The sequence below is a fragment of the Chroicocephalus ridibundus genome, chromosome 2 (genome assembly GCF_963924245.1).
Source record: "Chroicocephalus ridibundus chromosome 2, bChrRid1.1, whole genome shotgun sequence".
In the NCBI taxonomy this organism is placed as follows: domain Eukaryota; kingdom Metazoa; phylum Chordata; class Aves; order Charadriiformes; family Laridae; genus Chroicocephalus; species Chroicocephalus ridibundus.
In genome coordinates, this window is record NC_086285.1 from 4,797,055 (window position 1) to 4,869,143 (window position 72,089).

The following is a 72,089-nucleotide window of genomic DNA, read 5'->3' on the forward strand; positions in this document are numbered from 1 at the left end:
TACTTACTCTGCTATTAAACCTACAATTGCACTGGGGACCAAGGCCGGGCTATAACTTCGTTTTTAACGTGGCCAGGAAACCTTCTCCAACACCAGGAGCAGACTACAGAGAGAGCTGGGCTATCACTGTGCTTATCTGTGACAAAATTGTTTGCTGCAGGCAATGATTCTTGAGCAGCAATACACACAGGCATATCTGTTGGAAAAACCAGAGGAATTAAAAAATCACAGAATGGTAGGGGTCGGAAGGGACTGAATCACAGAATCACAGAACCTTTGGAGATCATCTAGTCCAACCCCCCTGCCAAAGCAGCGCCACCTAGAGCAGGTTCGGCAGGAGCAGTCCAACAGTCCACAGGACATGCAGTTCCTATGGCAGACACAGCTTCAGCTGGAAAAAAAAAAAATGGTCAACAAGAGGGAACCCCACAATACATTTCTTAGGTTGATAATTAAGGCATTTTGATTTTTAATGGTGGTAGTTGTCCATATTTCCTGCTCAAAGATGCTATAGCAAATTTTACGTCAACAAAGATATGAAACCCATCGTGTCTTAGATTAATATAGTCGCTGTTCCAGGAAGAGACTTAAGTACGTGTGTAGCATTAACCATGTGAGTAGGTTGAGTTGGTTTCCACAGCTGGTGTGGACTGTTTTCCAAGGATGAAACACCTCTTCAGAAACATTACAGAGACTCTAAAATCAGTACAAAAAATGTTTGGTTTTCAATAAAACATTGTCATTTCCAAAATATTCCATCTAGCCCTGGTTATGAAATGCATAGTAAATTAATGTTTCCAATACCATCATTTTTGCAGCCTTTTCTTTATCAGAAGGAAAGTGAAAAAGCTTTTTTCAGTCAGAATTGGAATGGTATTTTTTAATCCCCTACATACAATACGACAGCTCTGTAATCTGTGTAATCTGTGATGTGGAAAATACTATTAATATTCATCTAGACATAAAATTTACCTTTTATTCATTCTTTCTCTTGTACCTACTCACAAACACTCAAAGGATATTACTTTTTTTTTTTTTTTTCAGATGAGCTCTACAAATAAACAACTGCCTACCAGAATCAGAATCCATCTTCATATCAGGTCTAGTCCTTTTACCAAAACTAAGCCTCACAGAGGTCAGTACAAGCCTACAAGGTTTTCTCACTAAATCCACTGAAATGTATTAAAACACCATAAATGCACTAGTAAAACAAAATAAACTCAGGGAACTAACGAGGTTTTGTCAAAATACTAGAAAAAGGGGCACTATATGATTTTTAAAGCTGATTTCATAAATGTATCCACTATTGTCACAACCAAGTGACCGAGCCGCCATGGAGACAGCCGTGAACAAGTTTCCTACAACTGTGAACAGCCAAGCAGCTGTGGTGCTAAGACCAAGTCAGCTGTTAATCCACTTTTTTTGGCATCTCTGGTGGATTTAAAAGCTTGAATTGAGCTCTGTACAACCACAGAAACACTGCTGCCTGTACCTGAGGTGCAGGTTTTTGCATCGAATCCATGTTTCCTGATTGATGGGGTATAGCTTGAGAGAGCCCTGCTTCTGGAAGGAGTTGTTTTCACCCAAACACTAGCTCTGGGGCACTGATTAATGCATCCAAATAATTCTGCCTTTGTTTTGTCAACTTTGCCATCTGCCTGCTTCTCCAGCATCTGCCCAAATGGGAAGGGATAGCCCCACAGAAGTCCATCTCCTCCCATATGCTCCCACCAGCAATGTAAGGAGTCTTGGCAGTTCCCGCAGGGACTGCAATATATTCCCTTCACTCTTGGAGATGTCATGGAAAGTCATTATGACCCTAGTGGTGTCCAGTGTGGCTGTAAAGTGAAGTGATACATATTTCACTTAGCTCTCAGTCAACAGTGGCCTTGCAAACAGATTGTAGGCGGCTCTCCAGTAGCATTTGGTGGTCCAGGAGCCTGTAGACCATGCTCAGGGATGAGTATGATCTTCAGCCATGCCTGAATCCACACTTGCAGTCTCCCAACCTATATAAAGCTTGACAGCCTGGCCTCAAGTGCACCTTGGGCTTGCTCTGCTAAAGGGATGTCCAGTGTAAACACATGGTACTACCTTGCAGAGACGCCTCCAGGTCCTTTTATGATCATTTCAGCAATCCAGGACCAACAGAAAGGGAAGGAAAGATGTGATGTCCTGTCTGTAGGATGGATACTGGAGTCCATTGGTGCTGTGCTGAATGCTGAGAATCTCACTGGAAAGACAGTGAAATAATTCGTCCATTGAATGGAACATCTTAATTGGCATGTGTCATGGGAATCCATCAAAATTATAAACCGGTTTGAACTGGTCTCATGCCATTGCACGTCTCATTCTGTGAAGTTCCCGGCTGCCATCTAGTGGAGTCGTGATGTATCTTTAGACTAAAATAAATATATAATTGGTGCACGTGGGAATAACAGAGAAGTAGCCTGTAATCTATAGGTTGAATAGCCTCATTATTTGAGAAAAAGTCTTCAAAAAAATAAATTAGCTTGGACACCAATGAAGTCAAGGACAGAACCACATCATAACCACAGAAAATCGAGTATAAAGGAACACTGAAATGGTCTTTCCCACTACTTTTGAAACAGTTTGTGTCCTCCCTCTCACCTCTATAGAAAAACACACAGGGGTCTTCATTGCCAACTAAAGAAAAGTTGGGCTGTTTGCAGAGTAATCATACAATATTTTAATTCCCCCCATGCAGCTTGTTTTCTAACATGTGCACTTTGCAACACAACTGTAATGGTTTTCCTAGAAGAGGTGGCAGATATTTTCACTGAAAGTTCACTTTGCAATTTTCTGACCAGCACTGTTTTTTCATCCCCCTAGCAGGTCAGAACGTACATCTGTCTGGCCTGTACCTGGGCACTGATTGTGGCCAAAACTCACACCTAGGAAAGAGTGCAAGCATAGAACAGGCATATCCACTGCTTCCCTGAACCTCCTAGACTCGAAACTTCTTGTGGCTCTGTCATTTTCCAAATTTTCTGCTCATTTGCCCAACCTTGTCTTGAACCCACACAAACTTTGCATGTCTGGCAAGCCTTTGCAGAACAGTATTGTACAGGGATGAGGGAATTTCTCAAGGAAAAACCTCTCACCTCCACACTGACACTGCTCATTTTCCTTTAACATGCTTTCATGTTCCCTTATGAAATTTTACTTTCTTTCTGTAGACGCCACTGGATACAAAGGCACAGTTAACAAAGTATAAACACAATATCATGTGGTTTTTTTGCCACCAAGCTGATTTGGACCCAATGTTCTGTTTTATACATTATTATGTTAAGTAAGGTGATGGAGAAAATCCTTAACTTGTTAAGGCATTTGGTGGGGATTAGATGTGGATATCTTTCTAGTTTCTAAAATCACTTCAAGTTGTAGGAAGTTACTGCTGTTACAAAAAAAGATGTTTCTACCGTTTTCTGTGTTCTGGTATCAACACTTATGCAGACATTGTCAATTGGATCAAGGAACTTCATCTAGATGGAAAACAATCTGAGTTATTAAAATAAAGCTTGTGTTCCTAATTTAATGATGTGGTTCCAGCTGTTTGTGCTGATCATGGGGAATCTAGCTCAGTCATTTCTGCTTCATCCAATGTTATTGGAGAACGGGAAAAGGACCTCTTCGGAGTGCTTCTTCCCACCTTCCTAACACAGCTCCATCAAATTTCAAGTTGAAATTTGTCTCTGAATATTTTCCATCTGTGGCATAAGGGGTAGGTGTTATAAGAAAGAAATATTTTTTTTTTTTAATATTTTAAACATGCAAAAAGTGGTGAGAGATCAGTCTGACTCGAGTTGGGTTTGGGAAAAGGAAATGGTTACATATAGCCCTCCAGTTTGGAAGTGAATTGACCAGAAGAAAGAACTGTTTAAGCTAAGCTTGGAGCAAGGAATGTCATCATCATCTAGACAGCTCTGCACATGACCAACTGTGGTATAGGTCAAACAGTCGGTCAAGTTATGTGAGCGCACAAGGGGAAACAAAGAAACACAGATTTAGTACAGACATTTGTGTGTAGACTGCAATATTACGGATATATTGTGTGTGTTCCTTTAAGAAAGGTATTTATTGTCCACTTGGAAACAGCAGGTTTGTTCAATCACGTAAAAAATGACGGGAAAATCTTATTGCTACATAAAATTACAAATAATTTTCACTTTCTTTTTTCATATTGTAAAATATTAATATATATTAAAAATTGTCAGCATTTGAACCAAAATATAGTAGAAATAAACATTTCCAGTTATTTAATATTATGACATGAAATATGATCATTATTTATTTTTATTTGTCATTAAACAACATTGATGTTCTGCAAGCATGAAAGTAATGAAATATTCATACAAACTGCAATTAACTTTTTAAACTCTTTCATTATAACGGTATGTTATAAAATCATTTTCACTAAAGAAAAGCCTCACCATCCTTCTGACATATTTTGCAGAAGGCAAGATCTGGTTAAAAGCTTCGTTCTTCATGGATAATTGGAAGACATTCACCTTAAGGATACCATATTAATATCTTAATTTGATAACTTAAGAGCGCAATTCAAGCTAGACAGTGATTGTATAGTTGTAATTGTCTCTCTTGCAGCTGAAGCTGATGTGGATTACCTGTGTCTGATCTCAGTTTCAGTTTCCAGCCCTCTCCCTGATCATCGGGGAATGGTATCATTATAATTAAAAGATGTTCCATGCTTGTTCCCAATCTATTCTACAGGAACACCTCCTTTTTCCTACAGATACAGGCAACACGGAAGATCTGGGATGTTACTACATGGAAGGATTTCAGGTACAAATTGGTTTAGTTAACAAATCTTGCCAGTAGAATTTTTATTAGGATAACCAATCTAAGGCTCACTGAACACTTTGGGCCACTTCTAATATGTTTCTGTTTTCTCTTCTCGACAATGTCCTACAATAAGAAAAATGTCCTTAATCCGTGTAGGACATCCCTTGGTACAGGTACCAAGTGTTTACTGTATTACAGATTGAATCACAATTCAAATAAAGCAAAGCACTGAAAAACTGGCTTTTCTTTACTCAAATCTGAAATTATTTCATGCTGTAAAAACAATGATAGTAATCCTGCCTTGATGCTAAAGGCAGAAGAGCCACAAGCATACACTGTTAGTCATGATACAATGCACCATTTTATTTTGTTAATATAAAATATATACCGTTAGTAGGAGAGTCTTTGACATTGCCTTTGATTGCCGTTGAAGTTATTAACAGTTATACTGTGTGGGGAAACCAAGTAAGGCACTAAGCTAGGCAGAAGAAAACATTGTGAAAGGGTGATTGCCTGACTGAGAAAACAAACAAAAAAAAAAACAATAGGGCAAAACCGAAATACAAGATCATAACAGAAAATGCTACCTGAATATGTAGTGTAGAGGAAACTAATTAAATACTCTACAGTGGGATATTTTCATTAAAAAAAAAAAAAAAAAGGAAGAAAAGGAAGATGGGGTCTTTAGTGATGCCATGCTGCCAAAAATATTAATTATTTTTAGGAATCTGGCATGTGTTTTTGATGGTAGAAGGACAAAAGTCAATCAATGGCATACAATTGGTTGTGATAGAACATGAAAGTCAAGTCCATATGACTCAAGATGCACCTAAACTGGCAGAAACCTGGCAGACACACCTAAAACTGCTGATCTTTTATTCCACTGCAGCCTGCAGTGAGATCAGCTCAGCCATCACCCTTGGAAGCACTTTTTCACTTCTGTCTTTACTCGTCATAGTGTAAACCCTGTAGCTATTTGTACACCGTGGAAATGATTCGCTATCTTCAGTTCAGTTTTCCATTGCGCTGGCCCTACTCCAAGTGAAAGTAAATCACACTTGTCAAAATTTATTCTTTAAAGGTTAAGGAGTTTCTGTTACTCACACTTTTCATACCTATTTTATCAAGCTTTGCATGTGACAGACAAGAACTTGCAGGAACATAATCTTGAGCAATAAGTGTGCTAAACCAGTGTTAAGCTCGGTAAAAATTATCTAGATTCAATGCAATCCCCTTCCTGAAAAGCTGGACATTTTTAAATTTAATTTTAAATTAAAAAATGAGTTTTTAAATTCTGCTTAAGACTTTATAATCAAGATTGAATTTGCTATAAATGTAATGTAACCTTAATATCTATGTGATGCCTAGTCATAACTGATATTAATATTCTAATTAAATAGAGCCGTGTCTTCTGATTTTAGCCACTTCTGTCTCCAGTTTCAGCTGTCCCACAGGGAAGTATTCTCCCTGTAGTGGCTATTTATTTCAGGAAGAAATGAAATTCTCTCTGAAGATTCCTGCCTCTGTTCCTGTTAGAAAAGGCTGAGATGACTAGAAAAGGACAAAGACCTAGTTTTTTATAGCCCTATTTAGGTGAGAATGGATGCCACAGATACTTGAATGCAGCCAAATAAGTGTCTGTTTTATATACAATACAAAGCTGATGGAAATTATTTGGACAGACTGATAGTATTCTTGATTCAGAGGGATTTAGGGACAAGCTCTTAGTGCAGGCTTCTATAAAAGCAGAGAACAAGAGCCCTGAGAACTCCATGTATTCACGTGCTTTCATATCTGTTACAAATGTGTCCAGCTAATGTCAAAGTCATTATGGTAACACCATTTCAGTATCGTAGGACTTAATTACAAGGCAGAAAATCCAATTGATGCAGTCAAGACTTACAAGTCTTAATGTGACATGTTGTATCACTGGTTGAGACGTGGAAATAAGAAAATGCCATCACACATTCCGAAATCAGCTAAGGCAGACAAAGGTTGATCTGTTCAGCAGAAGAAATAATTTTATTTGGTTTTTATTGCCTCTTCTTTTATCTTCCAGTTACAGTGTGATGATCTTCACAGTAAATTTGGCACTTCACAGTTAATTGTACAACAACAGAAGTGCAGAAGCTGTAGGAAATTTTCTATCTAAGCACGTATGGTAGAGATGTGTAAAATTTAGGCTTCCTAGTTGAGCTATTACTCCAGGCTCCTTTCAAGCTGATAGAGAAACTGATCTTTTTGAGGCTGAAAACATCCATCTCCAGGAAAGAAGACTCATTTAGCTACCTCGACACTCATGCTTACAGGTTATGCCACTTTTTCACATTAGCTGGACTCTATATGACACTGAAAGCCATGCAAAACTCATCTGTTAGACTCTAACTTTCAGCAGATCACCAACCATTTGACACATGCTTCCATCCTGCTCAGCTTGATTCCTGCTGGATAAAAGAAGGAAACCAATACAAACAATATCTTGGGCCCCATATCGTAATATGTGCTCCAAAGAGTCACTACAAAACTGGAAATAAACACCTTCCTCCCACAGCTCCCTCAGACTCTTCTCCCACCCTCAGATCTGAATTCAGCCACTACTGTGTTTTTCACAGATGGGAGAAAAATAAGGAGAAAACCACTTTTTTAATGGAAAGAGGAAGACAATTCCTTGGCAGTCAGCTTTTACATAAAAACTAGATGGCATAACGTTCCACTTCTACAAGGTAGCTGTAATTACCTTGATACAGCAAAGGAAAAAGGAAGGCAAGTCTACTTTTCTCTATTATCACTTGTATTGTTTAAATGGACTTGACAGGTCACTGGAATGACCGGAAGAGCTGGGTGAAAATGTTTTGGTCTGATAGTCCTCACAGTTTGACACAGTTTAGCTTGCTTTGCTCTTTTCCAAGCCCTGATGTTCCCATCAATGAGGTTAATCAATCCATTCATCTGCGGGTTACAACAGCCATGAAGCGAGGGGGCAACAAAACCAACCAACCAAACCCCCTCAAGTACAAACACTGGAAATGCAACTTTATTTTCAAGCTTCTGAATGTTTTACAACACTGGAGAATAACAACAGTCACACATAAGAAAATACTTAGCAGTATTCCTAGCAGTCTTATTGTCCATCTCCTGTGGGGCTCATTTTCTTTCTGTGCAAAAGTTTGCTTTTCTTTTTAATTTACTTGCAAAGAGCAGTTATTCCTTAATAACTATCTTATGGAGCATTGTCCTTCACAACATTTCCATCTTCTGATATTTGGCTATCAGAAATGTTCTAACTTGTAGCTACTGAAATACCAGAACCTGAGTGTATTGAATTTTATTGTGAAATTTGAATCTTTTTGCTTCTAAAGACACAATATCAAAAGACAATATAAGACTTTCTAGTTATTGTATTCGGCTTCTTATTTGCATGTCTACTGAATCAAAACAAGGAACAAAGCTTGAACTAGCTGGATAGACTCCATTTCCCATTGTGTAAGGATGGAATACCATTTTCCAGAGCTGGTCATCTATGGTGTCACTGAAGGGTACTACTGGTGTCCACTCTCTAGATACGTTATGCTCTATGGTTTATCAGTGAAAATGCACAGGAAGTGAACCCAGAAGAGGTGGGTTTTGTGTTGGCTGTGATGCAAAATACATCAATGAGATGTAAACCAGTCAGTGTTTAATATGTCACTGCAATATTTGCCCTGCAAGAGACGTTCAGTGGTCAGAACTGCTGTAGAAGGGGATCATCATCCAATTTGCTCAGTATAAACTGCAATCATTACATTTGGTAGGTTTTTTGGTTTGTTTGTTGTTTGGGTTTTTTTTCCTAATCAGGCTTTTATATGTGATTACCCCAGATCCTGAAGCCATCTTTAGCACACAGATGTGGTCATTTTTACTCCAGAACTAGATGGCACAGTCCATCTTGTCCTCCTCCACACTGGCATAAGTCCATAGCTCTTACCGTGCCACCTCCGGCCAATTTCCGTTTGTACCTCAAAAGGAAAGGAGAACGCTGTTTTGTGGTCAAATGTTGCTGGGGAGAAGACCATTGGGAAAGAGGAAAGACAGAAATGGTGGCTAGAGAAGGGTAAAATTTAGACTTCTCAGTCCAAATTAGTTCCTCTGGGCTCCCTTTCTAGCTGATAGAGAAAAGTAGGATCCTTCGGAGAACTTTTCATCTATCTTGTCTCAGCACCCTCATCCATCTGCACTGATGAAAATATCTCAGACTTGGCCTCCCATGTTGAAAAGAGTAAATGAACCCCACTCTTCCTTTCAAGAAGTAAGGACATACTTTATGAGTCCTCCCAGTTCTGTGTTCCTACTTAATGACTATGGGCCCAATCATCAAAGTATATTATTAGAGCTGTCACACACCTAAATAAATGAAAAAAAGTACCACTTCCATTTTTAACTTACTCAGTTTCAATTTCTACCTGGTGGTCCTCAATCCACATTCCTCTGCTGAACTGAGAAGTCTATCAGCACTAAGTAACTTTCTCCCATCGAAGTAGTTAAACTTCGATACCTTTATGCATAGTCAAGTCACCTCAATCTTCCTAGAAATAAAAGAGCTTGAGGTCTCTAACTCTAACACTGTAAAACATTTTGTCCATCACTAGAATATTTTTTCAGCTTTTTTTATATCTTCCCTTTGTTGTTTTTTTTTAAATATCCGTTTGAAGATTTATTCCAGTAATCATCTCACCAACATTGCCTACAGAAACACATTGCTTGCTCTTCCTCAGTTGCTAAGTGATGTTGTCTTGTTTCCACCCATTTCTAGAACAGTATAATTTGCAGCAAATTTCTTAATCAACATTCACCAATTTGTAGATGAGAAATAATATTACTTTGCTATTTAAGATGGTGAGGGAAAAGCTATCAGCAATCATGAGAAGTTTGCCCTCTGTTGTTGACAGCTATGTATGCCATGCATGGGCATGTTCACAGAAACATACAGTGAGTCCAGACTGGCCATTAAAGCCTGCTTTCACATCTGATTCTTATTAGAAATGTGCCTTCCCATTAGTTTAATAGGAAGGAAATTTCTAGACTGAAGTGCTTTTCTTTTTTAGGAGCTTCAGGTAAAAAACAGTAGATTGTTAACATAGTCTTAAACCAAATCCCAGTCATACTATAAAATAGCCATCTCAGCTACCCTGTACTCAGAAAGAAGGGTGAAATTTCAGGGTTTCAACCCATTCTAAAATATGGAGGATAAACTGTTATGTTGCCTCTATAATTCATTTAAAATGTAAACTTATCACATCTAGACTATATAAATAGATCTGGATACTAAGCTAAATGGAATGATTCATGTCCCATCAACAGTAAAATTCTGACTTATATATCCTAAATGGAAAAAACAAATTTATCAACATGAAGAAATACTGGGAAGCTTCATGAGCAAATTAAAAATATTAAAGAATAATATTCCCATATTGGACAATCAGCATAAATTTAATTTCTTTCCAATTTAATCATCGACCTTTAGTAAATGGAGATATCTCTGCATCACTGCAGCAGCTTGTACTTTCAGGTCTGGAACTAGCATGGGTTTTCCAAGCCCTGCTATAATACAAAATTATTCAGAAAGGATAAAAATGTGTGATGGAATAGCAAAGTAGTAAAAGTTCATTTGTCCACTAGATGGCTTCATTCCCATGAAGATAACTGAAATGAAATTCAACTGCATTGATTCCCATGTTAAAGTACAAACCTAAGAAACTAAAAGATTTTGTTATCTGCTTGTATGAAACTGATTATTAGCTCTATATATCTGCAAGTGAAAGCAATATTTTAAAGGATATAGTTTCCTTACCTCTTGGTTCAAGAAACAATAGAGAACTGCTACAATAAACCCCTGAAAAAGGCCAAAAAAAAAAAAAAGGGTTGAGCATTAGCACAGTTTGGAAAAAGCCACTTGCACTATCCGACTTCATGATGGTACTGTGTATGTGAGTTAATGAGTATCACTGTAGGTTGGAGGATTTTTACAAATTGGAAAATTCTTTATGTACCTCCAATAAAGTTGATCAGCCAGATAATCAACTAGTTAGTGGCATTTCACCAAAGTCGGTAACGTGGAATGAATTCACAAGAACAGATGTTATGGAAATTGAAGTTCACCCACATTATGCTTATAAGAATACAGTTTATTCTACAGCCGAACACACTGTGAACTAATGCTTTACTCAGTGTAAATCAGTAAGGAAACATAGACTTCATAAGGAGATCCATGTATGGAGCTCAAACAGCTTTCTAGTCAACTTTGTGTCTTTGGAGTTTATCAGATAAGATGAAATTCTGGCCTATTGAATACTTTTGTTAGGATTCTGAGCTGAGATAAACCCGGGAAAATCCTAGGAGGTCAATGGTCCTATGTGATCAGACACCACCTAAACACCTCATCCTTTTATTCAGTTAATTTATTGCTTACATTGTTAATTAACTCAACGAAAGCCAGGTATGGAGGGTCAGGATTAAGGTGTGCAGGTGCATCAGACAATTGACACAATGGATTAAATCCTCAAGAGGACTAAACCAGACCAACTACTGGATATTTGGTGGTGTTCACAGATGAATGGTGCCATGAAACCATTCAGAGGGAGGTGTGCTCCCTTCTGAGGTGTGGCAGGATTGCCTACCACTGCTTCTTGTAGACCCTGTGATGTGTCACAGGGAAAGGGAGGAAAGCAAAGGGCAGCTGGGTGCTGCCTTGCTCATAACTCAAGTAGTAAAACCACCTGGATGGTACAACAGAGAAGCCCCAGCAGCTGTTATAGTTGGCACCAAGCTCCTTAAGCTGTCCATACCCTATGTGTCAGTTCAGAGCTGTTGGGGACATCCTAAGTACACCAAACACTTTGCCTACCCAGGAGGGAAAAGCAAGTAGCATTCCTCAGGGCAGTGGTCTGTATGGGGCTGATATGTGCATTAGTCACTATTCTGTGTTTATATGCTTCCCTATCAATTTATTCTTTGCCAAAGAATTTGAAAGGGGGCTGGACCTACAGCCTTGATTGCCCCTGGATAATTTAACATCAGCCCAGAGCAGCTTGGTCTCATCAGGAAAAGTAAATGGATTACCACTGGTAGCAAAGAAGGTTTTCCATGTGTGACTTTGACCCACCATCCAATTTACACATGCATCTGAAAGAATTTGCCTTGTATTTAAAAAATCTACAAATATTGTCTATAACCAGATAGGCTGCAGGTCACACCTTCAGATACCATAACTCAGCAAAGAACCATGAACTCTGTGGGGAGATATTAGCTTCAGGCTCCAACGATTTTTTGTGCAATACTAGTTGTCACGCGGACACTAGATTAAATTAGAAAATCTGCTAGGAAGGAATTGAAGCCTCTGCAGTCGTTTTACCTGAAAAGATCCAATACAGAGCTCTAAGTAAAGCCGAACCCCCAAGGTGGTATATTCCGGAAGAAAGTTGAAGACGATATAATGGGTTCCAAATAATGGAATTAGAAGCAGAGTTGACCTTGATAGACGTCTAGCAAAGGACATGAGAAGAGGTAAGATAATATTATTTTCCTGAGTAAAGACTAATGCATGTAATATGCAACAGTAATGAACAGATGTTAAAAAGAGGATCTAAATATCTACACATGAAGTTCATATCTCTTGGGACTACAGTGCTGGGCAGAAAGCATAATGAGAAATTAGCTGGAAAAAGTTTTTTGTTGCTTATTGCCTTATTGGCAGAACCATGTTCATGGCAATACCATTTTCATGGCATTCCTTATGGTGCTTTGACATTCTGTCTTTCTGAATGAGATTGCAGTTCAGGAAAACACAAAGGAGTAGAATACGTTTTGCCTCATCAGAGCCTTTGAAAATTCAACATTTATTTGTAAACAAATATAGAGGAAATAATATGCAGATGATACAAGCTTTTAGTATTAAAATAATTGATTTTTTTTTTTTTATGCCAAACGCTACCTGTACTGAGAAGAGTTATTGAAGTTGATTTGTCTTGGGTCTAGTTTTTTCAGCAAAATTCTGATGATATTGATAAATAGGACAAAATTGACCTGTTAACAATTTGGGGGGAGAAAAAGAAAAGGTTACTTTTGCGTGTAAAACTTTGCAATGAAAACCTGTTGTTCTACTTCAGTTATTATGTAATTTGTGCAGTTTCAATGATAGCAGTGAAAGATTATTTAAAGTCATTCCTATTGGCATCATTCAAGCATCTCAGTAGGTTACATTCCTTCTTAAAGAAATACACTATTTTTGTCAATAGCTTATGTGATTCTTTTTATTTTTTGCAGCTCATATAATTTTGATTCTCTTTTGAGGTGGCTACTGCATTAAATTCTGGCTAATATCTTTAGACATTATTAGTAGAACTCATCTGACATCCTAACTTGTCAAGTGAGTTTTCTTCAACTGCAATTTGGCACAGCTTTACCAAAGTCCGTGAAGCTGCTCAGTTTTCCACAATAAGAATTTCTCCCCATGAATTTTGTATGTGTCCATAAACACCAGCTCTTCATTAGGTGAGGCTGAATGCTTAATTTTGACTAAGAATGTCCACATTTTACAAGAAAGTCAAGTCTTGTTTTACCCACTGGTGATAAATTAAGCAGAAAAATCATCACCGTAATTCCCTGATTCTCTTGACTTCAAACATGGATGTCAGATGGAGGTAGAAGGAAATGTAACATTTTATTGAAACATGGTGAACTATGACCAGAATTCAACTTGAGATTTTTCATGCACACTCTTCGCCTATCTATGCCTTATTTGTATGCATACGCCCTCCAATTAAATTAAGCTTTTAATAGAGGGATTTAAGGTCATCCATTAGTTGCTTTTTCAAACATCGCTTGGGTTTAATGACAAGTGGGAGTAATCATACACAATAATCATTTAAAGTGCATAAGTTTATTCGATAAATGTCAGGCTCAAGAGCTATTATCATTGTTATGACCTATGAACAGAAACCCCTTGCCTTTGAAAGTTTGTATTAAAATTCATTAATTATTCTGGACTGTTAAGCTAAAACTTGGGTTTTCAAATAGTGTAAGGATGGCCTAGCCTCTCACCTGCCATTAATTTCAAGCAAACTGACAATTCTATGAAATCTTTCATCTTTTTGAAGGATGTTTACTTGGGGGGGGGGGGGGGAGGGCAGGCAATTCTCTGCCTCTTTTTAGTTTGCATTGGACATAGGCAGGTTTACAGTAAAAGTTCTACCATTCCTCTTCCTTCTTTCAAACAACATTTAAGCAAACAGTAACCAGATTTTAATTTAAAAGTCTTTTTTCTTCTAATTAATGTTGGCCAACTTAGAAGTACCTACCCCAACAGAAATTATAATAGGTCCTTTGATTAGCCACCAGTATGGAGAGCCCTGATTAACATCCCAGCATCTAAGAAAATAACGGTAAGTTTAGAAAAGTCAAGTATGTAATCACTACAATCAAGACATCACCTAGCAATGTGAAAATATGAAGAGAGATATTTTTGTGGAAATGTAGGTATAGCACAAGTATCCAAATATTTAAACTTTGATCTGAACAGGACATACTCTTTACAGATTATCCTACTCTTTTCAAAAAAAAATAGTGATCTCAATGTGTTAAGTCACAGCCATGGATGTAACAACTCTGACAAAAGACTTAAATAGATGATGCCATGACAGCTACAAAGATACAGCTTTTTTTCTTCAAAGACACTTATTTAAGAAATTAAACATTTTATCTGTGTAAAATAGTGAGCACTCCAGGCTTCAGAAACATCAAAAGGTATTTTGTATCAGAAACTCCTAGAATTTTGTTTTCTTACTTTGTTATATGATTAGAATCTCTTTTTTTTCTTGCAGCACAAATAAATATTTCAGGTTCCTGGGAAGGATCCCCTGCACAATTACAATATCATTGCCATGTTATACTCTAATGGCGATTGTAATCTCCACTCGCTATGTCGGTAGTGGAATGGAAATACAGAACTCCACCAGAGCCACTAATTGATGTAGGGAAAGGTGCATAACATACTAATATAATTTTCCCATGTAATTGAAATTACATAAGCCTCCATCACTATCATTATTTTAAATATGTAACCCAGGAATCTAGAATAATGTAGGAAACAATGACTTACGCTGTGTCTTCAAAGTAGAATTTCGCTAATATCCATATAAGGGTGAAAAGCGTTGGAAAACCTGTTAGACAGTTAAACAAAAACTGTGATTGTCTAATTTCATCAATTAATCCAAATCTTGTCCACTGAAACTCTTCTGAGATGACACAGATCACTCATTTTCAAAATTGGAATTACCCTTTATGGCTTGTTCGTGTAACAGGAATTGCTTTAGACTCATGGTAGAAACCTAAAAGGAAATTTTCTAATACCCATGATGGAATAACACAACTTAAAGCATTGACTTTTTGGTGATTATGTATCACTGTGAAGATATAAAGATATCACGTTGTACATGATACAGTTCTACCTCAGAAGACTGACCTCGCAACCCCTTGCTAACATGAACACAATTCGCATGTGTGATCTCACCTGGAGTCAGCACTTGCATACTGATAACACACTAAAACCCAGTTTCAGTTAGTAAGTGTGCTTTTTGCATGACAAAATATTGGGAAATGAAATTTACCAAATCTTAAAATAATAGTAATACTACCACTTTACACACACGGAATGTGATGCAGCCTACCTTACATCTTCCTAAAAAGGCACTTGAAGTCTCCCTAAAACACAAAAAGTGATTCAGTCTGCTTAGTTGTCAGGCCTACCTCAACTTTTGGTGGCAATATGCTTGGATTGCCTTCTTGAACCGACCAGAAATTCCCTTGGGCAAGTGCATTCACCTCCTACATACCCTCAGGAGTGTGTTCTCTGCTTTTTCCTTTACACAGCAGCTTTATGTGGGAAACCACTTAATTTCTGATTTCTAAGTCACTGCAAAGGTATGAACAATTAGATTTATTGCAGACTATAAGAAAAAGGAGTGGGGTTGTTGCCGTCTCATGCCCGCACTGTTATTGAGTGGATGAAGCTCCTGTATTCACACAATTTCCCAGTGCAAAAGATGGGGTGTAGCAACATCAGGACTACAAAAATTCCTGCTATGCTTCCAGATAGACCCATTCTCAGAAGACGACTATGTAACTATATTCATATTTGAACTGAAGCAAAGTACATCTAACTTAAGTGATTGGTCTAGCTCCTTAGAGGAATCAATGTTTTCAATAGGGAGAAGAAGGTTAAGTGGACTGGCTTTCTCTCTGCGGGTTCCCAAATGCACTTCATTTCCCACTTCTTTCATAGGGACTTCAATGCTGTTTTTAAAAGACTTGATTGCTCCTCACTAGTATGCATATAAAAATAAAATCAAAACAATGCCCAAGTTGGGCACTTCAATTAGGCAGACTAGATTTCCATTTTTACTGGGATGGATAAAGCCTTTTGTAACATTTTACCTTTTAGTAATTTCATGTAAAAGCCTTACTTACCCCAGCCAAAGAGAACAAGCCACCAAAAATATCTTCTTCCATGAGAAAGAGATGAGAGTAGGAGACAGTTTAGGTAAAGAGCCTCTACTAGCAGCCACATGAAGTTTGTCATCATGAAGTAGTGACAGAAAACAACTGAAATCTTGCATTCAGTCTAGGGAACAGGATAGTCATAGTTTTGTCATTACTTGTGCATACATGTGTTTGATTTGCAGAGGTATTAGGCATCTGTAATTCTGGTTGAGATCTACAAAGAAGATCTCACAATTACTTGCACGCTTAAAGGGAAAGCTTCAAATATAATACAGCTTTCTGAATAGAAATGCCTTAACCATCATAACAGCTTGGAATCTCCACTGTATTTTGTATTATATCTGCATGCTAGAGATATAGCTTGGTCTCCCAAATGTGATTTCTCCCACAAATGCACTGCCTTCGGTGTAGCTTATATGAGTAGAGTCAAACGCTTCCTAGCTACTGGACAAAATTACGTTCAAGGACCCATCATATTCCCCTTTCCTACTTAAGCCCAGTTTTAAATTTTTGTGTGGCCATAAGAAATGCAGAAGAATCATCCCTTAAACGTCTGTTTGAAAACAATTGCCATGTTCCCAATATTTGTGTCTGGACCAAAGCTAAGTTAATTGTCTAGTACCTTGTGTGTCTTGTGGTTTATAATTCAGAGCTTCCAGTCCGAACATGAAATCCGACATTTGCAGAATAAACATCTTTTAAATGTTGTGTTATGAGATACTCAGAGATCTGAAGTTTTAGGCTTCAGATTATAGAAGTGTAACAGTGTAATGATACTACTTTTATCTATAGCAAAGTCTATATCTCATTTAGAGTACTACAGGATCACAAATTGATGCATTCAGAATGTAGATATTCTGAGGTGGACACTAACGGAGGCAAAATGTACTGATAAAAGAATTACAGAATTTTCACTACCAGGTTAGATGGGAAAAAAACAAGTAGTAAGAGCAATGAAAAGTGAAACCAGACATAGACGGTATGTAAAAACAACAAGTACCACAGTATCCTGCTTTTCATGTGCTTACTGTAGAGAAGCTGCAATGATCAATGTCTTCGTCTTGGAAAAGGACTGCATCCTTAATGAAAATGGCAATAGCTTTTAATATAAAAGTAAAAAAGAGCTGTACATGGATGTAATTTCTGGGACAGTGAAGCCTCCTGGAAGAAAAGAAGAAATGTGCTTCTGAGGTAATGAACTGACTTGTGTTGGCAGCCATTCAAATATGCAATAAGACCTTCTTTCATCTCAGGTACTTCCAGGCATGTACAGAAAGAACACTTCCATTCACTCAGCTCCCTCTGAAGGCAAGCAGAGCTAGAAACTTTCCTTGTGTAAAGCAATTCACCCACAGACTACATCTTAATCTCCTCCTGTGTTAGGTGGTACCCCGGTGGTGTTTCTGTTCTGTCAAATTCCAGGAATCTCAGTTTTAACTTGTGTTTAGTACACCTGAGACAGGCTTTTGGTTGGCATTATTTTGGAGTCAGAAGAAACCTGCATTTGAAAATGATCTTTACTGATACAATTCTGACTGTGGCTAAACCACTCCCAAGAACAAGCATGCAGAGATGTCCTGGACTAAGTAGGCGGTTTTCTCAATGAACACATTAATGATTTGCCATTTCCATGGCAAGATTTTCTATACACCAAAATGCCATTGGTGAATGCAATTGTGTTAAATCTCTGCGCAGACAGCTTTATCCAGAATTAAGGAATTCTTCCTTAATTTAACAGTTACTATTATGAATTAACTGAATGCAGATAATTGCTTTAAAACAATCTGGCAAATCTACTCTAAATTCTCACATTCAGTTAATTCAGATGGATTTTTTTTGACTGTTATTAAATTAAGACTTTTGGAGGAGTTATACAGCTTCAACTGTATTTTTCATTTGGAGCTGAAGACTTGCGCTAATTAGCAAAGAGACCCATTATAAGCTGAATTCCATCTCAGGGTCACCTAATCTTAAAGCTCATTTAGAGCGTGCAGAATTTTATTACCAAACTCAAATGACAACCCCATTGTTAACTATAACTTTTTCCTCCCTATTGCTAAATCTCTTTATGTCCATTGTTTCTTTCTTTCCCCTTGTTTGGGCTGGTTTGTTCTCCTGAGGTCAGAATGGATATCAATAAACATATCTGTTGACTTCCAGGCATGAGCTAGGAACCAAAAGGTCAAGAAACTTTCCCCAGAGAAACCTGATTCTCACAGCATAATACTAAAACTCTCTTTTGTCCTGCACAAATACAAGAAATAAACAAAGATTAAATCCTACAAGGCAGAAAACATCAAATCTACATTAAAAGAGAAAATGAACAATCAATTTTACTCTACCCTAATTTATACATGAAAACGTCAAATAACTGGATAGTTTGGTAGGAAATAATTTTTTCCAAACATAGGCAAATTCAGAGCCTAACTTTCAGAAGATGTCTATAGATGTAAATATTTCAATATTAATTTATACAATGCCATAGGAACATTGATTCAGAATCAATTTCTTTGCTTATATTCTTCTCTATAATATAAAATTTACCGAGCTCATACAAGGCAAACACACATAGTTTTTCAAAAATTATCTTCATTCCAGCTAAAGCAAGCAAATAAATCTATTGGTTATTTAGGGTCAAAGTGAGCTGGTGACTTTTGCCAAAGACAGTCAAGGTTTAATTGCCACTTCTTATTTCTGGCTTTATCTGTTCACTTTTCATTTCTACACTTAATTTAATATTATTACACCAGTATAACCTGAAATTTTTATTTTATTATTCTAGATATCTAGCTATATTACTTTGTTATTTCTAATATTGTCTTATACAGACATACTGAGTAACTAAGATACTGAGAACTATTAAAAGGATCGAGGTTAGAGAATAACTTTACATACCTGAATGCAATAAGAACTATCACGGCAATAATGAGTGAAGTGATAGATACACTGTATCCTATAGTGTAGATAATTTTTATAGTAGAAAAGTAGGATTGCTATAAAAGAAGAGAATTATTTGTCACACAACTCGCAGCCAAATGACAGCTGTTTTACTGATTCTGGCAGTTTTGCTTTGTTTGGTGCTTCCAATCTGTTCCCATCCCTGACTGCCTTTTTTTCCCCCTTTTAATCCCACGGTGAAATTCAACTGAAATCAATCGTTACTTTTCTTTTGTGAAGACCCATTCCATAGCTACATGGATACAGCCCAGTTTGATAAAGAAACAGGTATTGATCAGGATGGTTTCCAGCTCATTCATATACCCATAAAAAAACAAGCCAGTCTTTCACAAAAGCATTGTAAAAACTTTTACGCATTTTTCTAAGCACTGCATTTTATACCATGTTTTCTCCACAGCACCTGCCAGTTGGCTGAATGATGAATACAGAATTCTGTCAGCCTTTCCTTATGTTTCTCTACTCTCCTTCGCTCTGCTTCCTTACTAACAATTTTGCCATCTATTCTTCCTTGCCATTTTTATTATATTGTGGGGTTGTTTTTTTTCTTCCTGGGTTTGTTTTTTTCCTCTTGTTTCTTGCTGCCAAACTCAATTCTTAATCAGAATGTCAATCAAAATCCATTTCAATTTATATGGCACCTCCATCTGACGTGATCTCTGAGTGAGATAAGCTGACTTCAACTATCATGCGTGAAATCAGGAAATAGAACAAATAAGCTCTAGGCTGCGAATCTTTCCCTTCAATCTAACATGGTATCTCGCTTGGGTCCCACTTCAATGTTTCTATAGCCTAAAATCTACGCAGCTATGCAGTGCATTGCTACAGTTGACTGTGAGGAAGGGCAGATGCTTCTTTTAAGCCTTAAGTATAACTTAAGACATTATAAGGCTGACATCGGGTAGGATTTATTTCGTTTATTTTAGGTGCTTAAAAATTAGCTGCCTAAGTATGAGCAACTGAGTCTATAGTAAAACAAGCAGTGTGAGAGTATGGCCACAAGATTGTACTATTTAATTATTAATACAATCTTGTTTCTTTTTATTCTATTTCTTTTCTAGTCAATGAAGGGAAATAAGCACCCTCAGAAGGCAATTCAACTCACTGTACGATGAGAATTTACCGCTTTCTGTCAGCAACAAAGAGGATCTATCGCTCCACCTGCCCTAACAACTGGTGCAGGTCAATAGGTCTGGTTTAGTAGAGCAAAACCTTTGGTACTGAGGACCCTAGGACTCTGTGTCCATGGAATCATGGAATTGTTTAGGTTGTAAAAGACCTTTAAGATCATCAAGTCCAGCCTTTAATGTAGCACTGCCAAATTACCACTAAACCATGTCCCTCAGCACTACATCTACATGTCTTTTAAACACCTTTAGGGGTGGTGACTCAAGCACTTCCCTGGGGAGCCTGTTCCAATGCTTGACAACACTTTCAGTGAAGAAATTTTTCCTAATATCCACTCTAACCCTCCCCCAGTATAACTTGAGGCTGTTTCCTCTTGTCCTATCACTTGTTGCTTGGGAGAAGAGACTGACCCCCACCTGGCTACAACCTCCTTTCAAGTAGTTGTAGCAAGTGATAAAGTCTCCATGTTGTGTGCATTTTTCACCAGCCATAGTCTAGTCCCGAAGGGGGAACTTTGATTATTGGTCAGAGCACACCAGGTGCACCCTGCATTTGTCTCCCGGGTTAGTTTCAACCACAGGAAGCCAGATCATCCTTTCTGAGAGCACTCCTCAGCGTAAATGCAGTAAGTGGGGATAACCAAGAGATTCCCTTGAAAAGCTCACGCCTGATCCTGAGCAACACGCTAATATAGATCCACTGTGTAGTGATTAGCTTAAACCTATACAATAATTGAAGTTAAATGAAGTGGAAGCCACACATAGTGGCCCTTTCTGGCTGGTGGATGAACTGCAATTACCCGTGTACCTGACTATGCACAATCCCAGGCAGAGCTCAGAGGAATCCCTCAGAGCTACAAAGATAGCCAGTAAGTCTGGAACGTACCAAAGCTGTGCTATGCTGACCTCAGTTGGCAACCTCCACTTGCAAATCAGAGATGAAAACCACAGAAAATAATCAAATCCTTAAGTGGTTAAACCTACAACTGAGGAGTTTACCTTGAGGTAAAATGTGGGTTACTACTAAAAAAATCCATAGATTAATTTATTTTTTTTCTTTTTTTTTTTTTTTTTTACATCAGAAATGTAAGGAAGCCATAAAAGAAGAAGGGTTGAATTTCAATGTAGGTGTTTATTTATGGAGCGCAGCAGTTCCTGCGGCTCAAAGGCTGGAAAGGAATTTTGAGTTAAACAGTGTGATAGTAGTCAGTCCAAAAAAGTAGTGGGAAGACGAGAGAAATCTCCCTGTGATGATATAAACTAAATTCTCTCCAGCAAGTTGAATGGATTTCATCAAATACAGTGTAAATGTTATTTTTGTTGTCTGCATAGTGTACAGAAAAGGATAGCATTCACCTGACTTGTACAAATAAAGACAAAAGTGCAGCTTGTACAGAGGAAGGGTAGAGATCTAGAGTTAAACTAGGCAACTAATTTTTAGTCACTTGAAGTTATTTTTTTCTCTGGAAGAGGAGTTACAGGAAGCAAAGCACATCTATGCAATATGTTTGTATCCTTGTTAGAGCTCAAGCACCATGTTTTCCCTGTACATGTAACCTCTAAATATCACCAATTGTGCAAATCTATCTGAAGCAATATGTCAAATTCTGATCTGCATTACAGAGATGTAGATTTTGAAAGGTTTTGGGTTGTTTTTTTTTTCCTTTTTGAATTAGATATTTTATGCTAGGCAGGATGAGAAACCAGAAACCCTTCTCGTCCTTAGATATTGCTGAGTTTGGAATAGTGGTGTTATAACAGCACAGGTGCTGTACTGATATTGTGATGCCACAAAATCATCTTGCTGAAAGATATTATTGAAATATCTTAATTCATATTTTATGAACACTTTGGAATATAACTCTAGCTGTTATATCATATTGTTTATGATTGCATGGAGTTTGCCACTGGCTTTATTTTTATTACACTCTTATACCTGAATAATAAAACATCCTTGGTAATCCTCCAAAATAAGTGACTAGAGTAAAATTTGAATCATATTCCATACTTAGTAAGAAATCTGAGCTTCAGCTGAGTTTCCCTCCCCAGTGATCCGCAGGAATAGAAAGGAATCCTATAACGTCAGCACACCACTCATATATTTATTTAATTAAACTTACTTCTTCAAGCGGAATCTCATCTTCTACTGGACAAGCAATATCATAGGGAGGGAATGTATCAGACCAGCCTTTCTTTGTGCAGTTCCTTTTCACTATCCCAGCTGAAACAGAAACATATTTTTTTCCAATGAAGAGCCACATAACAGAAAATAAAAACCAGGAGAAGATCTCTTGCTGGTATGAAGGCCATACCAGGAGAAGTTGTTCATCTCCATTAACATCTGACAGAGTTGAGAGGACATTTTGCATGTGTACATTCAGGTAGTCAGATACAAAACTTTTCACTTTACCTGGAGGCAAACAATGGGAAAAAGTGAGAGAACCTAGGTGACAGAGGTAGAGGTGGGAAGGAATAAGGAAGGTAGGGAAAGTAAGGAGTGGGAAGGACAAGGAAATACATTGAAGAAGACTGGGAAGTACAGCTCCATCAGACTTCTGCCTTGTTCAGTGGCTCACCCCTCTAATGAATTCCTTCTGACTCCCACCTTCCTTGGGGCTTACTCTTTCTTTGCAGATCTGAGGCTGGAATAAGCAGTTTGTTCTAGGAGGATAGCACATTTCCATAAAAAGATTTCTGAGTAAGATGAAGGATAAGTAAGAGAATCCCAGGTCAGGAAATGAATCTGCACAGATGAAAGGGATTTTCCTTATCCCTCATTTATAACTAGCATGTGTTGGGTGAGGCAGAGGTTGGGCTCTGTAGTTTCTTTTTCTTGTGGAACTGGCAAATCTATGTCTTTCCTGGAAAACCATTTCCTCCTCATGGGCTTGCAGTTTGTTCCTAGCCATGTTTACCCAGGGAGTAAGCACTCATAAAGGCATTGGTTTGCACAGTCTTGCGTTTGACCCAACACATGCTACTTCCATGACAAAATTCTGCTTTGAATCTCCAACCTTGGTTTTAAAGAACAGTCACATTATTCATTCCTCTGCCTTTCATTTCATCCCACACTAATCAGAGCATAAATCTCATAGAGACCCATGCTTAAGTTCTGATCTAGATAATCCTCATACGAGCTCGGTAGGAAACTCACGCAATGAGCTGATCCCAAAGCCGATGGAAACCGATGGAAATCACTCTATTGATTTCAGTGTTCTTTGGCTCTGGGCCTCATCATAGACAATGGGATCATATCCAGTTATGGATAATGCTTAAAATATGAGAAGAACTGCTAAGGTCCCACAGATCCTATTGAAATATTTGCAGCTATGCTCTGATCCAACTAGAGAGTAGGAACTTACAATGTCCTATCTTCACCCCCCATTTTTAGAAATGCTCTTGCCAGGCATGAAATGCAGCAATAGGAGTACAACCATGATAGCACATCACCTGGCTCCTTCATGAATTGAAAGAGGATGTTTGGGCATGGTAAGGCAAGAGTCTCTCCAGCATCTGCCTCTGGCCAGCACAGTAATTTGTCCCAAGTTCTCTTGCAACCTCAGACAGAAAGTGAAATATATTTTTAAACATAATTATATTTGAGCAACACAGAAAATAATTAAATAATCTTTCAAAACTTTGATCCTCCACCCTTTACTTACCTTATAAAAATAATTTAGCCACAATTTTTATTCTATTGTGAGAAATAAATACCTCTAGAGGACTATTTAATCTGCTTTAGTTAGACCCTCTGTGTTAGACTGGGGTGGGTTTTCAGACATATGCAATAAATGAAAATGTATTGTGGAAATGGGAGAGACTTTTTCATCCATCAAACATGGATACCTGGTGGTGTTGCATTTCCACGCTCTTCTGGGACCTCCAGACATTCAGCCTCCTTTTTCTTCAGCTCTGTCATAAAATCACATTCTGGGTGGACATTCCCAGCAATCTACACGGAGAGGAGTTTCATGTAATTAGTAAGAAGAGGTTGGGTAGGATCTTATGAGCCATTAAGTCCAGACCCACTGTTGCAACACAGCTGTGTTAAGGACATAAAATACTACCTTCAGGTTTAGCAGTCGAAGAGAGCCACTGTCTCTGCAGAAATTGCAATGCTTTGCTCAGAACCCACCTGAGCTCTGCCAAAGGCAGTTGAGCTGTGCGACTTTACATCAAAGCAAATCCTTAGGCAGAGTAGCTGTCGGAGGTTGGTAGTGATAGCTCTATACTGGAAAGTTTATAAGATTTCTCTGGCTATGTTCATAAGGAAAAACATCTTTGCTAGGGCCTGGATTTGAGTGCAGGACTCATTTGTATCTTGATAAATCTGGGCCCAGGGAGACAGAGTGCACTTGGACAGGATCCTTTTCTTGACAGTGAAGGGCCCAGCACTGCAGGTATTACTGCACAGCCCACCTCTCCTCCACATAGACATGCCTCTGCCAACCTCCAAAGAAACATTTTAAAACCACATACAATTACTGTAAAATTGCCTTTTGAAAGAGCTCTTCACTTCAAAAGATATTAATCTGTTGTCTCCCTTCTGCCATCTGCCTTTCTTTACACAAGGTGGGAGGCAAAACTCCTTTCTTTGGAAAAAAAAAAAACTGCATCAGAGCGTTTGTTGGTTTGGTATGCTGATGCAGAGAAAAAAATTGGCACCCAGTGTTTTAAGAGCAGGAACCTTTTGATTGCCTTAGTCCTTATGTAGACTTGTGCTTAGGTGGACACCACAAGAGAATTACAAGGGATCCAGAGTACCTCGGCCACCAAAGGACAAAGCCTGCAGGAGGCTGTTACACACCATGACTGCTGTGGGTGTACCCACTGTGAAGAAGCACACACGGCTACTTGTCACGAAGAAAACAATATGTGCCTTGTCCAACCATAGCCATTGTCCCCAGGCCCAGAAAGCCAGTTGTCATCAGAAGCACTCTTGTCTTAGCTCTGTACCCTGGCTACTGGTGCCAGCATGCTCTGTATGTGTGAATATAGATATAAAGACACAGATACACACAACAGAAAACAAACTCAGGATGAGACTTGCATGGTGAACAGGTGTCTGGCATATGGCTCAGTTTTGTTCCACCCGGGGAATATTAATATTCAGGGAATTTGGAAAATAAATAGCTGGCTTTCAGTTCATTCAGAGGGCAGATCGTATCAGTTCCAATAAGCTGGTGTTTCCCCTCCGTGTTAATGTCCATATCTCATGTTGGTCTGCAGAGCATTTGAACTGCATATTGACTAACAATTTGAGGCTCCCAGACTGCTGGAGGATACCAGATTAATTGCACAGCCTTTGCTCTTCTGGCATTTGGACCCTGGCAGTTGAAAATGGCACATATCTGCATGTATATGCTTCAGGGAGTTGGTCTGCTTCCCATTTGCTGCACTTTTAGGAGGATGTAGTTTTCTTGCCAGACTGACAGGCAGTAGTGCCATGGATCAGTTTAAGGCAGCAATGAAAAGGAGGTCCCATACTCAAGGCTGACTGAAGTTTGGTGCACGTGAGTGGGTAACTATGAATAATGGATGGATCAGAGACCAGCCATTGCCTTAGCCCCAGGAGGTGAAGATCTGATGTGTAGGATGCCTCAGTGATGTCAGCCCTGATCATTAAAGACAGGTCTAGGGAGACCCTCAAGTCCACTAAGATATGCAATGGTAGGCAGGATGACAGAAAATTGGCATCTGTTTTGCATATCTTTACTCATTTGACATCTCTTGCCAACATATATTCTTCACCCATTATACTCACCCTGGACAAAGTAATCTGCTGAAAATCTCATTAACCATCATGTATGGCAGCTATTGCAAAAAGTAGTTTTATTAGTCATTAGAAAAAACAGTCATCCCATTTATGAAAAACTATTTTACAACATTCTCTTGGTTGGGTGAACTGTGCCCAGAAAAACCTCAGTAGGCAGGAAATGTACCCATTTGCACAGTCCTAAATTATTTTTCCTGGCAAAAAAATGACTAGATTTTGCCTGTGAAAACTGGTTTTGCTCACTGAAATGTTCATGGCAAGAACAAAGCTTGTTTGGCTCATTCACCAGTCCAGGAAACCTTTTTTTTTCTTTTTATTTTGAAGTCTCCAGACTTGTGAGAACACTTTGCCACATGCATCTCAAATAAAAAGGTGAGGCTGATCAAGTGCCAGGTATTTAAATTGTTACCAAGAAGACCTGACCTTAAGAGATGCCCTCACAGTTTATACTCAAGTTAGTGCTAACCACTGCTTGAATAAACACTGAGTGCAAGACCTGCTATGACAGAATCTCAAAATAAACTAAAAAGATTTATTCCACTCCTAGGCTCTGTTCTAGATATATCCACCCCCTAGAGCATTTGACTATCTCTAGAAGACACTTTCAGAACTGCTCCGAATACTATTCCCAAATAAGGTGTAGAAACAGGTACCCAACTACTCTGAAAACATCTATAGACTTGTTTAATCTCATTTTTTACTGCCTTTCCTTCTGTCCACTTCTGGAAGCATCAAATAATGGGACAGAGGTATGAGCCGTTCTTTAAGACAAGAAAAAATATCTGTGTACGTGATTCTTCTCCCTTTGTGTTTACATCTACAGAGACATTGTTATCTGACCAAGTCATCTTAGGTTCCTTTCATGAGCCTAACAGAGAAAGGCTAGCATTTTTGTGCATAAATTAATTGAATTATTTTTTACATTTACTTTTGGATGGAACGAGCTATGGTTGAGACTCAGTTTACTAGGAATCCCCTGCCTATTAAATCCATGGTTACTTTCTAAATTTGGGCTTCAGCTCTGAGTCAGATGAATCCTACTAACTACAGCTGCTGCCATTATGTAGGCTTGTGTGCAGATCGTTACAGCAGAGCTGTTTTGCCTGATAGCTCAGCTTGATAATAAGTGTTTCTGGTTTGTAGGATCCCTAAAGAAATGAAACTCCATAAAATCTTCTAGTGTGCCACTTTGCTAATTCACTTGTCTTAGGATCCTCCCTACAGAAACTCCCTGTGTAGCTCGCAGATCACAGAATGGCAGGAAACTCTGGGGATCATCTAATACAACTTCCCTGCTCAACACAGGGTCAAGCAGAGCAGGTTCCTCAGGGCTGCATCCTGTTGGGTTTTGAGTATCAACAAGGATGGGGACTCCACAGACTCTCTGGGCAGATTCTTCCAGTTTTGGGCTACCCTCACAGTAAAGAGTGGGGTTTTTGTCTGCAAATGGAATTTTCTGTATTTCGGTTTGTAGTCATTGCCTCTTGCCTCTTCATTGCATAGCCGTAACAGAGGGCCAGTCAGATTACCTAGGCACTGAGTTGTCCTCAGGAGAGAAGTCTCTCTCCATGGACTAGAGGGAAAGCCCTAGACAACTAGGTCTTACTTTAGGCTCCTCAGCAAAATGTTTAATATTATGGTGGATGAATGTGGGCTCTTCCACCACAGGCAACACCCTTTGTGTTGTGTACAAGAGGCAAAATAGGAATCCAAACTTGTTTCTTTTTCTGAATTCTGGTGATTAGGAAACCCAAAACACAGGTTCTATCACTTTTCATGGTTGTTTACACCCATGAAGATGGACAGATGTAAAGAACTTCTTCCCTGAGAGGCACTTATATAGTAGGTGAGATCTGCAGGCATGCCTGTTCTGCAGACCTTGCTGTGTAGCTATACCATTTCACAAAGCTGAGCAGAACATAGGTGTCTCCTTTTAAAACTGTGCTGTCACCAGTTGAATTGCTCACATTTTTAAGAGTCTGTTGGTTAAAATAGTCATGTGGAGTGCAGCAAATCTAGTTGGAATTCCCTGCCAAACCTGAGAAACTTCCAGTTTTTGTTTCTATTTCTGAAGGGAACCAGTACCCCAATAAGGTTTGTTTAGGGAGAAGGTTCCTAATCACACGGCGTGAAACCATTCTGCATCTGCACATAAAACTTTCAAGTAAAAAATGGGATGTGACTGATGAATTTTGGTAAATGCTGCAGAACTTGGAAGAGGAGGAAGCAGAAAGAGAAAAGAACAGATGGACAGCAGTTTTGGAATGCAACTTCCAAAGCCCCTGCCATTCTAAAGATATCAATTTTGGATCAGTCTTTTAACTGATTCTGTGATAGTTACTGTTTGGCATTACTGATGGGCCTACACAGGGTCTCTTAGTAGGCCCTGATTTATCAACAGATTTGTATTCCTTGAACATCCATAACGATTCACTAAGGCAGAGCGCATTGGACAGCAAACTCACTGGACACTAGGTACCTTTTAAGGGCCTTGACATGTGGCAGTCAGATACACCTTCGTGATGCTTCCACTACCATAAGGCAAAATAAACGAATAACAGCTTAGCCCCATGCTGAGCTGCTAAACTACAAATGAAATAAACACTGACATGTTCCGAATAGCATATGAATTTGCAGTTGCTATATCCATCAGTTAATGTATTAAATGGAGCTGTGTGCTAGCACAACCAGCAAAAATCAAGAGAATCTTCACCCCTATCAGAGGTCCCCTGCTGAAAGTCTTGTTAATGTGATAAAAGTAACAAAAAAAAAAAAATAATAAAAAAAACCCAACAAAGTAAAACCCTCTTACAGATAAGGCTCTAAAGAGGGACATGAAATGCACACATAAGAAAGTAAAATTCTATTTTTTTCCTTATTGTCAATGTTTTCATAGCGTCGTGCAAAATTTGCTGCTTAAATGATGCTTTTCCCATTTTCTCTCATATACATCGGAACAGCTCAATATTGGAATTCTTTTCACGTTACAGTGGGCACCATACAAGCAATGACAGCAAAAAAATCCCCGTTTATGGAAGCTGAGAGTCAGCATTTAAAACCTCTCCAAAAGTTGAGTTCAGCTCTTCTAGGGAAACCATACTATCAAGTTACAACAACAATGAAAACAGATGGCTGATTTTCCACCATTTTCTGCTCAAATAAGAGTTGTTTGCCTATCTTCTATTATAATAAAACATGCAACACATGCTACGAGATTTTTACTATACCCTCACACATAAACTTGGTTTTGTTTAGTGCATAATCCTATTATAACCAATCCAAGTTTATAGAAGAAAATACCTTTTCTCTTTGATAAATGGGACAGATTCTTACAAGACCTTCAGTGATATTATTAACTATTAGCACTGATATTCTAGTTATGAGCAATCATACTTATCTGCTTATGCTACAGGGAAGTGGAGTTTGTCACATAGATGATACAAAAGCTTCACATCAGTAAAAGGTCTTTTCAGTCATATCACAGTATTTCTCTTGACCCACAAAAACCAAGCTGCTATGTCTCCCATCATGAAATGTTCTTCAGAGAAGGCATTCCAAGGGAAGAGAAAAGGATATAGATGAAAGAAGACAAAAGGAAGATGCTGAAAATGTAATTACTCTCAAAAGCAAAGAAAATATCCTTCCCCCACTTTTCACAGAGCTTTCCTGATATCAATGAGCTCCTGAATGCTGGTTTACTGATCATCGTCCAAAGCAAAATATCAGCAAGACCCCTAGGCTTTTTAACTCATTTGGATACTTCTAATTTTCCCGTAAGCATCCCTGCTGGTTTGATTCATTTTTTACTTGTAGCATCTCAGCTGCTGACATATTAAATAACATTAATGCTACCAACAAGGCAGAGGAAATTTTAACCCATAAGACTGCATAATCTGAAATTTAAGAAAACTCTGCCAGAACTCAGCCGCTCTGATGTAACAGCTCTCCTCCAGTTTCTTCTTCTTTGTTACTGTCTTTTAAAGGCTACACACAAAAAAAGAAGGCTTCTGCTAATTATGTTGTTTCTCCTTAGTGAGTGTGTGGTAAGAAAACAGTGAAATGCATTGATATATAGATCCTACAAAATGCGTCCCTTCTGCCGCTGTTCACACTTTTCATAACATCTTCCCTTGTTTAACTGGAATCCAAAGCAAATAAAGAGAAAAGACTCAAGCAAAAAGTAAAGCTCTATCTGACCATCTGCTCCAGGAAGAAAATGAACAATTATTAAAAAACAATTAATTAAAAGCTTTTTTTTTTATGCAATTACTTACAAGCACTGCTAGACTCAGGATGTACAGAGCACAGTGGTATAAAGCACTAGAGTTCATGTTCCAAAGCAAGACTCAGACTTCACTTCTTTAGCTTTTCTTAGCATCTTCCACCAGCTTTTTTACTTCCCTTTCTCCTATCAGTTGCTGATTTGAAGCATTTATCTTTTTTCACAGAAGTGACGTCACAGTACAGTGAAGTAGGCAATAAATATTAACAACTCTCTAAGCTGCTTTTAACCTGCTTTCCACCTTTTTGACTTTCTGCATGCTCAAAGATTGTAATGGATGAATTAAGTGAGTGTTCCCAAGATCAGGGGAATCCTGTACCTCCTGGCAAGACTCCTATTTCTTTCTTTGTAAGACAAAATCATTTTAGGAGGAATAGACACCTCCAAGTGTTGCTAATCCTGCACTAAAACAACATGTCTGGCATAAGATAAACCCTCTCCAAACAGCTATTGTTAATGTCAATTTATTGTAATAAAATACACTTGGTAGTGTGGCTTCAGTGTATCTCTGTGTGAGTGTGTTTGTATGGAATATGTTGGCCATAGTACTATGTTTCAAAATACAGGATCAAAAACTACTCACAGTTGTGTGAACACAAATTCTGCTGGGTGCCTGTTGGACATTGATTTGAAAGCAAAATTCACAAGAGATTCTTCTCGCTTTGCTTCAGACTTCTGCAAGTTCAGTGTCTAAATCTGAACTAGTCATCCTCTCTACTCAAAGTACAGAAATATGTACACTCAGCTCATCCAGCTCATCCTAACATAACCTTTAAGACAGGGCAGGAGAATCCGACTCCAGAAATAGCCAGTCTCACTTGGAGCTAAACAAAGTCTAGACATCATAAGGTCAGTTGTACTCCAGCCATGCTGTGTATATATCAGTTTGTCTATTAATTTGTACTATCTTGGAGGACTTCAAATTCCATATGAACATTAAGCAAAGGTTAACATTGCAAAATCAGAGACATAAGATATGAAAAACCTTTAAAATGCTGTTCTCCACTCTTCTATTCTCATATCATGCCATTCCTCAAAATCAGTTCTCAACCCCAGCTCCTATCTTCCTGCCATGGTCCATCCTACAAGCCTGGTTTAGCCTGTGACACTGTTTTTTGTCCGTTTTCCCAGCTCATCTTTCTACAGTTTAATAGACTGACGCCTTACTGCTTATCTGCACAGGCTGTGTATGCTGAGATCTTGGAAAAGAGCCTCCCAACTCCTAGATTCACTCCAGCCATGAGGAACTAAAGTTGAACTTCTGCAGGGCTCACCTACACTTGGAAACATCTGTGGGGATGAAGCCTTCAGGGCTTGGTTGTAGTTTGGAGCTGTGAGGGAATGGAGTATGTGCTATGCAAGGTGTCTTTGGAGAGCTGAAGTTGGCAGGTTTTCCTTTCAGTGTGTCCATAAGGATTTATTTCTTTTTTCCCCATAGCCTTATACCTTGCCTAAATTAGGCAAACTTTCACAGGGCTGCCTAAAACAAAATTAAAGCTGTGATCCTGCCAATTTTCGTTGTCTAGTTCCAGAGGATGAAGCTCTAGACCTTGTAAATGAACACTTATAAGTGTATTTATTGTGGGCAAATTCTCATATTTTCCAAACCTCTTTTCAGAAGCTACAGAATCTCGAGAAATGAAAGATTTCCTTGCAGAAGTATAACATGGAAAAATTTCAGCCCATAGTGTTAAATTTACTTTTTCAGCTTGTAAGGTTATGAAAAAAAAAAAAATGGTAAGAGAACTTAAACCTACAAAGTCTTAATTCCCCATGCCATATGCCTTCAAAATAATGTCTGGCAACAGTATTCAGTTCTTACCAGTGTTTTGCTGATTACCTCATATTTCCATTTGAGGAGGCAGACAACACGAATATTTACTCAAAGTGCTTTCAGTAGTAAGACTACAGCAGGGAGGTTTAGCTGTCTTACAAATATTTAATATTGTTATATTCCTTGAAAATCTTATAAAGCCATAGTGACTGGTGCTGTCATCACAAGCTCGTGCCAGCAGAGGCTGTGTTACAGCACTCGGACACATTTCCTCTCCTTTCCTTCAGATTAAAGAAAAATCTGAGTGTCTACCAGGTTTCCTAACAGTGGTACTGAGGTTAATAGTCTTTAGCCTATCCCACAAAAGGTTTACCAATCATACATGCTACAGTCATTTCAAATAGTGTTTGAAAAAGAATCATAAACAGTCCTGTTTCAAATGATTAACACCTCACATTTCATGGGGATGAAAGTTTTTGTGCATGTTTTAGAAAAATATGCTGCCTATGAATAAGCTTTTGGTGTACACATTAGAATTTTCCATTTCAGCTACCACATCTGAACCATTATATGTGTTTATTCAGTGCTGTTGAAGTCCTGCCTATAAAAACCGCAGAAACATTGCTTATCACTTTTCAATGTACCAGAGAACGTAGAGAGCCCTATCTAAGACATTTGAAAAGCCTTTAATTTTTCAGGGAGAGTGACCATTGTTATAGAGGGGGCTCATGCTGAAATCCACCACACAGGAACTCCGATGACCATTTTGGAAAACGTGGCTTTTCTGTATTTTCAGCCTTATTCTGCCAATCTGCAGCACAGACATTCCATTAAAATGAGTTCCTTCCTACTGTCGCAGTTCTGTGCAAATTTCCAGCTGTTTGTGGTTAAGGAGAAGGACATGTGTAAAAGAAAGTAATGGGCTTATGGGTCTTTTTTTTTTTCCCTTAAAAATGACTATTTTTTTTTTTCATTAAAACAAAGAAGTTTCCTCAATAACTTACAGAACTTTGGGCTTCTTAGTTTCACCATAAAAGCACATCTGAAGGACCAGTATTCCGCAGGCACAGACAGTTATCACTTCCTACCAGTGCTATCCAAGTTTTTCAGTCTCGAATATCACCACCCCTGCGAGTCTGCTTCCCACACTTCTCCTGAGCAGAAGCAAACATTTGATAGATCAGTAATTACCACATCTTCTCTCCACTCATCACCTCGATGATCAGTGCACTCCATACCGCACGCAGCCCCTCTGCCAAGTTGTTTCTAGTTGTGGCAGATTGCCTTTAGGACGGCAGAGCTGCAGAGGAGAGACTGAATATGCAGCAGAGGAAATGTGTGGCTCTCCAAAGTGAAAGGCTGACATTTTCACAGCTCTCTCAAGGATACTCTTGCTGCTGTTTGCAGAATGTTTTTAGCTTGTGCTACCAACTCCCTTGGCTTGTAAGTCACCAACCAATTTCACAACAGCGTGTTGCCTCTTCCCAGCCCTGACACCCCCGTTTTTGTACTTCTACCTCTACACATAGAACAGCATTCTCAAATGTTGTGGTCTGACCCCAGCTGGCAGGTAGGACCGCTCAGGCGGCCGCTCAGGCAGTTATCCCCCTTCCACCCAAGAAAGGCAGGGAGAAAAGGGAGAAAAGGAGGGGAAACAGAAAGGACAAAACCCTGTGGGTTGAGATAAAGACAGTTTAATAGAACAATAACAGAAAAGGAAAATAACAATAATAAAAATAATAATAATAATAAAAACAACAACAACACCACAAGGCATTCTCACCACCCAGTAAATTGGTACCTTCCTGAGCAGTGCTCATGGATTCCCCTCCCCCAGCCAACCCCCATTTATATACTGAGCATATTGCGTCTATGGTATGGAATATTCCATCGGCCATTCCATTGTTCTCTCTATGCTGCGTCTCAGTTTCTACAGGAAGCTGAAAAGTGTCCTTGAAAAGTATAAACATCACCTAGCAAGAATGAAAACAGTATGCATTACTGACATTCGTTTCACAGCAATCACTAGAAAGAAAATTAACTTTTTCCCCACTGAAGCCAGGACACCAAACTTATCTAAATCTCTTATTTTTTTCTGCCACTTTTTATCTCTCTGCAAGATCTGCTCCATTACTGTAGCTACAAGGACATTTACACAGAGATTAATCTTACGAAGTTTAAATGTGGATATTTGTTTCATTTTATCTAAATGGGTTTTTTTAAAATGTCTATGGAAACTGCACTTTTTTGGACCCAATTAATCTGATTTGGTTACTGACGGTTATGGTACAGACAATAGGCACAAAAAGAATAAAAACAATCTACCAAAGCTGGATGGCATCACTAAACAAAGTAGTTGGATTTCCTCAGGCAACAAGACTGTAATTATTTTAGACTGTCCTTGTCCTCTCTTCATAGCCTTGAGAACTCGGTGCTCATCTACGCCTGATTTGCTTTAAGCAAGACTTATGTTCATATCTCCTTTTACCTTAACCGCCATGTTACTGCAGTTACAGGTAAACACATGAGAGTAAGTTGTCTCTTCCACCAACATGCAAGCCTGGACACTGTCTGACTCCTAGAGCACGTGGCGCTGGTTGATGGTGGTAAGGCTAAATTTCACGCCGGTATGAAACATTAACCAGCACAATATAGTCCAAAATTTATGAAGAACATTTCTACAGCAATTGGTAATATCTAACTGTCTTATGGCAATGCAAAGTTGGAGAAAACCTTAATACCATAAACAAGTATTTCACGATCTTACTATTTACCTAAAAAAGGCAGTAACAACAACTTTTTTAATTGACATTGAGAAAACAGAGAGCTTACAAAGTTAAAAGTTAACAACTTGAGTTAAATATTCAAGGTTTCTCAGATGACATTGCTACAGCTTCATATATCCCAAGGATCATGCCCAGAAAAAGGTATTAGAATTCATCATTGAGAAAAGGGCTATAGTTAGCATTTTGTCCTGAACTCGTTAATCCCATCAGCAGGGTCAAAACTAAGTAAAAATGGAGTCAGAGCTGCTTCAGTGGTCTACCAAGGTCAGACCCATGGGTACAGACCATCATGATGAAGTTTGTAATACTGAAGGTAAATCTACTGTGGAACAAAGCGAAATTTCAGTCTCTACGGTTTTCTCTCCAGAGGCTCTTATTGACATTACAGTTCTTTAAAACTATTGAAATTTAGAGGAAAGGTGTGGGAGGGCAGGGGGGGAGGAAGGCTGGGTCTAAGTCATTTAACCACAACTCCAAGAATAGGCAATTTTGTTGTGCAGACGTGACAGATAATTGTTTAGTTTCTGAGGAAAAAGGGAACGTTTGAAACAGGGCAACTTTAGACAATCTAGAGCTTCAAGAAGTTTTATAAATGCAACTTTGAACTATTATTTAAATACTGAAGGTCAAAAATATGCAGAGTGGAAATATGCAGTGGAATTAATTTTTCTTTGCAATACAGTGTAAAAGGATGATCACTTTGCTCGCAGCGTGTATGAAATGAGCAGATGGATTTTAATTAAAGCTGTTTAAATGTAGTGCAAAATGTAGACCATTAATTCTTGATCATGACAAATTAAGTTAAAACTGTTTAAGTACTTGTATACTAGGGGTTTGCACCAGTGAACTCGATTAATTTTGTTTCCACTGGGATAAATTTTCTAGCTTGGCAGTAAGGATATGGCACAGCTTCTTGACCACAGTGCTAGCTTCAGCACCTTTCCTTTCCCCTTTCAACTTTCCTTGGGCTGCTTACTCCCTGCCAGAGTTATTTGTGGGCATAGTGGGGAACTGGAGCAGGGAGCTGATCCAGGCTAGAAATAAACATCTTTTTTTTCCCCAAGAAGAATCACTTCCCCAGTCCACCTCACCATGTCTCGTAAATGTTGGCAGTGTAACGGAGAAGGCAGTCCCTGGGAGAGGAGCTGGGGCCAGTTTAGGAGAGGGTAGGCGCCGCTGAAACAAACCCGAAACCATGTCCTGCGGCTACCTAGGGAATGTCAGGTGATGTTTTCAGATACGCGTCTTGTCATTTGAGTGCTGTATTTAAAACTTCTCTTAAGTGGAAAAAAAAAAGGTTTTGCATGCAGAAGTAGGAAAATATAAACTTGTGCACATAATCTGGTCAAATTATCAAAATAGGCTGCTTAGCTTTTTTTGATGGCAGCCTGTTACTGAAAAACTATAGATTGAAGGGGATGCATCATGCACACTTATTACCTTCATCTTTGGTATAGTCAAAGATTTAAACAGTGATATTTGACTTGATTTCCTTATTTACAGGTAAAAAACATTTCTCTTCCATCTGCTTGTTATGAAAAGTTGAGGCTGCAATGCAATGGTAGGGCTGTTAATATTCATAGAGTAATGTAACAATAAAGATTTGATTCTGCCAGGTAGTCTATGGAAGTCTATCCTCATCGATACAAGCACATTTCGTAAAATTTATGTATCAGGCATTTCTACAATCACCAAAAGCTGGACAAAGTTTTCTATATTTTTTGATAGGGCCAAAAGAAATTTTGGAGGATGCTGGTTTTTTATTTCAGAGAAAAACAAAATAAAAAGAAAAAAAAAAGGTAAAACAAAAAAATTAAAAATCAAACCAACTAACAACCAAAAACCAAGTTGAACATAAAATGAAAATACTGTTTTTAAAAATAAAAAAAAAAAATTCCTGCACATAAACATAACCCAAAACTTCAGAGTTTATTGTAATGATAAGTAATGAAAATTAACACATTGTTCAGCTTTAATAGTTTTCATCAATCATAATTCATCAATGACCTGGATGAGGGGATAGAGTGCACCCTTACTCAGCAAGTTTGCCGATGACACAAAGCTGGGGGGCGGTGGCTGACACACCGGAAGGCTGTGCCGCCATACAGAGAGACCTGGACAGGTTGAAGATTTGGGCAGAGAGGAACCTTATGAAATTCAACAAGGGCAAGCTCAGGGTGCTGCACCTGGGGAGGAATAACCCCATGCACCAGTACAGGTTGGGGGTGACCTGCTGGAGAGCAGCTCGGTGGAAAGAGACCTGGGAGTCCTGGTGGACAACAGGATGACCATGAGCCAGCAACTTGCCCTCGTGGCCAAGAAGGCCCATGGCATCCTGGGGTGCATCAAGAAGAGTGTGGCCAGCAGGTCGAGGGAGGTCATCCTCCCCCTCTACTCTGCCTTGGTGAGGCCACACCTGGAGTGCTGTGTCCAGTTCTGGGCTCCCCGGTTCAAGAAGGACAGGGAAGTGCTGGAGAGGGTACAGCAAAGGCCTACTAAGATGATCAGGGGACTGGAACACCTCTCTTATGAAGAAAGACTGAGGGATTTGCTTCTCTTCAGTCTGGAAAAAAGATGGCTGAGGGGGGACCTTATCAACACTTCTAAATACTGAAAGGGTGGATGTCAGGAGGATGGGGCCAGGCTCTTTTCAGTGATGCCCAGGGACAGGACAAGAGGTAACGGGCACAAACTTGAGCATAGGAAGTTCCACCTAAACATGAGGAGGAGCTTCTTTACTTGGAGGGTGGCAGAGCACTGGAACAGACTTCACAGAGAGGTGGTGGAGTCTCCATCTCTGGAGACATTCAAAACCCACCTGGACGCAGTCCTGTGCAACCTGCTCTAGGTGACCCTGCTCTGGCAGGGGGGTTGGACTAGATGATCTCCAGAGGTCCCTTCCAACCCTATGATTCGATGATTCTATGATTTTGTATTTTGAGGTGGGAACATAGTTCTCCTCTGAAATAGTTTTGAATCAATCATCATTTGATTGACTTGTCCATTGATTAACCATTGTGTAATGTCCGATGTTGGCTATTCATCATACCACGAAAATTACCAGTAAGTTTAATTTAAATTATAATCAAAGTTAATTTTTAATCATAAAGGTCAATAGAATGTTCTTTGAAGCATCTCCATGCATCTTATAAGTTCTACAGAAGATCATTTTCGGCTTTCTAGTATAGTCAAGTTTCTGTCTTGAATTGTTTACTGGTTTCTGTTATTTGCACTTGACACCAATAGATGAATGCAATAAACACTTATTTCCAAAGCTGGTTGTCACCTGGAGTCAATAAAAAAGGCTCTGAAATTTTTCAGTTGAGGACATTTCATTTCTTTCTTTAAATGAAACGTTGTCTCAGACAAACAGAACATTCATTACTAATAAAAAATATATGGATTACTTTTCCACGCTAGACAGAAACATGATTATTGTGTGGTTCAAAATGACTCTCTCTTTTGGTTCTCATTTAATCAGCTGCTCATTAAGACCTTGCAAGATCTAAAAATGGTCCTTACGTGATTCATCGCCCATCATTATCTGCTGGTCATACCCCACCAGTGCCTTACATCAGAGAAGGAAAGTAATGCACCTTCTACATTAATAATTTCCAGATATTGCAAAAAGCAATACGGGGCTGGAAAAAATGAACACACAAACACAACCTATGAGGCTGTCGTTTACAGAGCAGACCTCCAGGAAAGCATCTGAGGGTCAAGACTGCTAACAAGGTGTCAAGGCTAAATATTGTTGTCAATGATGTTATAGTATTGGTGAAATGCAAAATTATTTGGTGTATAAATTAGGGTACTACTTATTTCCTACATTAAGTAATACTTCATGATGGTAAGCAGTCAAATGTGACCCGTCTATGATGAGGACTATTTTTTAAGTGTTTTCCAAGAAAGCTTTGGTTTTGCTGGAAATAATCTAGAGGCAAGCAGAGCGTTTGAGGAGAGGCCAGGAAACTGCAGCGCAAGGGGAAAGATCAGAAGGAAAGCAATGGTTTTGCCAGAAGAGAAGATGAAGGGGGTACATGACACATCTCGTATTGTAAGAAGAGCTTTGGAAAGGACACCGGAATAATTTTGCCCATGTCAGATAGGACAAAAAGACACTGGCTAAAGATGCTAAAGGAAAATTGTGAATGGGATGTCAGGAAAAATCTTTCTGGCAGTAAAATTGGTAAAGCCTTTGATAAATCAAATGAATAAAATATGGAGTCTCCATCTTTGGAGGGTTTTGAAAAAGATCAGACAAACTTCCATGGGAGCAATGACTGAGACTGCCTTGGGGCTGGACAGTGGATTGGTTGACGTCTTGAAGTCTTTCCAAGTCCTGTTCCGGTGAACTTTGATGGATTTCCACCAGTCACAGGAGACTGATCCTTGAAGTGCACTGCCAATAGTTTTCAGGGGTGGGCAAAGTAAATGGCCTTTGGAACAAATGAGAATTTAAGGATAGGAAACAGACAGTTTATTAAAGTGTAGTATTTTCTTTTTCATACCAGTAATCCATTTTCTGGTCAAAGTGGCAATAACAATGGATTTAATTCTTCTAGTTTCTTTTTTTTTTTTTCAAATTCAGAAGCTAATGGGAGAAAAGAACAAATTTTCTTCCTATTTTTTTCTAGAAAAGAGATTAAAAGCTGCCACTACCTCACATGCCTTGGAGATGAACTTCAGTATGAATTTGATTGTGCAAATGTTACTTGTGAAATCACAAAATGTCTTCACTGAGGAGAGGAATAAGAACATGAACCTGATACTACTCTTCCAAATTAATGGAACAGTTCCTGGCAAAAAAAGTGCTAGTCAGAGGGAACAAGAATGTCAGTCATGCTCTCAGTAAGGAGCAAACCCATGTACACTTGGTACCCAATAATGTGAAGGGCAGCATTCTGTCCTTAGCTGTTCTTTCTCCCAGAGTTCTCCTCTTACATGGATTCGTCTAACATCTTTGATGTAGTGAATGTGTATAAGGGGACATTGTTTGGAAAGGTTCAAATGGACCCAGAAGACAGTGCTAATCTTGGGGGAATTCTGCTTTTTTGGCCATGGTAACATGACTTTTCTGCATTCTAAGAGATCTTGTGGAAGCTCAGGTCGATACACTAACTGAGCTTGCTTCTGAAACCTTACACAGTAGACTGTCAGCAATCACAAATATCTGTGCCTCTTTTCTCCCTTCTAATAGTAAGAATGACAGTGAACATGAAAAGTGTAGAGGAGATAAAATGTCACTTTATGATGAAGAAATTTCTGTGTCAATGTGAGTGGCTTATTGCTTTTTTATATACATTATTAATAGAAAATGTGGAAAATATTAAGACAATTTTCCATAGATTTAAGACAGATGTAGGAAACATGCAATTACATTAGGCTTTTTGGATTACTGTTAATATCAAATAAAGCCACAAGACTGTACAACAAAAGATGTCTTAGGTATTGAATGCTAAAGGCTATTAAAGAATAGGACAATTAGTACAGCCACGTATGATACAGAGAATCATGTATAGCAGTAGGATGTTAATAATAAACTAAAAAGCCACACAGAAACAGTTATTAGTTGTCTTTATATTTTCACTGAACCGGCTAGTAGTGAGATATTATTTTTCTAACTATGCTCTAATAAACTGCTGCTGTCCTGACCAGGCACTAAGCAAAAATCACTGGTGAAGGAACATTTGCATTTAATTAAGCAGGTGAACAGTGATTTCATTACCAGACTCAATTTTACCAGACTCCAACTATTAAAGATGGTTATTACTCTTGTCCGGGAAGAAGTTTTGGCAATTAAAGCTACATTGAAAAATATAACCTACTGTATAACCCATTCTTTTACAAAATTACATTTATTTCTTTTGAGCCATTGCACAGCCAGTTTTAATCTTCGGAAGGTCACAAACTCTTCTTTTGGTTGTATCATTGGGCAAAGTTTAAGATAAGTCAGTCCCTGATCATCGTAATCTTGGGGGAAGTTGAGAAAAAGTGGTCCAATGACACACACCTGGGAGGCTGTTTTCTTCCCCCCCCCCCTCCCCTGAGTACTATGCATACAAAAAGGGATTTAATTAACCATGGCTGCAGGGAAAGGCAGGACTCTGTGGTTCTGCTCTACTGTCTGTGCTGCCCATTAACAAATCCGATTCTTTTTATTGTGAACACATGGAGTACTGCTGTCTCATGATCTGGAGTGAAGAGCAGTGATATTGGACTCTTGCCTATTAGGAATGGCTGATTATCTTTCTTTTGTTTTTTTTTCCTTCCTAATGGAAAATTTCCTCCCGATGAATTGAAAAGGTCTCCATGGACTTTAATGTGAGTTCAGACGTCTGGGACAGGATTCAGTTACCTGAACATATGTGGCTACTGATATCTGAGATGTTCTGGTTCATCCTGCTTAACTTCCAGCTGGTCAGGAATAGTACAGGTGTTCCCTAGATCCATTAATGTGGGTGTCTTCAGTACCCTGGGGTTTCTCAAATGTCAATAGACATCATGTTAGGGCAGGTAAATTAAGCACCTAGGCCAGAAATTTCTTCCCCTGCATACACATATTTAGATGCTAAAAATAAGGTGTCCAAATCTCAGTCCAGATCCTGTTCCTAACTGTATTGGGTGTGGCTGGGACAGAGTTAATGTTCCCCATAGCAGCCCTCATAGTGCTGCACTTCGTACTTTTAGCCAGGAAGGTGTTGGCAACACACCAGTGTTTTGGCTACTGCTGGCAGTGCTCGCACAGCATCAGGACTGTCTCTTCAACATTCCTCACCACCAGTTTGGCGTTCCTCAAGATCTTGGGAAGGGACATAGCCAGGAGAGCTGACACAAACTGACCAAAAGGATGTTCCATACCATATGATGTCTGCTCAGCAATAAAAGCTAAGAGAAAGCCGTCTGTGTGTGTGTGTGTGTGACATTAGTTATTATGGTGCTTGTCTTCTGGAGCAACCGCTATGAATACTGAAGCCCTGCTTCCTCAGAAGTGACTGGACATCACCTGCTGATGGGGAGTAGAGAATAAATCTTTTGTTTTCCTTTACTTCCACATGTGGCCTTTGTTTTTGCTTTATTAAACTGCCTTTATCTTGACCCATGAGTTTTTTCCATCTTATTTTCTCCCATCCCTGTCCTACTGAGGATGGGAGGGATAGAGCAGCTGGTGTCTACCCAGGGCCAACTCACCACACATAAATGGAAAGCAATTCACATCCAGAAGAACGGTCAAACATTGGGTGAGTTCAATCACTTGTTCTGCGTACTCTGAGATCTTAATTTCTAGAGACTTAGAAATTATTAGTCATATTTATACAGTGCCTAGCAGAATGAAAGCTTGAACTGGAAGAAGAGCTAGCCCTGAGCACAAATAGTTAAGTCAGTGATACCCAAGTGGGAGTCACGGTGTTGACTATGTAGTGTTGGCAGCAGCATAAGATGAGTTAAGTCAAGCGTTCACTCTTGGTGGCCCATGTACCACAGATAAGACTGTGCCTGTGGTTATTCTGCATATGGTTTAACACTGTAAAATGCTGGGCCAAAAAAGTAGGGGTTCTGGTTGCACTGGTTACAGTAGTAATGAGAAAAGTAAGAAACATATTATTATTTTGATTACACAGTAGTAACTGAGAAATTACACAACGTGGTAATTCAGGAATGACTGAAGAGAAAAGAGAACCATAATTAACTACTCTATCTTGCAACATAGACCCTTATTTGAGGAAATGACATAATAACATGGAAGTAATCTCTCCTTACAAACCTAAGTACTATGGAAATAGTTCTCAGCTCAGACAATTTGTTCACCTCAGAGAAGTATTGGCATAATAACTTTTGAAGGAAAACAACAAGAAATATATACATATGAAAGTATACATGAGTGTGTAAATGGTCTGAACTATGATGATTATGATGCGTTTTCAAGTTTTTGGGAAAATAAATTCTGAGTGTTTTCCAACTAGCCATCAAATTCAATGTCTTTTCATGTACTGGTCTGAACTTCCTTTTTATAATGCTCAGGGGTTTAATTTGGAAGACAACATATTTCGAATCCTGAAACCATCTTCAGGCCTCAGTAGAAAGACCCAAGATGAGATTAACCCAATAAATAAAAACTCCATTTTAGACATTCCAGCCTCTTCAAAGAGTTCAGGCTATCTATGATCTAATTATCATACTGAGTCTGACCCCTGACTAGCTCCATCATTTAATGAGAACTTTACACAGATTCAAGGGTTTCCTCTGCGAGAAATTATTTTTTTCTACAAATTCTCTATTTTCCCACTCTTCAGCTTTATCTTTAAAAATCAGAATTGGTCAACATTGTTCTTTTTTTTACTCCATAAAGCTTCTGGTACCTTTCAGAAGTCTGTATCTTCCTGGACTAAAGCCCTGAGTGAGTAAATCACCCATACTTGCAACAGAGAAGGAAAGAAGAGACATCTGTCAAAATAGTGATACATGTGAAACTAGCTCAAGAAATTTACCCCGGACAAATTCTGAGCCTTGTGTCTTTCCCACAAAATTGAACTGTCACATCTAAGTGAACCTCCTCAAAGAGAAGTTGTCCCACATCTGATGAATATCTTTGAAGTATCTCTTAGCACATTGTTATATCAACCTTACGGATCCTCATTTTTTACCGTCTCACACATATATCTCCTCTCTTAATATGATGCCAAACTGTGACCATTTGGACAATGCTGTATTGTAACCACTAATAAGCAGAGAAGCAACACCTTGCCATGACATTTCTTTCCACTGTTATCTAGTCACAAGACATCTCTGCACCTCTTTTCCTTGCAAGGGAGTATCAGCTTGCTTAGCTTACTGGGCTACAAACAGATTTTGGAAGTTTACTGAAATTACCACAAGACATATTCTCTACCTACCCATTGTGTTTGCCATATTTTGATGGCTTTCAATGATGGATAAATAGGAGGAAAAAAAGAGTACCAGTTGTTTTATTAGGCAGTCCCTCACAGACACAGGGAGTAAGAAAAAAAAACAAACCAAAAACCAACCCCAACGCCAAATAAATGAAGAAAAGAAGGTTTCTCTTGGCTTATCCATAATTACGAATACCAGTTATGCAAGACTCAATCTTAGCTACAACAACTGAGGTAACTAAGTATTTTAACCCTAATCTAACACTATGGCAATGAGGATTTAATTCTATGACAGATGGCTGTTTAACTACAAAGATCTGCACTGATAGTGATTCACATCCTCCCTTGGCAACCAACTTCACAGCCCAGTTTTTCTTGTAGTTATGAAGTTTTTCCTAATATTTGATGTAATTCCTCCCTGCTGTCTTGTAAACGCATTTCTTCTGCCCTTTATGGACTAACTGATTCTTGTCTCTTATGTAACATCTTTTACAGCCATCCCCAGTTAATCACCAATGTTCCTTCCTCTCTGGAATCACACGCCCAGTTCTTTAAGGTTTCTCTCTGAGACCTTACTTGCCCAGCTTCTTTGTTCTAGCAGCTTTCTCTGAGCTCCTTCTGGTCCCTCTGTCTTATTTAACAGCAAGTTTACAGTGTTTATAAGCATATTGTGACAAAAAGAAAATATAACACAACTTTAAAAATTCTTTTGAATGCTGTGTAAAAGCCAATGCCATGTCAAAGGATTCTCTTTCATTAAGACATAAATGTGACCAAAAGGGCAATGACACTTCATCCAAAGATGGGTTAGAAACACTAAGAAAAAATTTATACTTTTATACATTATTTCAGAGTGCAAACTGCAGCTATAGCTCTGCCCAAAAGACAGAGGATCATGGAAGGATCATGCAAAATCACAGGTTCATGCAAGGATTCAAGGTGTACTGCACAACAGTGCCTGCATTCACACAACGGCACTGTAGTTGAATCTGCAGTAGCTGAGATGTCTCAAAAACTAACAGAGAAACATATGCTCAAAAAAAAAAGGAAGCAAGATACAGCCTCAATTTTTTTATTTCTTCTACTGTCATATTCTTGGCAGTAACTATGCCAGCAAGGACTTGTAGAAGGGATACAGAATAATGCCTCCAGGCAAGGTGTGGGTGAAGAGACCTTGCCTAGGAAGAATCGATCAACTTCTATCCTCCATGTACAAGAATTTCTCTCATTTCACTCTCTAACAATTCTGGGGTTTGCAGCCAACAGATCTGCAGATCAGCTGGCCATATCTGTAGTATTATGTCCATCAGCTGACTTGAGCCTGCTGCTTTTCTGCAGCTTCCCAGTCCCTCCCGCTCACTGAAATGATCCGTTTTTGTAGAAATATGGAATATCCTGATCAATGAGCTGTCTAGAAAGATTTGACATTTTAGTTGTAAAGAAAGTGACTCTACCATTATTTTCTCCTATCTGATCAAAAGCCTGCAGGAAGCTAAACTGAGGGCATTGTCTTGATTTTCTGGTTTTCCAAGCTTTGCTCCTCATAAAGACAAAAGAAGAGGGTAGAGAATGACTGAACCATAGTACTGGGAACAAACAGTATGACCAATTGACCTCTGAAATAGCAAAGTCATCAAACTTCCCGTTTGTTCTCTGATCAGAAAGGGGGAAGTGTAGTAATTTCCCTTTCTCATTCCCCTCTTACTATGTCAGGATACCCACACACCAGCAAAACACCACTTCCATGCCAGGGTGGGGGCAGAGACTTGTACAGAAAGAAATAAACTGCAAACGAAGAGCTGTAAACTTATCAAAGAAGTCCTGTCAGAAGCAGGAAAACATTTATAAATCTAGTCCACTTCTGGGAAGTTGGTGGTGTAGGACACAGGAGTGGCAGAACTTTTGGCAACAGTGATTCTCCTCTGGTATGTTCTCGGAGGATAAGCAAGGAGGCTCAAAAATTTTCTTCTTTATCTGTGTCTTGCATGACACATAGCAATGAGGTGCAGTAATCAGCATGAACACGCAGGAATTTAAGATCCAGCATTCACTGTGTAATAACAATAAACAGCATTTTGAATGTCTGGCAGTTACAGTGAGAGGTATTACTTTGCCCTAATGAGTGCAAAGAAACACACATTTCCCCCTTATGTGAACAGTAAGGAGACAGACGAAATCTGCCTTCCAGACTGATTCACCATTTCTGTAAATGACACTGAGCATATCTCATTTCCTGGGAAGTTCCAAATAGTGAAGTAATTCTTGACACCTTGTCCCTACACAAGAACTATGTGTAATTTTCGCACTAAAGTGACTATGTGATCTGAAGTTTGGCCGAGGGTAAGAGGGCAAAGTGTCAGGGACAGCTTGATTTGTGTGACACACAATGCTTGAATGTCTCAACTGGAATGTCTCCATAACTGTAGACATTGGTGTTGACAGCAGGCATCTCACCATGGTTATTAGATCGCTGCTTGCCTCTAATCACACACATTCACACGTTGTTACTGAAATTCTGAGTATCAGCTGAGAAAGAAGTTGTCTACACGTGGTAAAATGAGCAATATAAATTTTTTGAAAACCTTCTAGATGAAGAGTTTGGGTTTGGATTTTGGTGTTGTGTTGCTCCCCACCCACACCCCCACCCTTAATACACAGATAATTATTTTTAATTTGGGAGGGGGAGAAATTATTGGTTGGGGTTTTTTTTTGCTTATTTTTTAAGGATTTTTATTTTTCCTTGAATGTTACCATAGTATGCATTGGCCATACTCCTTTATAAACTTTTTTCCAAAGACTGTGTGGCTAATATAATTTTTCTTTTTTAAGTTTGTTTTCCCCTTGCTATAGAATAAACAGATTTTTTTATTTTTTTTTTATTTTCTCTCTTTTGGAATCTCATTTACCCAAGAATGCAAAGGTTGACCTTTCAGCTACCCCAGTATCTTGTGAATTCTCACTGATTAACTGGAGTCCCATGATTTTCAAGAAGAAAAGGTTCTCAAACATTAGTTGTCACACCAAGCTCTGGTTCATGGGGTAAAAGGTTCTTGTGCTCACTGTTTTTTGTGCAAGATCCAATCATCTGGTAGATGTGTTCTTATCAGCTATGAGTGCCAGGAAACTCACCCCTTGAGGTGTTCATCTTATTCACAGTACCAGTACATACATGGGCAATCACTAGTTTTTGGGTGACAAATTTGCAGCCCTGCCAGTTTCACAAGAACATGTCTATTTGGATTTAGGTCTCTTACTACTGGATCTATCTTCTAGGTGTTCGAAAAGGTCAGGAGTTCATTCCACTTAACTTAGGCAAAGAGGCAGACTTGTGACCAAAGACAAGAGTTTGAGCAATAATTCTCAAAGGCGAGAAGAGGAACAGCTGTGAAGGAAGAGAGCAAGATATTTATTCAGCATGGTTTATCAGAAACCATCGGTGAGATCAGAGCAGTGCCAGCATAGTCGTAAAAGGGCACAAGTGAGTTCAAAAATGTGTTTAAAACAAACAAAACAATATAAGTAGTCTCGTCATTTGCTCTGAAGCATTTGTAACATTACGCAAGTGAGGGAGTTATTAAAAAAATCTTCAAAAGGATCAAAAAGGGCAGAAGTACCTGATCATAGTGCTATCAGAGAAAGTCGGGCATCTTAAATACTCAAATATGTGATGTTCATTGGTGTTTATTTCTGTTCTATCCTTCCAGCTTGGACAAGGAAATGAGAGTAACTCAGCTACATACTATTCCAAAACAACAATTTATTTTTTCTTCCTTGATAATAGCTCTCAAGAGAAGAGTTGATACAGCATTCAGCAAGCAACATGTTGTGGTCTTTTGTCTACAGCCACTTCACAGATCACTTTTTGGGTAATGAAAAAGAAAAAACAGAGATAAGGTACCTGAAATTTTTTAAAAAATGAGTTCTGCACAATGTGGAGAGGAAAGAAGAAATCCCAGACCAAATGGGACATGAGAATATCCTTATGATGAGTTGCACGTTATATTGTATGATGTAGAACTTGCTATGTCATTGCCCTGATCTTTGCCATACCTTTTTATAATATTAAAAACACCATTAGAACTTCAGTGCAACAAGGGCCATGTTTAAACTCTCAAAACCAGACTGATATTAAGCTAGAAATACTGGCTATAACTTTATCCCGTGTAATTATGTCAATTAAATAATGGCAATAAACATGATGTGAAACCTCACAGTATTTGCAAGTCAATAAGCAAGCTTCACAGCACCTTTGTGAGGTAATAAAAAGTTACTTTTGCAGTTTTAATATTAAAACATTCAGAGAGAGCTTGCTGCTAGTGTCATAATTGCTGTATAAATCCAGGCAATTAATTTCCATATACATTCCTTTGCTACCGCATAGAAGTCCTGTCTAAGTCAGAGGAAGGGAAACTGAGGCAATGATGTATCACAGGCTAGGTTTTCAGAAATATGAGTGAATTAAGAGAATAACTCTCCAGAAAATAATGTTGAGTTCCTAACTCAGTCCAAAGTCTTTGAAAATCTCACTTCAGGGGAAGAAAAATCAAACTTGGGTGTTGGTCTTCTATATCCATATTTAGGTGCATGTTACGGTTTGCGGTTTGACACTAGAGTACTCTGAAGTTCTGCAAACATCAACCTTTTTTTTTTTTTTTTTTTTTTTAACCAGGTCTTACTTGACCATTGCTTCTTTTTTCTTCAGGATAGCAAATATTGCCTAACATGATTTGTCCGAGACTAGAAATGGAATTGGTGGCTGGGCGAGAAGCAAAATTCAGGGCCCTTCCTCTGCTTTTATTTTCTAGACATTAGCTCATGTTCTTTGAAAACTACATGCTGCAACTTCATTGCTATCACAGTCTGCATTAAGCTTTAATTGGGGATGACTTGGCTTCTGTTGTGATTAAATTGAACTCTTATCATAACCCAAATACAAGTTCTCGTTGTGCGTTTTCCCAGAACACAACAATATTGGCTCTACACCAAGCTGGCGCTCTGCACCCTAGACCTTGGCTAGGAAATTGTATCTGTAGTTATATACACATGCAAACACTCCTATATACACATGCACACACACCCTCACACACGCACATCCGCACACTATTTCAAGCACTAAGACAGCAACAGAAGACACTTGAAAATCCCCAGAAGACATATGGAAGCTGCAAGTGTATCTGAGATGTAAAAAGCCCCCTTGATCCAGTTTGAAATACCAGCCTCCAGTCACTCTGAAAGTGAAGTCTTTCAGAGACTAGCATTAAGCAAGTCCATATAAGGGAGTTGCTCCAAATCTTTAAATAAAATATAAAAAATCGTTCTTTTTCCTTTTATTTGACCACAATCCTGGTAGCACCCCTTCCTTCCCCAGCCCCTTTCTTTGCTGAATATATTTATTAAAGGCAGGCAGCCCCACTTTCCAACTGTTTGTGATTAGGGGTGGACAAAACACATTGGGCATCCCACCCATCTGAATATCTTGGCAAGTCATTTGGGTCTCACTGTCTCCTTATTCTGCTTGTTTGAAGGACCTATTTTTTTTAAAAGAACAGAGCCAGTCAGACCGGTTAGCAAGAAGCTGTGTCTCCGGATGCCAAAGGGACAACACAGAGCCACTTTGTGAAGAGGTAGATTGGCTGTCCTCCCCGCTCAGAGGGAGAAGGACCTTGCACTTGGATGGCACTGAAAACAGTTTGTCAAGTCATCAAAGGGTCTCTGCACCTCGTCGGAGCCGGCCTTGGGAGAGGGAGGAGGGAAATCTCCATCCCAGGACTGTCTCTGTCACACTGGGAGATTAAGAATTAGCCTTTGCCTTGGTAAAAGTCAGGGAGAGGAGGGAAAACTCCTGGGATAAACCTCACGGTGTCCAATACACTTCGGCCAACATCGTGGCAATTTACCTTGGCAAGCCCTACCGATCTTATCCCTTCCCTGTATCTTCGGGCTGCTTTTTGATTGTCTTCAAAGGGCATTTCTCATCTGCTGAATCACAATATGTTTTGTTCATCCCTCTTTCCCAGACAGTAAAAAGGATGCTTTGCAAGAAGCACCCAAGCGAAATAAATGTAATAAATCCCTGTGATGCAGGAGAGCAATTGTTTCACAGGGCTCTGACACACGGCAGCTGTGAAGTCTGAATACAATGCACTTTCCACTACAGTAAGCCTTTGCTTGGAAAAGCTTTTCTATCAAATGACTTATCTGCGTGGGCAGCGATACTTCCCTCTTGGTCTCATTCTTTCAGCTAACCTCTCCCACCTCAACCATTGTCAACTTTTCAGTCACAACTGCACCCTAGTCTAGCAGTCGTCATTTCTTTTGGCCCCATTTCAGACAAAGACTGTTTTTAAACTAACTGACAAAGCTGTATGAGGTTCACAAGGCCTTGAAATGACTTAATCGAAGGAAAAAATGTTTGCAGATTGCACTTGCTGGAGTAAATACTGGTTTTAGATTTCCTGCCCCTCTTTTATCTCCAAGGAGGAGGTGTGATCCCCAGTGACATAATGCCAGCAAGCAACAGACCGAGTAACGTATCCATCGTACGGTGTGCCGTTCTGCTGCTCACAGATTGCATCAGCAACAACCTGCAAAAGGCTCACAGGCTTTGAGTCCTGCCCTGACAGATCGGGGATGTGGTTTGCTCTTTGCGCTTGCTCAACACAAATGTTCTGCAGACCTCCATCATCAAAAGGATCTCTGATGTGTCCTTCACCACTGCAATTTCATTGAATGTTTGTCACTTGCTGGACAAGATGTGAGTTTTGCCATCAGATAGTTCAGCTTATGCTAAGTCCCCGTTTGTTTATCAGCCTAATTTTCATAGGCACTTCAATTTCTAATGAGATGGCTGGGTAAAAGCAAGAAATGAAGCAGGATACCCAGATATTTTCAGCCGTCTGCGGGTTAGCTAGTAACTTCTACACTGTGCTATGAAAATGCCCTAGATAAAAATTAAGAAGGAAAACCAGGTCTATAAAATGCTTTAGGGCATCTTTTTCAAACTTCATATATTTAAGGGAAATTGCTTTCTTCTGTGGTAAAACAAAATATAAAGAGAATCAAGATAAAGAGCATTACAGAAACAAAAGAAAAACTCCATCATTTGTGGTCCCAGTCAAAGCCGTACATCTGGGAAAGATACTGGATTTTTTAGCAGGGAAAATGAGAGAAGAGGTTGATCCAGGAAAAATAAATGCATAGCACCATCAAAAATGTCTACAGCAAAGCAGAACCCAGACAGCAGATATATATATTCACATATATTGTGTGTTCTCTGGCACACTTTAGGAACCAACAGATGAACTTCATAAATTTAAGCCTTTGGCTACTTGCCTTCTGCCTCTGAAGTGGGCTGTCCATCCACTCTCTTCCTCTTAGTCGTCTCCTCCCCCTGTCTCCCCTGCATGTTGTACCTTTAGTAATTAGATACCACTTATAAGCCAAATTCGTTATTATTCTTTTTTTTTTTCAGGAGGAAGGGACTAGACGGAATTTTCTCTTACTGAAATATCCATATTAGAGCACACAGTTGGTGTGAGAGCACACATGGTCCCAAGGAATCTGTAAGGTAAAATATAAGGTGGAAGCATCTTCTATGCATATGGTAATAACCGGCGTTCCTCAGAGGACAGCATACATTATTTGCACCAAAGCATAAATTAGCCTAATGGGACGAGACTGGATTCAAGACAGATATTTACGCTGCCTTACACCCCAGTTACTCCCAGTTGCTGCTCTTTCACACCTCAACAGACTCCAAATTTAGACTGTGCCTTTTCCATCTGCTGCTTGTCTCCCCTGTTGAGTGTGGCCTTTCATTCCACATCCACAGGTTCTGATCTTACTTCTTGTACCACTTGTGGAGGTCTAGTAAGAATTTAGAGTCAGGAACCTTGGTGTGCATTATATCCAGCAAATGAAGAAACATTAGAAGAAAGAGCTTGGGAGGAAAACAAAAAATCTGTATATGTCTCTCAAAGTCAGGTTGTTCACCAACTGTCTAGAAATTATTATGTTAACCAGGCTGCATCATGGATGCTGGCTGTATTTCAGGCCAAGTCTCTTGAAGTGCTAATCATCCTCATCCTTCTTTCTGGTTTCTACTCCAATGTTTGTCTCCTAATTTTCCCTACTGCCAAATACCTCCTTTCATCAGTCCAGGTTTAAATCCAAATCTATGCTCAAGTCCTTTGCCAAGCAGGAGTATGCTGGAATCACCAGTCTCAGTGATGATATGAAATTTGATTTTTAATTTTGGTTTGGGTCAAAAAAAGAGGACTAGGAGGGAGAAGAGACTTCAATTTTGGAAAGGTCTTTGGTGCAGGACGGAGTTAAGTCCAGAGCATACAGTGTGTGCAAGGGAGATACTATGTCCTGAAATACCAGAGGTGCCAGAATCCCGGTAAGAAGGGTGGGAGCTGAGAAACCCAATTCCTGTTTGTGTGGTGTGCTATGGTGAAGAACATCTTCTCTGAAAGTCAATACGGAAAGATGCTGCAGAGCTGGGAGAACTAATTCCTATTAAGGCAGTGACAAAGGTCATCATCAGAGCCATGTACTACGAAAAAGGAGACTGATCCAATGATGTATACAAGTATGAAGCAGAGGAGAGACAAATCATATCGGGGTAAATGTTAACGAAGAAGATCTGAAATAAAAAAGGATGGAAATATTATGAGGTGTGGGAAAAAGAAGAGATGCAAAAGGGAAGCAGCATTTTGACAAGGGATGTTCTTCGTAGAGCAGCAAACTCAATCCCATCTGCAGTCTGCTTGAACGAAGGGAACAAAGCAGAACAACCTTTCTAAAAGTGTCTGAAAGGAATCAGAGAACAGTTCCCGCTGTGGCTCATTTTTCAGTCTCCAGTTCAAACACACCATGGCCTGTTTGTTCCCACAGTGCAGGGCTGACCTTAAAATCTTTCACGAGCTTTTGCTAACTGCAGCCCAGCTGGTTGCAGTGTTCCAGCCATCTGCTTCTATTTTTAAAACCCCAGGTTGCAGACAGTTTGCTTTTGCTACCACTCCTCTGGGGATTGTCTTAAACAGAACTGCCCAAAGCAGCAAGAACCTCTGTTAGCATCCCTGGGATCCTGAGGGATTGAAGTGCAGCAGAAAAGGAGAAAGGACTGATCTTCTGCAAGTGAGAACATTTAATGGAAGATACATTCCTATGAAATTTCAGCTCCGGGTGTCTGGGACAATTCATGCTTCAATCCATAAGTCCCCAGGCAGCAGCTAGGCCTAGTGAACTAACAGTTGATTTTGGGTAAGGAAGATGTGGAAAAAATGGAACTTTTTTGTCATCTTCAGAGAAAAATTTCTTGGCTTTAGGTGAGCATTGGAGACCATAGACGTAGACAGAGAAAGTTTGCTGTTCAGAAAGTTCATTTGCCTTCCTGTTAGAAACACTTTATATAGAATCATAGAATCATTTATGTTGGAAAAGACCTTTATGATCATCAAGTCCAACCATAAACCTAACACTGTCAAGTCCACCACTGAACCATCTACCCATCTTTTAAATACTTAGAATCATAGAATCATAGAATGATAGGGTTGGAAGGGACCTCTGGAGATCATCTAGTCCAATCCCCCCGCCAGAGCAGGGTCACCTTAGAGCAGGTGGCACAGGAACACATCCAGGTGGGTTTTGAATGTCTTCCAGAGATGGTGACGCAACCACTTCCCTGGGTAAGCATATGGCATATTGCAGGGAAAGACAAGAATCTGACAAGAAACCTCCCCCCTCCATGAAATGAGTGTGTCATTAGAACTAAGAAGGATGCGAAAAGAAAAGGGAAAAAAACCAAACATGTAGAAGTATGTGAGAATTCTTGAATTCCACAGCTACTTCAGGCCTGTTTCTCTGACATACCAAGTACTTGGTGAAGAAAACGTTCAGGTAAGCAAGTATACCCAAGTTCAAGGTTTCTCCTATAGCCTAGCAGCCCATAGCCTGCCTTTCCTACTTACATTGCCATTAGAAGAGGTTTTGGCTCCCAGTATTCCCAGGGAATGCCCCAAGTGTGCCTTGGCTCTCCTGCCTCATGTCTCATGAAAGACTGAGATCTTGAAAATCTTTACAGAACAATCAAACTACTTCCACCAGCCCAAGGGATGGATTAATCAGACAACTAAATATTAAAATGTTAGTATTCTTCTGTATTTCTATTACAGTATAGGCAAATATTTTCCATCTAAATCTAGATGTGATTGGGAGGCAGTTGACACATTTGAATAGAAAATCCTTCTTTCGCACCAGACAGGCTTTCTTGACTACGTGAATGTGTCTTCTCTGGTGCTTGACATTCATGCTGGCAAGGAATTGTATTTTATTTTTAATTAATTATATATTTGCCTGTTATATGTTAAACTGAGCTACAAGTTCAAAGTTGGAGTGTAAAGATCAATGTCAAGTATTGCAAATGCTTCTATTTTTGTTGATATTTTAATACATTTTTTTATTTTATTGTATTTAAAACTACAGGTCCTGTCTTGGTGTTCTGTTTGTGTGTGTATGTATGTATCGGCATATACAAGGGAGACGGGTCTCTATTAAAGTTGATCAAGGCCTCATCAATAATTTCAGGGAAGTTTTCAGTTATTCAGCTAACCTTAATTGTCACCTGAATAGCACTTCTTGTTTCATTAACTGAATTCATCAGGTCTGCAGTGACTTTAACTAGTGCTTAGAAAATTACCTCACACGTGGACTTCTACCTTGCCAACACCTAAATTTAGATGGCTTGGCTTGCCACATCTTCTCTGGAATAACAGAATTACACTGCATCTCAATACTATTAAAAAAAATAATGTGATTCAAAACATTTGCAGAATGCAGTATGAAAAGATAATCTTTTCCTCCCCCATAAAAGCACAAGAATTAAGAAAAAAGGCAAAACCAAACCAAAACAGTACAACAGATCTGTCCAAATCAGGGCTATGAAAATAATATCAACTGCAACCTGAGCCTTCATCAAAACTCACCCAAGAACTGTGTAATATCTTCATTGGGATAGCAGGAGTTGGAAAAGTGTGTTGCACACAGACTCATTAGTAATTTTATATAATTCTGGCCTACATATGTGCTTTGCCATATGGAAGACCACATGCAAAAAAGTTTATACACCTACACATACACACTTTTTTCTGAGTCACATGAAAGTCATACGCCAGTCTGAGAATCCCACTTGGCACAGTGTGCCTGCCACAACAGTGTGTGATCCCACTGTTTTCTGTACCTCAGCTATCACTAATTCCCATACGTTGCTGATTAATTAAATCTGCAGACCTTGCAGATCTTCCATTTCTATTCCATTTTCTTTATGCATGCAAAACATTCAAGTGAATTTTCTAAGTTAAGCTCATAGGACTGGGCACCATTTAAACCATTTACGCTGATTTCTATTTGGAATAAACGTGTACTGGTGAAACCCTACAGTTTTTCTGAGGCCATTATTAAAATTTAACAATGATTTCAATGCTTGAATGGGCTCAGGAAACAGCTATTATTTATCAAGAAGCCAAAGTCAAGGCTTCTTAACAATATTGGACAAAACTGACTAATTGGACAAACAATCCTCTAAGGAAAGAAAGAGGTTATTGTTCATACAGTGAAAACCCTAGCATAATAATTAACCACTCTGAATGTTTTGACAAAAGGTCAGATCCAATAGAAGCGCAAAGTGCTTGAAAAGTCATGTGAAAAGTCCTCATGTGACAAGCCAAAGTACTTGAAAGAGGACATAAACAGAACTCAAAAAAGTAAATCTGAAGTGCCTAAATCACTTAGAATCATAGGATAGAATTATAGAATCGTTTAGGTTGTAAAAGATGCTTAAGATCATCAATTCCAACCGTTAACCTAGTATTGCCAAGTCCACCACTAAACCATGTCCCTGAGCACCACATCTACATGTCATTTGAATATCTCCAGGGATTAAATGTCTACACAAAGCCTAGGTTGTATTTAAGGTCCCTCAAAACCTAAAGTTCAAGTTCCGAACACATCCACAGTTTCACTCCTGCCAAAGCTCAACCAGGATCCAGGAATCAGTAATTTCTTTAAATTCGCTGAAAATAGGCATTCCCAGATGGCACTTGATCCATATCAAGAGGACTGAGCCTCTTACCAAAGGCATCTTGCACCTTGTTTGATTTTAGTTTGATTTTAATTTGATTTTCATTTCTGTGTACCCACTGGACAGAGACAGCTGACAACTAAGAGTAAATAATTCCATCCTAAATATATCAGCAAGACATATTCAGTTATTTCAGGATATGTTTTTCTTAGTAAATAAAATTGTCTAGTGTCTGTCTGCTAGGCCCAAGAGCAAGTAGTAGGATATGATTTGCAACAATACAGCTAAAGTCTCCTCCTCCCAGGCTAAGGTGGTTTCATCCAAACTGCATGTTTGGAGCAACCTAGGCACATCCCACCTTCTGATCTGCACTGTACAGAACAGAGACAACTTGTGCTTGGTAGAAATTAAAAGTCTGAGCAGTTGCAGGGTAATGCTAGAAAGCATGCACTGGTCTTAGTTTTTTAGTGTAGATTTAGTCTAAAAAAAGAGGTGTAGACCTCCAGGAGGAAGGGAGCATCTGAGTTGGGCAACACTGCAGTGCTGATGGGCAATGTTTCAGAGGCTGTCTGGGTCTAGAAAGCTGCTTGTGGTGCAGGTGATTCCAGCCCAAGTTCTGGCATATCCTGTCGGGCTGGTGAAGAAGAGAAGGACCCTGAGTGACACATCTAGCGTGTTTTGTGTTTGGTTTGGCTTTGTTTTAAGGATCAGTTTAAATAAAAAGTTTTTTTCTAAATACAATGCACTGTGGTCATCTCTGGCCAACACCCCCAGCAGCATATGGCAAGAGTTTTCTTGACTATCACAAGAGCAGGTGTTTTCTTAATTTTTTTTTCTTCAGTAGTGAAGTATAATTTTCACATTCCTTCCAGTCTTTTACTTACAAGCCATGTAAATGAAAAGTGAACCTAGACTCATAAAACTCCTTATCTGCATTCAGTAGACAAAGGCTAATGCAAAAAGATGTAAATCTGTCATCCTCAGCAATGACAAGAATGAAAACAAAATGTACCATAGAGCCAAAATACCCGCATACAGCAAATAAATCTCAGTCTGTCAGTTCATGTCCCCGTCATCAATAACCTAGGCAAAGAAAGACTCGTTGAAGTACACTTTGAAGATTAACAGAAATGGACTAACGTGGATTAGCAAGGAATAAGACCTGAAAACCCCCAGAGTCTTACTGCATAATGCACACTTCTGCCAGGATATTCCAGGCTTCTCCACCAGCGGCAGATAGGTTAGTCCTGCTTGGACACAAACGTAGCGTGTCAAATTGGCACATCACAGGTCTTTCTGAATCTCACAGATTGAAATAAGTGTTTGAGATTCACTCCCATGCCTGGCTAATGACCAGCCAGAACTGAGATTAGATCTCTTATAGCAGACAAGTGCTAGTATCCACTCCTTAGTATCACAAAAAAACATTTAACACTACCATGACAACACAAAACACTGTAAAGCCAGATAGGAATATAATTTAGCTCTTCTTTCACTCCTTGAACAATGCTAAAACATTTTCGAGTAAATCAGGTTTGGTTCCAAGACAGAAAATACAGTCACAGTACAAGTGACCTCTCTTCCCATGTAGCACTGATAGGATATAAAATCAGACAGGCCCATCATTTCCCTCTGTCCCCTTTAATTCATGCCAGGTTCTTCTTCATTAAGTAAAAATGTGAAATGGTGAAACAAGAAAACGTTGGAGATCCCTAAGGGAAATGAAGAGTGTGCTGCAGCTTGTTCTATTTCAGTCATATCCGTCTTTTGGATAGATTGCTACCTGCAAGTGCTCCATTTACTTTTCAGGAAAAAAAGAAAGAACTATGACGGTTTCCAGCAATTGCACTTAACAGCCACTTTTTGCCAAGAGTTGCTGTTTGACTCCCATGCTTCCAGGGAACATTGTTTTGTTTGTTTTCAATGGCAAAAAAAAATAATAAATTAATTAATAGACGGTCCCTCCAGGTTTTTGTCTCAAAGTAAGGACACACCCTTTAGAAAAGGGAACTGACCACAAGCTAAAGGGAGAAGGAATTAAGTGGAGGGAACACCTTTAACTGTTAGTAATCCTTCTCAGGACCTTGAAATTGAAGTGTAAAGGAAAAAGAAGGGAAAGGGGAAAGAAATTTCTAGAAATGTTACAAAAATGGGGAAATAGTATCACTATGTTGATCATTTTCCACAAGTTTCTTAATTCCTGCCCTAGGACAAGAATAGAAACAAAACAGAGGAAATGGCACAATGAGGGCAGTTCATGGCAAGTTTTAGAGCCTCACAGATCAGGAAGTTCAGGAGATCACGAAAAAGGGAGTATATTGAGTTTCTGGGTTCTTTTTTGTCAAAATCTATACATCTCATAACACAATGACTGAAAAAGCTGAAGACCTTTCGTTCAAACCGGCATGGCTCAGGGGCAGTAGGGTATATAGTTCAAACAAGGTGAATAGAGAATGAATCCTTTCGAATGCTAACAAAAACTACAAACTAGTTGCCTTTTATGTGGTGTGTCACTTCTCTCCATCCAGTCTTCGTTCCTGTGTTTATTTTGTGCTGCTTAGGTTTACAGTAATTTATCACAACTATTACAGGCAGTAAGGCTGACGTACATCTGAAGACCATTACAGATGAGATAGGAAACTCGTTTTCCTAATTGAAATTACCTGCCCACCCCTCCCTGCAGGATCAGACAGGGTGTAGAAGAACAGGAATGGCCGTGGGCAGCCATCCATGGTTACATGGAAATGGTCAGGAGCACAAGACCCTAGAAAGTTTTACTCAGAAGCAAAGACACACAGCAGCAAATAACTGATCTGGTGGTAAATTGGGGGTTTATATGGTGATAAATAGTTGGGGTCAAATTCTGCTTTCCCAAAATAAATAACAGACAACGACGGTGACTTCAGCGAGAACAGGATTTCACTGCAAGGGTTTAAACAAAGTGCCACTATTGCGAAATCAGAACTTAGTGTGTTAACTGCCTTTGTAGATCTGAACATATTTAATTTATCCAACAATACAAAGGAATCTTGAAGTCAACAGGAGTTGTGTCTTCTCAGGAACACCATTCATAGCCCTATATGGCATATGATTTCAAGAACCTAAAGCAATGTGATCTCATAGATGTCTGATGTCTAATTATCAATAAACCTATTTAAACAGAGGCTTGTTTTTACAGTTCACCTTTGGAAAGTCTATAAAATTAAGAATTTTTCCTCAGAAGGAATTCTGGGCTAAGTAATTTCTGTAATATCAGACAACTTATACACAAAAAATATGGTCCTTTCAAGGACATCAGGCTTGAGTAAAATGAAACCCAGAATTATTCTTGACACAGATGTTTACTAGACCCCAGGCTTCAACTGAATCATAACAGCCACATTCTTAATATAATTTTATTGTGTGACTCTTGGCATGTCCAAACTTCAGCTGGGTAAAAGGAGGGAAAACATTGAAATACTATGAGAAACTCTTAGTATTATTAGTATTATTGTGTTATTTTAATTTTTAAAAACATTAAGCTGTGAATTGTGACTGGTGCAGCTGGTGGATATGGAAAGACAATGGAAGCTTCCTGGTTTATTGGCTGTCATTATGTTATGTTTCAATCGCCTTTCTTTCCTTGCATGTGTTAAATGTCTACGTAGAGTCGAGCAATACGAAATCTAAAATTAAATTGCCACAGTTACAATGGGGAGGCAGAGCATGCATTTACTTCTAAAGATAGATGACTAAAGTTAGGACCCATATCTCCTTAGATTGTCTGTAGAACCAATGGAGTGGCAGGGGTTTCTCCAGGGACAAATTCAAAGCACCTTGCTCAGGCTTCTTCTAAATTGCCTTGTGCTGGTACATGCAAAAAACGGATGGTCCTTTGTCAGCTAAGCTACGGAGTGAGAACATCTGCACTCTTGGTGCTGTCTGTCCCTGGGATGACAACTGGCCCTCCGACAAACGAGAGCGGATCATATTTGCATTGCATATTTGAGAGAATGCTTGGGATGGCCTATTGAAGCACTGACAACAGTGTTCCTGTACTTGGGAATATTCCTCCCTGCTTTTTCATTTACTAGCATCTATGTAGCCACTCTCTGCAGGTATGTGGTATGCTGTGGGCTACCTGACAGGGTGGCTACTGGGACCATGGCAGGTGGTCCCTGGCTAAGCTATGAAAACACCTACATTTTGCCATCTTTTCCTGTTAGAATGTGTGATAAATACAGAGTTTTGTGTCTGGGAATCACCAGGGCACCGGCATGGTCTATTTGTCCACAGGTCAGGGACTATTCGTGCATGCGTTGTGGAAGCTGTTTTAAACAACCGTGTTCCCGGCTCCCTCTTGATGCTGGGGAGATTTTGTTGAGTTTCTGGGTGATTGCATGTAAGTGCGTTTGCCCACTTGACATTTGTTAGTGGGTTTCGATACTTGCTGCTTCATGCTTTTAATTCCTTTGCTGGGTATCTTCCAAATATTTTAATGAGATGCTGATAGCTTTTAAGTGTGCTTGTCTAGCACAAAGAAAAAACATTTGTGCCAGGAGTGGGAGACCATTAGCAGCTATGGCCTTGCACTGTTCAGAAACTGCTGTTCTTAGTTCAGGATCTAAGAACTACAAAAGCACTTTAAATGTACTATTAAGCTTTTTCTTCTTTAAGAAGAAGGGAGGGGGTTAAGCCTGGAATTCTGTTGAAATATGTTTTCACTTAATTTCCAAGAGCTTTACTGTAAATTGTTTAAATGTTATCGCTGTTAATAGATAAATTAACAAATCACACTCCATTTACTTTGACCTGTTTTTTTTGTTTCTTTACTAGTGAAACAGTTATTGTTTCATCTGTTTTTTTTATTACTCTGGTGATCATAAGCAGCAGCTAGAGAACAGAACATGACACAGTCTTACTACACACCAAATAGAAAGGCATTGCTTGTCTTCAAAGTTTTGGGCTGTAAAGCATAGAAAATGGGCCAAGACATTGCTCTTTGCAGGGTGTAGGCTAAGGAACAAATTGTAAATCTCACAATTTCTCCCTCATTATATGTGTCAAGTTGCCTCAAGCTTGTGGAAACAAACTGTTTACTGTGGGTGACTGCTGCAACTGTTGTGGCTCATAGATTCTACAAGGCAAAAAAGAGTTAATTTTGTGTCAATGGATGCACTAGGATACCAGTAAATAAAGTTGAAAAAAAGATTCCGGAAAGTGGGCATAGGGTCCTGGTATCCTGCTTCATTTCTAAGTATAATTTGGATAGAGTTTACTTCCAGATGAGGGCCTGCTTTGTGTGCCAGACAAAGACAGAAGCTTCGTTTCCCCAAAGGCTGAAATGAAATCAAAAGAGCAGTCATGAGTGGAAAAGCAGAAATTGTCTCAGTCTTACAGGTTGGCACCCAAAGAATGGTGTAGCAAATGAAAGTGCATTGTGTTGCAAAGCAAATTAAGAATCAAGAATCACGAACATTTTGTGTGTGTTAGCACAACTGAACTTGTTTATTTTTAAACCACCTCAAAATCCAATCATGCTGTATGTACATAGACAATACATGGGATAGCACACCAAATGTAGACAAGAAAGATAAAATGTATTCTGTTTTAGTTTGCTGGTGATTTTCTTTTTTTTTTTTACATCTGCTCAACTTGATGAAATGATCCAACCTATATGGATTCCCACGTCAACCCTCTCTCAATTCCCATGTCCACACTGTCTCTCTAACAGGATACATCCATCATATTACCTCTGGGGTGTTTGTCTGAACGGTAAAGTGTGCAGCTTTGTATGTAGGTTCCTCTGGGCCTCATTTCTGATGTAAAACTGTTTAGTGCAGAGCAAGTATGTCAGCATGTATCTGCTTTAACTATACTCTATAGTTAGTAGGTAAGACCAGCTAATGCTTTGGGTTACTCAGGAAATCATAAGTAGCACACACAAAAACGAAAACAGAAAATAGTCTTCCACATCGTTTAGAGTGTTAATTTTCTTTACGTTTCCAGTGTCATTTATTTTGCTAAGCACTGCTGCAATTCTTTCCACTTTTCTTATGCTCTTATTTTCTTACAAAACAGTATACTAGGCTTTCTGTATAAAACATATATATAAACATTTATATATATATATATATATATAAAAACAAAGCAACGACCCCCAAAATGGACTTACACACAGGTATGTATTTGTCCCTCATTAGAAAATACGCTGTGTGTATATCTATTCGTTGTCCCTGAATGTCACAGCACTGGCTATTACAATGGGGTCAGGAAGAAAGGGGCTTTTTTTTTTCCTGGTTTGCTTTAAAACACACAGTTAAATTATGTAAGATGAACAAAAGCAGAGTAGTTATAGGAAAAATCAGATCCTGTTTACACATTGGCACCATGGGCTTCTTGTTGCCATTGTTACTACTACTCTTCAGTTTGACTTCTAGTTATTAATTCCCAGGAGTTAATGTATCTATACTTTTTTTTTTTGTCATATATTCTCTCCCCTCACAATGAGCTGGCTGTAGGTTCAGGGAGAATGAAACACCAGAAAATCTAAATGAATGCCGGGACTCTGGAGATTCTTGGCCTGCTTAACTTTTCTGGCCCTCTTTCTCAGAGATTATCAATCATTTAGAAAACTATGGTTAATTCTACATAACAAGTAATTTTCAGTGGCCTTTCCTTCCAAAAGATGCTTTTGGGCAATGATTTGAGATAGTTTTTCACATGCTCTATTGGCATTAGATACCAGCCTTGCATATTTGTATAAATACTTTTTCCGGTTAAGACCCTCATTATTGGTACAGATGGTTCTCTGTCTTCGGTATCTATTCTTTCAGCAAACAGACTGGTCATTTGAACTACTTATCATTACTGAGTGATGTGCTGGGAGAACCACCCACACTAAATACACCAAAAAATTTGGTAGTGGGGAGGGAGGGGTTAAATTTCAGCCCAATTTATTTCGCTCACGCAAAAGTGTCTAATGACTTCTTGGCCTGAAGGCCTTCTTGGCCTGAACCCCAGATAGAAAAATGCTGTTAAGTTTGTGGGTAAAAATGGAAAACCATACTGAATTAAAAAAAAACAACAAAGTACTGCCTGCTGGTTTACAAAGAGTCTATAACACTGATAAAATCTTCGGAAACCAATGTGCTTTTCTTTCCCTTGTCCTTCTTTATTTTGGCTTCATTTCAACACGGGAGTTCATATCATCTCCTTCCAGATCATACTCTTCTACTTGGCCGCTGGTCCACACCTTCACGCGGTCAGTCAAGTCACTGCTTCTGGGAGCCAGGATGAAGTCGTAAATCAGGGCAGCACTTGCTCCTCCAATGATTGGGCCAACCCAGAAGATCTGAAACAGTCAGAAGCCCAGTTAATACATTAGGTATAACTGCTTCTGAAGCTATTCTGAAAATGTCCCCTGAGGATTTTCACCACAAAATTTACAGTGGAAACATTAAAATTACAGTCTATCACCTAAATATTTACTTAACTGCATGTCAAGAAACCAGGATTTTCTTATCATAAACTGGCAATAGACCAAGACATTAATAACTGTGACTATGTTGTCAAGTCCTGATCTTTAACATTAGGTATCTACTGGTAAAACATCTTTGTAATTCCAGATAGATTTGGCAGGGGGGCACAATTTCTAAAAGTTAACAAGGGCATTAGATTCCATTCTCCCAGTAACTTTCAGTGAGTTAGAAATACTTATCGAGGACCTTATTAGGAGCTTAATTTGCTATTAGCTGATATTTAGTTTATGATATTGCTGTAATTGTACCGGTCTAATCACTGAAGGCAAGTAAAGTTTTGAGGGAGAAGTAATAAAAGTATATTAGCAGGCAGGTTGATTTTATTTGAAATAACAGATGATTTTGAGGGATTTGCATGGCCAAAGAGTTCCTGAGTCTGAAAACACGTTTTCTTTTATTCAGCAATAGCAGTGGTTTAATATGAATTACCTCTATTTCCTTCTATCTGTGCAAAGGAAAGTAATTTTTCTATGAAATTCTGAAAATACTATCTACTAGCTTAGTACCCCAATAGAAGTGTTTAAGTGAGAGATAATGGCAAAATTTCCCCAGTGTCCTCCCTTTTGGTTTTACTCTTTAAGTTGGAATCTATATCTAAAATTTTCACAATCCATTGTACTATCACTAAATTTCCACAAATGTTTATGCAACTGGCTGCCAAAATCATGAGTAGGAGAGTTGGAACAAGCTATGTTTTAAATATTCAAGAACGCATGCTCATTTAGGGCTTTTATATTAGCCTTCTTTGTTAAGCTTTAGTGAAATAAGTAAATTTTCATGAAGTTCCTCATTTTGACCACATTTAACCACAGGGAATAATCTAAAATTGATGGTGCTTCCAGAGCACTTATCCATGAAAGCACATAAGCAGACATTTAACTTTAAGAAGATGAACATTTTATTAGCTTCCAAATATTGGATGATCCATTTCAGTTTATAAACCATCTCAAGAACCTTCCTAAATTAGATTTTACCAGATTAAACAGTAGCACTTTACAAACTCAGTTTAAACAATAATTACTCAATACCGGATTCTGTGCAATGAGGCTTTAACTTTTTAAATATTTGAAATAAATAAACATAAAGGACAATAACCAAAGAAGATCTTCTGTATTACTTTGAACATACACACTCAGCTTGAGGACTTTGTGATCTCCTGAGGCTGATCAGGAGCAAAAGGAGATTATGCTTTGTTAAATTAAGTAGAACTGGCAACTGACTGACTTGGTGCTAGTGATATGTGCTTAAATGTTTCTGATCTTGTAGATTATGTATATGCAGAGCCTCCTGTAAGCTAAACAAATTTATTCAACTTACCCAGTGATTTTCAAAGTTGTTGGCGATCAACGCTGAGCCAAAAGATCTGGCTGGGTTAATTCCACAACCAGTGTAATCAATCTAGGAGGTGGAAAGAGAACCAGTGGTGAGGTATTGATGCACGTGTGGCTTTTTCATTACACAGGAGGGCATGCGACAGCTTGCAAGATATTTCAGATGCTCACAAGAGCTTCATGCATCCCACCAACCGGGGGAAAGACTGTTTGCCATGTGCCTCTCCTGTCCCAACAGGAAACTACTGCAGCAACTCCTCCCAGATGTGCAACCTCATCACTTACGTCACAACCACATGGCCCAAGGAAAGGGCCATGCATGTTGAAGGAGAAGGAATAAACTATCATCTGCCTATCATCTTCCTGCCTTCACTGTCCCATAGTAGAGTGGGGTATTGTAGATATCAAGTGTGAGAAGTAAAACTTACAGCGAGAAGATGTCCCAAGGCAACAGAGAGACCGATGGCCAAAGGTGCTGATCCCGAGACATCATTCCTTCTCCGGTCTGTGGTGGCGAGGACACATAACACCAGCTGGAAGGTAGCAATGATTTCAATACCTAGTCCTTGGCCTGGGTTGATTCCCTCTGAAAGCTGCATGGAGACAAGAAGGAAAATGTCACTTGATATTCCTACCTGACTTCAACTAACACTACAAAGTTTCACAGGATCTGGTTTCTCAATAGCAAAACACAGACCAGCACAGTTATTTCTCTCCTCAGGTTGCTTTTGCTTGATAGGAATCCCACCCAATTTCTTTGTGAGTCAGGAAAAAACCGTCCAAAATTCAGGAACCTTAAAGGGCTGATGGGGGAAGTGTTTCAATTTCCTAGTGAAGGTAAGCAGGTTCTCTAGAAAAACTCACACCATCAGATATAGATATTCTAACTGTATTATTAATCATGAAATCAGGAGAGTTTCGTATTAATGTAAATGCTGTAGAACACAGCAAAACCACAGTAATATGCATAAATGAACATTATACAATAGAAATGCTGTCATATTTCAGGAGTACTCTTAGAAGCTTGTGGATCTAGAGCATTCAATATTATAACAAGTTTTGAATTCTGCTTCTAACTGCTATATTCAGTGGTATCTTAGTTAAGACAAGACAAGCCTGCAGCTGAGCTGAATAGCTCGGTGTTAAGCAACCACAATGCTCGGATAGGATGAAACTTGAGCTTGGACACAGGCCAGAGAAACTGAGAATGTGAGTGACTCAGAGTAGGAAGCAAACTCTGCAAAACTTATGTTCAAGAATACTGCTATCAGTAGTAGGTTATCGCATCTGTCATAGCCTCTGCATTAAAAATTACTAGGTCATAAATGACAACAACATAAATAAATGTTATTGTGACCTGTCCAGAACAATGAAAATGCGAGAAATCATGCTTTAAATCTGTTTTTGTGGTTTTACGCCCTAATTTCCCCCAAAGTAATATTTCAATAACTTTAAAACTTAAAGATGTTTAGCTGAACTCTTTCACTTTCCACCTTTGCTATTCACTTTTCGTGTTTCTTCTCTGTAATAAAGCAACACAACCATCAATTTCCTATGCACTGAAAAAAAAATGGCTGAGTCTTCAGTCAGCATAAAATCCTATTAGCTACATTAAAAACAGTGAAAATATGTTGGTTTCTAAGACCTACCAATCTGGAGCATTAGTAATAATATATTTTTCTATCTTGTTCTTCAATATGCAGGACTGATATCTCTTGAGTTAGAAGCGATTTATCCACAGATAGAATGGAATTCCAGTTGAAATGGTGGGCATTTTGGTTCCTTCGGCATCCATACAGTGGTAATGAAAATTGTTTAATGAAACCTTCAGCATTAATAGGACTTAGATGTGAGAAATACAAGTCTGACACACACACACACACACATATACATACACACACACACACAGATTTGCCGGCAGTGAAAATTATATGATCCAGAAATTCATACTAAGTGCCTAATATATCACTAAATTAATATTATATTACTTTTGATATTCCCTTTTAAAAATAATCACCTTTTTTTGGCAGCAGAGGCAGTAGGATTTGTGGCTCTCAACAAATTAGGCTTCAAATGCATCTCATTGATATAAAAAGTAATAGTATCACTTTAAGAATCTGGACTGTATACTCTCTGGAAAATGCTATCCCACATTTGGAAGGCCAAATGATCAAAATTAAAAGGCAAGTGTATTGGCAAATAAACGAGTAGTATGCAGATGCCCAAAAGTGGGTAAGAAATTAAATTCTCTTCTATCATAATGCAACTGTTACACCCCAGAGAATCTAGATATGAGGGCTGACGCACTGATGTTAGTATTTGAAAAGGCCTTGGCATTTCAAGCGATTAAACACTGACCTACCATTAGTCTCTCCCTTCGTTTGAAGGGCTTCTACAAAAGAAAAAAGACAATAAGAGAAAAAAGTATGCCTTTAAAACCTGTGATAATTCTTATCTTTAAGAGGCGGAAATCATATTCTTCCTTTCCCTCCAGGAAAACACATCCTACAGCTGACGTGACTTGAGGTCATTCTCCCTGCTAATCAACACTTATTGATGGGCTGTGTGGAATCAAAGAAAACCTGGAAATGTCATAGGAAACCTTTTGCTTTCCTCTAGCATGTAATTTTACGTGGCCTGCCAGGGCCATAAGATTCCACTGTGAGAGCAAGGACTCTGGGCCATGTTCCAAAATGAGGCAAACCGAGGCAAACCTTGGATGTTCTGCTTTGCTGTGGTTTGTGTATCTGCAGTATGTAAGTGTAGTATCACAGACGTTTGTTATTTGCCTACTTTTCAGAGCTATAGCGTCACTATGGCAGCAACCTGGACCCTCCAGAATACAGCAGCACATGGAACGGCGTGAGTCTTCACCACCCTAAACACATCCAGCGAAAGCATAACATGGATAGTAGGAAGGTACATTTCCTAGTGTCAAGTTAAAATGTACACATATATATGTATATATATCTCCTTGTGAGTCCCTTCCATATATTCTATGATATATGTGTGTGTGTTTATATAGTCCTTGGTCATAGTTGATTTGCAGGAGTTTCACGGCTATCAATGCAATATAAAACATTTTGCACCTTGTGAATACGCTGGTTTAAGCTCTTGCCAGAACCAGGTAGGCATAACCAACATGAGCTGGTTACACTTGCATTGAGTTTTCCAGACTTTATTCAGTTTTTTTAAAGAAAGGTTGAATTTTTGCAGAGTACCTGACTCCAGAAGCTTGAGCCTCTGGCAAGGTCGGGGCTGTTTAAAGCTTAATCCAAATCTAGTGGCAAGTAGCACTGTACTTTGCTCAGACCTCACTACCTGAGGTAGTGTATATTGAGCCTGTCAATATACACAAAGGCAAAAATCAAATGCTGGCCTTAACATCTAGCATTCTATTACTGAGAATATCCAGAATATAAGGTGACAATATCTCTGGTTCTTAAATAGATAGAATAATGCCTTGAAACATAAGACACAGTCACTTCTACTGTAGCGTAGGGATGAAGGGGTCCTTCTCCAGTGACCTGTACCCACACTGCAGTAACTTTCTCCCCTGCGTTGGTAGGCTGTATACCAGCGGTCACAACAAGATGTGTGGGCAGGTTATGTGGGCTGACACTGCATTTGCACTTGATGTATCTGTGGGGAAATCTCTGACCTCTTTTCATCTCAGTCCAGTAACTCTCACATGCTCTGCATTTTAGGTGATGCTCACTAAGGAAACAGGAAAAATGTCAGAGGCCAGGGAAGAGCACAGCAACTCTCTGACCTTTTCATGCCTCAGGCTTGTGAGGCTTGAAGAGTGATTTCAGTGCTTTAAGGAGCCAAATATTCTCTAAGGGATTAAAATGAAACAGTCTGCCCACACTCATCTCCAATACAGTTTCCCATAGCACCGGAGTCAATACAAATCTTTTTTATTCACGTGAATTGTTCCACTAAACTTCGTATCTAAGTCACTGTTTTGACAGAAGCACCAGAAACATACCCAAGAAATGGGTTACATCATTGGCAAGAGCGGAGAGTTATACGTAGACACATATATCTGATTAGCTGAATCACTCTTGTCTGCATTAGCTAGCACTGAGTAATTCTCCCTTGACTGTAATAGCACCCAGACGACAAGCAGAAGCCTACATTTAGACACCCCAAGTGAGGTATCTTTCCATGAGCTGAGTCCCACCATTAATACTTTTACCTGAGTTTACTGTGAATCTGAACAAGTTTATGGAAGGAAAATCCACTGGAATTGAGTAGATTTACAGAAATCGCATCTCATTCAGAACGCTGCAACAGTTTGGAAGCTAAAGAAGCACTTGGGCAAAAGGTTGAGCAAAAGGTTGGGTTAGAGGCCTCCTGAGGTCCCTTCCAACCAGAATTATCATATAAGACACATTGGTTCTTTCGAAAGGTTCTTCCTGTGGGAAGGTCTGGGACAGAATTGCCTTAATGCTGCTGTGGCTTGGCTCAATTAAAGTCTAGAAACAGCTGGTGACGTGCAGATGCTGGAGCCACAGTTGGTTTTTTTGGTCTTAGGTAGCGGGTAGCAGTCATATTGCTTCCATTTCTCCACAACTTCAGACAGGAGACAGGAACCACAGAAGCTTTTTTCTCAGAAGCACCCTTAATGGCCATGTTTAGCTGACTGACTTCCACAGCTTCAAGTAATAATGTGGGCAAATTAATGGCATGTTTTCTTTCCTTTTGGTTTTTGGCTTTTTTTGTTGTTTTGTTTGTTGGTTTTCTTGTTGTTTTTTTTTTTTTAGAGCAGGATATTTATTAGTTGTCTGCCTTCAGAAGAGAAATGGGGACAGGAAATTAAACTGGCCCAAGGTAAACCCAACTGTGTACTTCTCTAGTGGCTTCATATTTTTCTCATTAGGAGTAAAAGTATATCAAGTTCAAACCTGTTTCCCGTTATATGGATAAGAGTTTGTTATGCAAGGAGGTTTCATCACGTGGTGTTAGGCTCCATCTAATCCAACAAACCTTTAGCCATGGATTGTATCTTCTAGGGCCCAGTTTACTTTCATATAACAGGGATTAATTTCTCATTGTTCCTGAAAAATGATAGGCCTCTGGAAATGTACGAGTCTATATTTCAATTTTCTCCATTCTTATGAAACACTTCACTGTAAACCATGCTGCCTGATGTTTTTTTTCGAGAGAGGAAAGTTAAGCCACAGCAATTTATGGCACAGATAGCATCACTGATGGCTGAGACTTCTCCCCTTTGCATATCCCAGGCATCCCCTAGGTAAAGCAGCCTTTGCAGAACCCCAGCAATAGCACAGCTGGTATATAATAAGCAGCATGTTGTGGAATGACTACAAATGTATTTCATTTTATGAAAGTGTTTTTAATATTCATGTTGGGGGAAGAACTATATTCTCCTGTCCACAGAAAATCTAGCATTTTAAGGAGATGTGCTGCAATAAATAATATCTTTATATCAGACAGACCTCTTTCCTCATCTGTTCAATTCAAATAAACAGCTAACGACTTGCACCAGGCCTGCTGTTTTCAGCATTCCAAATTTTTATCTTATCTCTGCCATGGCAGACTTTTTTCTTAAAAGAAGACTTCTAGCATTTTACTCAAGCAAATTCTTGCTGTCTTTCTGCATTTTCTTTCTGTAGCTTAAATTTTCCCTTCTTTGACTTTCCTTATTTTTCTTAATAGGGAAAACTCTCCACATTATTTTAAATGTTTCATGCTCTCCTCTTCATCCCCACACTGGAAATATTAATTATGCTGCTTTATACCAACTAGCTATCATTTAAGTGCTTAGCTGTGAAAATTTCTTTAATGCAATGATCTTCAAATTTAATCTCAGAAATTAATCTCCCCACTTCCCTCAAAACCATCTTCCACTATCTGGCCTCTCATTTTGTCTGACTTTTTTTCATTCTTTCACTTCCAAATCTGTCATGAAAATAACTTGTTAACTTCCATCTTGATAACATGCCTATCTTCTGCTGGAAGTCTGTCCCAGATCTCCATAGCTATAAAATTTCCTTTAACTCACAGACAAAATTTATTCAGAGACTTTATCCCCAGCTATTTAACTACAGTTATTCTCTTCTCTCCTTGCTATTTAACAGTACCCCTCTGAAATGGATGTTTCTGTACCCATTACTTCAGTGTTCGGGATTCAGAGGGTATAAAAGTCTCATTTCTTTAGTAAGCAGAGTCAGGCAAAGATTAAAGAGTTTCGCTTAAAATTTTACAACACGAGCACTCAGAAGAAGCTGCTTATGAGGCAAAGGATTAGCTTTGGATCGTATCCTAAATCAACAATAGAAGCATTCAGCAGAACTTAGGGACAAAACATATTGTCCTTCGCTAGATTATCCTTCCTATAAATACAGCCTTAAGAGCTCTAAAGGGGACTCATTCAACTCCCAAAGCACAAATCATATTTTCCATTCTTTGGACAGCAGACACCCTCCAGGAACAAGAGTAACCTCCCTCCTCCCGCCCTGTCTTCAGGCTGAGGAGAAACTAGCCAGGGCTTTGTGTTGCAGCAGCCTGGTACGCCATAAAGAGAAAAGTGATGGTTTCATTTATATTAAACCACAGCACATAAAGTTTACATGTGAAGTCAGTGACAGACAGTAAAAATCAATTGCTCTATAGGACTCCTATTTAGCACAGCTAATTAGAGATAGACCGTTTGTCTCATTTACACTTTTAATTTTTGATGTGCCCCGGGAAAGTTGCTTTGGGGAAACATTTTTTTTTTTTAAATCTTGCTGCTGAGAAATAAACAACTTCTATTCAGAGGAAGAGGAATGGTACGCTGTTTTTTCTTTTTTTTACCCAGCAAAACCTAAGTAAATAGTTCATTTTCAGCAACACTTTTGAAGCACTCATTTGTACCAGGGAGCTATTTATGATCTCCTCTATTGTCAGCCCAGAAGGAGATGGTCTTTCAATGGGGAATTTTGTGCATATCTGAATTTTGAGCCTAATAAAATCTTCCTTTCTGTGTTGTTACTGGAATAACTAGCTGAATTTGCAGAAACCTCACAGTATGGTTGTTGGCAATTGTACCAAAGTGATATTTGTTTTATACTTCTAGACAAATACTCCTGTAAACCTATGAATTTTTCAAACTTTCCAAGTCTGAGGCAGTTCATACAGTGGGTGTTGTGCAGAGCATTGAAGATTTGGCATTTCCATGGAGCTAAAAACCAGCTCTGA

At 39.0% G+C, this 72,089-nt stretch overlaps 2 protein-coding genes across 2 annotated transcripts in view; both read right to left on the reverse strand.

Moving 5' to 3' along the window:
- Window positions 1-8,696: 8,696 nt before the first annotated feature.
- On the reverse strand, window positions 8,697-30,545 carry GHRHR (growth hormone releasing hormone receptor). The gene is made up of 13 exons (XM_063323850.1): window positions 30,489-30,545; window positions 24,285-24,390; window positions 23,889-23,996; window positions 22,559-22,659; window positions 19,252-19,349; window positions 17,385-17,517; window positions 16,324-16,477; window positions 14,957-15,017; window positions 14,157-14,226; window positions 12,791-12,882; window positions 12,212-12,341; window positions 10,652-10,693; window positions 8,697-8,819 (listed from the first exon to the last, which is right to left on the reverse strand). Exons 1-13 carry the CDS (start codon window positions 30,543-30,545, stop codon window positions 8,697-8,699), a joined length of 1,275 nt encoding a protein of 424 aa, XP_063179920.1.
- Window positions 30,546-61,486: 30,941 nt separating this feature from the next.
- The window catches only part of AQP1 (aquaporin 1 (Colton blood group)), an 18,814-nt gene continuing 8,211 nt past the window's right edge, over window positions 61,487-72,089 (reverse strand). The window contains exons 2-4 of the mRNA XM_063324313.1: window positions 65,309-65,473; window positions 64,867-64,947; window positions 61,487-63,362 (exon numbers count right to left, since the gene is read on the reverse strand). Coding sequence (XP_063180383.1) covers window positions 63,183-63,362; window positions 64,867-64,947; window positions 65,309-65,473 — 426 coding nt within the window. The 3' untranslated portion in view covers window positions 61,487-63,182. The remainder of the gene's footprint in view (window positions 63,363-64,866; window positions 64,948-65,308; window positions 65,474-72,089) is intronic.

What these genes read in the sequence shown, in the direction of transcription:
- GHRHR (XM_063323850.1), bottom strand. Translation starts at nt 30,545, where the DNA reads ATGAACTCTAGTGCTTTATACCACTGTGCTCTGTACATCCTGAGTCTA. An exon ending in AATAACTCTTCTCAGTACAG is followed by an intron (nt 12,342 to 12,790) that starts GTAGCGTTTGGC and finishes GTCCTTTGCTAG; the next exon opens with ACGTCTATCAAGGTCAACTC. An exon ending in TCTGTATTGGATCTTTTCAG is followed by an intron (nt 10,694 to 12,211) that starts GTAAAACGACTG and finishes GGCCTTTTTCAG; the next exon opens with GGGTTTATTGTAGCAGTTCT.